General features: G+C 42.4%; 4 protein-coding genes across 6 annotated transcripts in view; all 4 read right to left on the bottom strand.

The window, feature by feature from the left end:
- The window catches only part of LOC138373325 (uncharacterized), an 11,107-nt gene extending 2,419 nt beyond the window's left edge, over positions 1–8,688 (bottom strand). Inside the window, exons 1-2 of the mRNA XM_069339517.1 lie at positions 8,456–8,688; positions 1–1,059 (exon numbers count right to left, since the gene is read on the bottom strand). The exon at positions 1–1,059 is cut by the window's left edge and continues 2,419 nt beyond it. Of these exons, the coding sequence (XP_069195618.1) occupies positions 1–1,059; positions 8,456–8,688 (1,292 nt within the window). The remainder of the gene's footprint in view (positions 1,060–8,455) is intronic.
- A 25,493-nt stretch (positions 8,689–34,181) lies between these two features.
- Positions 34,182–49,711, bottom strand: LOC123770364 (sodium/bile acid cotransporter 7). Of its 3 annotated transcripts, none has more exons than XM_045762200.2 (7): positions 49,568–49,711; positions 46,783–47,005; positions 45,781–45,931; positions 44,787–45,039; positions 42,663–42,791; positions 41,383–41,530; positions 34,182–38,808 (listed from the first exon to the last, which is right to left on the bottom strand). In XM_045762200.2, exons 1-7 carry the CDS (start codon positions 49,665–49,667, stop codon positions 38,787–38,789), a joined length of 1,026 nt encoding a protein of 341 aa, XP_045618156.2. In that variant the 5' UTR covers positions 49,668–49,711; the 3' UTR covers positions 34,182–38,786. The 3 variants fall into 3 exon arrangements, with proteins under 3 accessions (XP_045618156.2, XP_045618158.2, XP_069195893.1); XM_045762202.2 differs by having other exon boundaries at positions 34,182–38,376; XM_069339792.1 differs by lacking the exons at positions 34,182–38,808; positions 41,383–41,530 and adding an exon at positions 41,819–42,183.
- A 2,241-nt stretch (positions 49,712–51,952) lies between these two features.
- LOC123770426 (coiled-coil domain-containing protein 170-like) lies at positions 51,953–63,968 on the bottom strand. The gene is made up of 10 exons (XM_069339516.1): positions 63,959–63,968; positions 63,707–63,879; positions 62,608–62,808; positions 61,245–61,382; positions 58,562–58,725; positions 57,517–57,625; positions 56,051–56,161; positions 55,580–55,706; positions 52,352–52,525; positions 51,953–52,043 (listed from the first exon to the last, which is right to left on the bottom strand). Exons 1-9 carry the CDS (start codon positions 63,966–63,968, stop codon positions 52,425–52,427), a joined length of 1,134 nt encoding a protein of 377 aa, XP_069195617.1. The 3' UTR covers positions 51,953–52,043; positions 52,352–52,424.
- A 204-nt stretch (positions 63,969–64,172) lies between these two features.
- Positions 64,173–65,287, bottom strand: LOC138373346 (uncharacterized protein aq_1476-like). The gene is made up of 3 exons (XM_069339542.1): positions 65,138–65,287; positions 64,856–65,023; positions 64,173–64,431 (listed from the first exon to the last, which is right to left on the bottom strand). Exons 1-3 carry the CDS (start codon positions 65,237–65,239, stop codon positions 64,264–64,266), a joined length of 438 nt encoding a protein of 145 aa, XP_069195643.1. The 5' UTR covers positions 65,240–65,287; the 3' UTR covers positions 64,173–64,263.
- Positions 65,288–72,089: the final 6,802 nt, after the last annotated feature.

Raw genomic sequence — 72,089 nt, 5'->3', positions numbered from 1 at the left:
TGTGGTGGATCTACTTGTGGTGGATCTACTTGTGGTGGATCTACTTGTGGTGGATCTTCTTGTGGTGGATCTACTTGTGGTGGATTTACTTGTGGTGGATCTTCTTGTGGTGGATCTACCTGTGGTGGATCTTCTTGTGGTGGATCTACTTGTGGTGGATCTACTTGTGGTGGATCTTGTGGTGGTGGATCTTCTTGTGGTGGATCTTCTTGTGGTGGATCTTCTTGTGGAGGATCTTCTTGTGGTGGATCTACTTGTGGTGGATCTTGTGGTGGTGGATCTACTTGTGGTGGATCTTCTTGTGGTGGATCTACTTGTGGTGGATCTACTTGTGGTGGATCTTCTTGTGGTGGATCTACTTGTGGTGGATCTACTTGTGGTGGATCTACTTGTGGTGGATCTACTTGTGGTGGATCTACTTGTGGTGGATCTTCTTGTGGTGGATCTACTTGTGGTGGATCTACTTGTGGTGGATCTTCTTGTGGTGGATCTACTTGTGGTGGATCTACTTGTGGTGGATCTACTTGTGGTGGATCTTGTGGTGGTGGATCTTCTTGTGGTGGATCTTCTTGTGGTGGATCTTCTTGTGGTGGATCTACTTGTGGTGGATCTACTTGTGGTGGATCTTCTTGTGGTGGATCTTCTTGTGGTGGATCTTCTTGTGGTGGATCTACTTGTGGTGGATCTACTTGTGGTGGTGGATCTTCTTGTGGTGGATCTACTTGTGGTGGATCTACTTGTGGTGGATCTACTTGTGGTGGATCTTGTGGTGGTGGATCTTCTTGTGGTGGATCTTCTTGTGGTGGATCTTCTTGTGGTGGATCTACTTGTGGTGGATCTACTTGTGGTGGATCTTCTTGTGGAGGATCTTGTGGTGGTGGATCTTCTTGTGGTGGATCTACTTGTGGTGGATCTACTTGTGGTGGATCTTCTTGTGGAGGATCTTGTGGTGGTGGATCTTCTTGTGGTGGATCTTGTGGTGGTGGATCTTCTTGTGGGTGGATGATCCTGTGGGTGGATGAGACTGGGAGCTTCAAGAGTGTAGGCGTGTAGGTGGAACTGCGTCACCACAAAGATCAATATATAAGCTGTATACAAGCACAGGCTGTGTGTTGAGGCCTTTCCTTCTGAAATGATTTTAATATCGGCCATGAACAATCTTTCTATTTAAACGTCTTAGCCTAACCCAACCTAACCTAACTTTGCCTAAACTAATCTACCCATTAGCTACTATTCACCTATCACGATATTTAAGTGCTTGAGGATAGGCATAATTCTCTGGAATTATGGACAATCGACTTGAGAATGGTCCAGGACGGACCGAAACGTCGTCGTCCCTTCAATTTCTAGTGTGTGGTCTGGTCAACATACTTCAGCCACGTTATTGTGACTCATCGCCTGCAATTCTCTGGAATTTCCTTGAAATCTGGGTGTATAGAGAATAATGTGCAATACCTAGGCCTAACACATTTAGCTAACCTCCACAGATCTCCAGTATCAGCTCTTGATACTGGTAATGGCTCAAAAGGGCCACCACTTACGGGCTATTCATGCCCGTGCCACATCTTGGGTGGCTTAATCTTCATCAATCAATCAATTTAGCTAAGCCTATCACAATTTGTTATTTGGACCTACGTTGGTTCTCTGCCCGTTCCCCGACGTCGAGCCATTGTCCATTATATTTGAGAAAGATAAAAAGGTAATGTAATGTCTTAAAATATTTCTCTCACTGTTACACATTTGCTAGATTTGGATCCTCGAGTTGTTTTGTTTGCTTTAGTACCGATGTCACACTTATCCAAGGCTTCGCTTGATTGATTGATTGATGAAGATTAAGCCACCCAAGAGGTGGCACGGGCATGAATAGCCCGTATGGCTTCACTTCAAACATTGTTTCTTTATCTACCTGGTCAATTCCCTTGGAATTGTGAATTGTGACATAGACACAACACCGCTCCTGTGCCAGGTAAGCCCACTACGGGCTCACCATAGCCCGTGCTACTTGGAACTTGTTCAGAGTAGTTGAATCTATAACAACCACCCTTGGAATCCTGTACGTCTTTATCTGCCTTAATCCTTCTTTCTGCTAGTGTGGAAAGGTCTATAATTTCTTCCGTGCTTCTTCATAGCCTATTCGCTTTATCTGAAAAATAGTCATCGTTGCGTATTTTGAAAACTTTTATCATATTTTTGTATTTCTACTGGAAGGATGCCAAATTCATCCCCGGATTCATGGATTCAACTAAGCCGGGGCAGCATACTCAAGAACGGATCTCATAAAATATAACGCTCTTAAGGTTTCCTTTGGCCAAATTCCAGACGGCAATCCGGACGCTTACCGCCTGAGCACTTCCCACCCACAATAGTCTGCTGTTATGTGTCTATAGATTATATTCTACTCCCAAGTAGAATGGTCCAGGACGGACCAAAACGTTGTCGTCCCTTCACTTTCTAGTGTGTGGTTTGGTCAACATACTCCCAAGTACTTCTCTTTTTCTCTGAGAAGAGACAGATGCCTTCTGTTGTTGTTGTTGTTGTTGTTATAGATTCAGCTACTCGGAACAAGTTCCAAGTAGCACGGGCTATGGTGAGCCCGTAACTTACCTGGCACAGGAGCGGTGCCCCCCAGTTGCCTTCCTTTCACTCTGTACTACATTTGAGGCTAACTCCAATTTCTATAATTATATCCATGCATTTGTCAGGCTTAAAGTACCATGGCCATTTCACAGACCATCTCTGGAGAATTCAGAATGTTCGGTAATATGTTTATTGTTTGTGATATGTGCCTATATATGTATGAACACGTTGTACTGAACGAGGTGAGAATAGCTTGAGCTACCTCATCCCTTTACGTGTATCTTTACCTCAATAAACTTATTTCAATCTCTGGAGATTGTCGAGTTTATCTTGCAGTCCTTCTCGGATCTCATCCATCTCATTAGCTTAGCATCGTCAGCAAATGGTGATACCATTGAGACTACTTCCTCCGTTGTGTCGTCTAGGTGAAACAGGTACACGATGGGGGCCCTTGTACGACCTCTCAATGACTCATTACCTACCTCTCTCTCTCTCCACTATATCACTCTCTCTTACTGTGACACTCTGACTCCCTCCTGGAAGGTACTCCTGCACTCAAATTAGCACTTTTCCTGATGCAGCCGCATGCTAGTTTAGTGGATGAAAGTCTATTATGAGGAACACTGTACAATGTTTTCTTGCAAACTAAAAAAATGCAGTCTGCCCATCGCTGTCTTTCTCTCTCCTGTTTGTTGACGTGTGTGTGTGTGTGTGTGTGTGTGTGTGTGTGTGTGTGTGTGTGTGTGTGTGTGTGTGTGTGTGTGTGTGTGTGTGCGTGCGTGTGGGCGTGTGGGCGTGTCACCTATATGAGCCTGCAGGTGGGGTGGTCGACGTTTAGCCCAATAACTCTCTTCTCACATTTCTTATTTGCATTTAAACTGTGTATTGGCCTCGCCTCAGCCCCCTGTAACTCACTCCTTCCATTTATTTACAACTCTTACTCTGACAAATGTATTTAACATTTAGATGGCACAGTTGCATCTGGTTTCCACACCCCGATGCAACTGTTCCACCCAGACGGTGGATGTTTCCACCCTCTGAACCATGTTTTCTTTGGTTGGGACGACCCAACTACCCATTTTCGGGACGACCCAACTACCCATTTTCGGGACGACCCAACTACCCTTTTGTTGGGACGATTAACTACTCTTTTAAAGGGACGATTAATTACCCTTTTAATGGGACGACTCACCTAGCCCATTGAAATGAAACTGTGATATAAAGTGACTCATTAAATCATGTAATTGATGGCATACATTTAGAGTGAACATTAATTACATACAGTAATTAAACACATTAATTACCAAGGTTGTAACACTAGTAATATTTTTTTTTGTATAATACTTCTCTATATATTATAAAGATTCACGTAATACACGCGGGTCTGATTAGGCTCTTTTCTTCGATATAAAATGTAAACAATTGTTCTTCGTAAAAATATAAATATGTATATTGTTTCCCTATTCTATTACACTATTCTATTACGTCTATAATGTCAGTTCGAACAGTTCGAATGTTCGAACATGAGTTCGAACATTTTCAACCCATCATTAGTGGGTTCCATTAATATATCAATAAACGTGATTAATATATAAATACAAGTGTTTTGTTTGGGATTAATAAACTTAGCATGAAGGTCTATTCTTCAGGGCAATTATATGCCAAGGAAATACAGCTGTATTTACTTGAATTCCTCTCTAATGTGTTTCCTGTATTTCTCTAATGTGTTGAAACGACAAAAACGTTCAGAAATTTTGTTTCATTAGTGGATACTTAAGCATAACTAAGTCACGTGTATATATATATATATATATATATATATATATATATATATATATATATATATATATATATATATATATATATATATATAAACATTTGTGCATTTTGCCATCTAATCTGATAAGTGATTATATAAAAGACTAAGTGAGATTGGTGTGATTATTCTGAATAAATTATTGATTAATATTATCAATACTTTTTTGACATTATTTTATTGACTCGTGTCTTATTAACCGAGTGATTATTGACAAGTGTGTGTCCATTATTATTCACGATAGTGTGAATTTAAGTGGCATTAATGTAGGCCGTAATCCAGATTAGCGATATGGCCCCATACCAGAGTTCCCAGGGACGCTAGGCTGGTGAGGCGCTCACCTCATTATAGCCTAATTGTTTTTCCTCTAAGCTACTTATTTACCCGGAAATTTTATTTATCATATAATTTATTTATTGTCAACATTTGAGTCATCCAGCAACATCAAAGGGACCAAAACGTTTCCACACATTCCCTCTACACATAAGGGGGCAGAACTGGTTAACCTTTCACAGTATTCAAAAATACACATAAGGGAGCAGAACTGGTTAACCTTTCACAGTATTCAAAAATACACATAAGGGGGCAGAACTGGTTAACCTTTCACAGTATTCAAAAATACACATAAGGGGGCAGAACTGGTTAACCTTTCACAGTATTCAAAAATACACATAAGGGGGCAGAACTGGTTAACCTTTCACAGTATTCAAAAATACACATAAGGGGGCAGAACTGGTTAACCTTTCACAGTATTCAAAAATACACATAAGGGGGCAGAACTGGTTAACCTTTCACAGTATTCAAAAACAAAACGCGATAGATACCTTCAATGGATATCTGACCAACTAGGCTGTGATTCATACGTCAGGCTGCTAGCAGGCGCGTCGAACAGCCTGGTTGATCAGACCACTAGTCAGTAGTAGGTCCATGCAGATTCCGGGCCGCGGGGAGGTTGATCCACGGAATCACCCAAGGTGTGTGAGTGTGTATTTACTATTTGTGGCTGCAAGACCGAGCTGTTAGCTCTTGGACCCCGCCTTTCTAACCGTTGATTGTTTAATGTGCTGACTTAAGACCTATTTTTCTTCTATTTCCACTATATATTTCTCTCTCCCACACATCCCAGTGATGCAGCCTGTAACGTTTGTGCAACTCCCAGGTACCTATTTACTGCTAGGTGAACAGGTTAATTAAGTGAAAGAAACTGTCCATTTGTTTCTACATCGACCGGGAATCGAACCCGAACCCGTAGAATTAGAACCCAAAGCGTTGTCCGCTCGGCTGCAAGGATCTGGGTGTGTGTGTGTGTGGGGGGGGGAGTGAGATTTATGCGCGTGCGCGCACACGCACGCATCGTGGTGTACCATAATATGCGACATATGTCAATATGCTTCTATTCATGAAGTCCCTTACGCCTCATAGCCCATCGACTTGGATTGATCGGTATAGCGACAGCCTCGGTTCTAACAAGTCTGCGTTCGATCCCCAAATGTTCCAAGTGGTTGGCGTTCATTCACCATTCCCTCACCCCGTCCTCTCACCCCTCCTGGTTCTCTCGGCCCTTCCATGTGCAATAAGTCATTACCTTGCGTCTAGACGTGCTCAATGTAAGCACGGAGGAAAGTGTTTGGGTCGAGCCTGACCTGTTCTTGATTCGCAACTGGAGGCATCTGGTTCACCCTTCGTCTACAAGTCTTCTTGTGATGTTAGGCGAAAGTCCAAATCGACCGGTGTAGGTGTGGACATGAGGCCAGACAGCAGGTGTAAGTGTGGACATGAGGCCAGGCAGCAGGTGTAGGTGTGGACATGAGGCCAGACAGCAGGTGTGGTTGTGGACATGAGGCCAGACAGCAGGTGTGGGTGTGGACATGAGGCCAGACAGCAGGTGTGGGTGTGGACATGAGGCCAGACAGCAGGTGTAAGTGTGGACATGAGGCCAGGCAGCAGGTGTAGGTGTGGACATGAGGCCAGGCAGCAGGTGTAGGTGTGGACATGAGGCCAGACAGCAGGTGTAGGTGTGGACATGAGGCCAGGCAGCAGGTGTAGGAGTGGACATGAGGCCAGGCAGCAGGTGTAGGTGTGGTCATGAGGCCAGGCAGCAGGTGTAGGTGTGGACATGAGGCCAGGCAGCAGGTGTAGGTGTGGACATGAGGCCAGACAGCAGGTGTAGGTGTGGACATGAGGCCAGACAGCAAGTGTACGTGTGGACATGAGGCCAGACAGCAGGTGTACGTGCGGACATGAGGCCAGACAGCAGGTGTGGGTGTGGACATGAGGCCAGACAGCAAGTGTACGTGTGGACATGAGGCCAGGCAGCAGGTGTAGGTGTGGACATGAGGCCAGACAGCAGGTGTACGTGTGGACATGAGGCCAGACAGCAGGTGTAGGTGTGGACATGAGGCCAGACAGCAAGTGTACGTGTGGACATGAGGCCAGACAGCAAGTGTACGTGTGGACATGAGGCCAGACAGCAAGTGTACGTGTGGACATGAGGCCAGACAGCAGGTGTATGTGTGGACATGAGCAAACGACAATGAATGCGAGGATTGACTTCTAAAGATACATCTTAAACATTTCCCCCTCCCCCCCCCTCATAGTCCACACATGACCCAAGTCAGAACTTTGCTGTCCACATATTTCCCAACTATTCAATCTAGAACATTGACAGGTACTCAAACTACGAAATAAATAAAAGGAACAATTAAAATATAATTCAAATAATTAAACGTGACGGCAATTTAGAGCTACTGACGCGGAGCCAACATGGAAAATCAAATCTATTCTGGAAATCCGTGTCCTTCGCTCTAGCGACCAATCTGCAAGATAATCACTAACTTCTTGAAGACAAGTGTTCTGAGATTAATAAGTCAACATCAGACGTGCTCAGCGAAGCCAGGTCTCGAGGGCCTCGACCGAAGCCTTACCGAAGGTCCGAGTACATATATCATGTCATAATCATAAACGATTCTTCGCGGCGGGGGATCGTATTCCAGGGACCATAGGATTAAGGACTTGCCCGAAACGCTACGCGTACTAGTGGCTGTACAAGAATGTAACAACTCTTGTATATATCTCAAAAAAAAAAAAAAAAAAAAAAAAAAAAAAAAAAAAAAATGTCCTAAATATCATGTTCCAAACATAGGAAATGGTTGAGAGGACGTTTCGGTCCGTCGCGGACCCCTTATCATGTAGTGACAAAGCAGGTTGATGAAGATTAAGTCACCCAAGTAGTGGCACGGGCATGAATAGCCCGTAAGGTGTGACATAGCACGTGTGTGCGAGTTAATATAAGGCAAGAGGGAAGGCGATGGGAAAAGCATCAGGGGGGAAAAAGAAAAGAGGGGAAAGTGGAAAAGTATAGCTTAAAATAACGGAGATAACGTAAAAATATAAGAACCCGCAGAAGGCCCTTATTTATTTCATCCTCGTTATCCTAACTTATCCGCCCTCCTAAATATTAATCCTGGGACCTACAATCACCAGTGTAGTTGTGTGAAATAATTCGTCTCCCCTTCACAAGGTCAGCCATTTACCACAACTGTCTAGTCCAGCGAGGTTCACTTCCTCAACAATACGTTCATACACGACTTTATACGCGGCTTTATACACGATATCATACACGAGTTATAAGGTAGTGTTGTAATGGTCTTTAACGGGCGCTTCTGTGATTGGCTGAACGGCATAAACAACTAACCTGTAATAATAAAAAAACTGATTCAGTGGCAGAGCTTTGATGTTGATTCCTTGTACCGTGTTCGTGTGAACACTGCCTTTACTGCCTCACTGTTCACATGTCAGATGGTGGTGACGCCTCCACCACTACTGTGGTGGAGGTGGTCAGGGTAACAACGCTTCCACCACTGTGGTGGAGGTGGTCAGAGTAACAACGGCTCCACCAACGCGTAGTTGGAAGTGTTGCAAGGCGAGACGAAGCGCTTAAAGCAAGTACTCTGACGAACACGGTGATCTCAAGAGGGTCCCAAAGAAGTGCTTCGAATACAGTTTCCAGGAGACCAGGTCCAGCGACATCCCCCCCCCCACCCCCCAAACAGAACGACGAACATCAGATACTTCGTCGAAGTCTTGTCCGAAGTCAACGGACTTCGTCGAAGTCTTGTCCGAAGTCGACGGACTTCGTCGAAGTCTTGTCTGAAGTCGAAGTCTTGTCCGAAGTCGAAGAACTTCGTCGAAGTCTTGTCCGAAGTCGAAGGACTTCGTCGAAGTCTTGTCCGAAGTCGAAGGACTTCGTCGAAGTCCTGGAAGTTCCACCTGAAGCGGACAGTGGAGCCCCGCATCATCAAGGAGCGGCGAGAAATTGTGGATTGTCTCCAACAAAGCAATTTCCGTAACTCCGAGAGATAAATTCAAACTTTGGCTTCATATAACGACTTAAGTTTCTTATGGATGTGTTGAGACGACGAAGAAACCCGCGGTGCTACACGACCTTTCGGTAAACCGCGCCGCCGGGGCGTCCCTTCGCACCTGCAACATCAGATAAGACGACCACGCATGTCACCATTAGGAAGATATTGCAAGGCAAGTGAAAAGACTCTTGGGGGGGGGGGGGGCTGGGGAAGTAAAGTGAACATAAAGTGTATGTAAAGCGCATGTAAAGTGTTTATGAATTGTACATAAAGGGTGAGTAAAGTGCACACAAGATGTGCATAAAGTGTACATAAAATATTTATAGCATGAACATGTGCACACACACACACACACACATATATAAAGCGTACGTAAAATGTGTATAAAATGTACTTGAAGTGTACGTGAAGCGTGAGACTCTAGGAGCACTTGGAACATCTCTGAAAAAAAAAAATACCAGCAACGCTGGCTGGGAGAGCATACCTGGCTCGAATGAAAAAAATGTACCCAGGAATAACGATGAGTCGAAACTCACCGAAAACTGCCGTACACTAACAGGAATCTGGTGGAAATCTGGCGGGAAACTGGTGGAAATCTGGCGGGAAACTGGTGGAAATCTGGCGGGAAAGTGGTGTTGACGCTTCAAGGCCATTCCAACTACCATGCAACCTCAGTAGTAGTGAAAATTGCTAAACAATGCCAGCAATAAAGAAGGTGGATAAACAAGGACAGATGAAAAGTACACACAGAAATCACAATAACGTGATGCATCAAATGAACAAATCCACAAGGGCCGTGACGAGGATTCGAACCTGCGTCCGAGAGCATTCCAGACGCTGCTTTAATCGACTGAGCAACGACATGGTAAAAGGAGTTGAAACCGAAGTTCTACTAAACTTACTGGATCCTGCAGCCTCTCCGAGGCACAAACCAGGGTTTTACACAACTCCCCCATGCACTCGAACTATGTCAATAGGCCGTTCTCCCTCTTCGCCCTTACTTCATTATTCCCGTCTGGGATGCTCTCGGACGCAGGTTCGAATCCTCGTCACGGCCCTTGTGGATTTGTTCATTTGATGCATCACGTAATTGTGATTTCTGTGTGTAATGAAGTAAGGGCGAAGAGGGAGAACGGCCTATTGACATAGCTCGAGTGCATGGGGGAAAGTTGTGTAAAACCCTGGTTTGTGCCTCGGAGAGGCTGCAGGATCCAGTAAGTTCAGTAGAACTTCGGTTTCAACTCCTTTTACCATGTCGTAGCTCAGTAAATTAAGGCAGCGTCTGGGATGCTCCCGGACGCAGGTTCGAATCCTCGTCACGGCCCTTGTGGATTTGTTCAGATGAAAAGTAGATGGATAAAGCGAAACAGCAGCAGGGAAGATGGTAAAGATCATCAGTAGTCAATGGGAATATGGACAGACATCGTCAACAATAGAGGAAGACGTAGATAAACAAAATAACAGAGTAGGAGAAGGAAGAGGATATACACCCTTGAGATGACCCAGAGATGCCATAGACTTCAGGCACTGGCAGGATAAAGCCCTCCAAATCAACCTCCACAACAGTGGAAGGTGCTTCTCTATCTATGTGTGGCTTAGTATCTCCAGCGTGGAGCTTCCTGGCGCATGCGTGGCTTAGTATCTCCAGCGTGGAGCTTCCTGGCGCATGCGTGGCTTAGTATCTTCAGCGTGGAGCTTCCTGGCGCATGCGTGGCTTAGTATCTCCAGCGTGGAGCTTCCTGGCGCATGCGTGGCTTAGTATCTTCAGCGTGGAGCTTCCTGGCGCATGCGTGGCTTAGTATCTCCAGCGTGGAGCTTCCTGGCGCATGCGCGGCTTAGTATCTCCATCATATCAGTCCTTGCAAGTACATTTTCTTGATAAAAAAAATTAATTCAGCCAACGCTTCTGATACTGTTAATACTGGACATTTGTCTGTACCGGTGGACTTTATACTTCAGAGTTTAATTAAACCTAAATACATAATTTACGGAGTATTGTGTAATGTGTTTCAGATTATGTTCGGTTTACCTACTAATGGAAAATAAATTGGGTCATTTGGGGTTTGTTTTCGATCGATATTTACTTGTTCAGAATTGTGTTGAGAATGTTTGAAAAGTTGGTCTACATTAGTGTGGTAAATATTTTTGTTGGGTTAAAAGTTGATTGTGGTAACAATCTCGTCAAACTACTTGCAATAGTCTATAACTGCACTTACTGCCAGTGATGCCACTGCTTTCATAGAGAGGTATTGCATTTATAAACAGGTGTTGCATTCATAGAGAGGTGTTGCATTCATAGAGAGGTGTTGCATTCATAGAGAGGTGTTGCATTCATAGAGAGGTGTTGCATTCATAGAGAGGTGTTGCATTCATAGAGAGGTGTTGCATTCATAGACAGGTGTTGCATTCATAGAGAGGTGTTGCATTCATAGAGAGGTGTTGCATTCATAGACAGGTGGTGCATTCATAGACAGGTGGTGCATTCACAGACAGGTGTTGCATTCATAGACAGGTGTTGCATTCATAGACAGGTGTTGCATTCACAGACAGGTGTTGCATTCACAGACAGGTGTTGCATTCATAGACAGGTGTTGCATTCACAGATAGGTAAGGCATTCACAGACAGGTAATGCATTCACAGACATATATTGCATTCACAGACAGGTAATGCATTCACAGACATATATTGCATTCACAGACAGGTAATGCATTCACAGACATATATTGCATTCACAGACAGGTAATGCATTCACAGACAGGTAATGCATTCACAGACATATATTGCATTCACAGACAGGTATTGCATTTATAAAGAGGCGTTGCATTAAATGCAACATTTCCCCTTTGAGTTTCTAATTGAAAGGAAAATATGTGTCGATAATTGGACTTCATTTATGAGGCACATGCAGGAATACGGGTTCGAGCCCCTCATTTGTGTATGTCCATATTGGAGAGTGACATGTATTAATGACAATTATCGCACTTCACTAATGACACTGCATTGACGCATATATATGAACATATACAGCCATATACGACTCGAGCTTGTGTCCAACCAAATTCGCAGTTCACATGACAGACCGCTTTAGATGTGTAGATAATTATCCATGAAAAGTTATAACGTGTGATGCCGCTATGTTAATAACACACAAACACACCAGATAACAAAGTATAATTGGTTATAACAGCAGTAGCCTTATATCACAGCATCAGCCGTGTCAGGAGAGAGCAACAGCTAAGAGCATACAGATATACCAGTGTATCAGTCGATATACTGCTACCAAGTTCTCTGGTAATTATAGCAGTCCTTCAACGCCCACACCTTGATGGTTCATTAGGAATGTCATTCATATTCCCAAATTAAACTGCCAGCTAAGCGCTGATATCCTACATCACTTCATCACTGGCCCTAAAAACTGATCTGTTTGATGAGGCCCTCTTTAGTTTTCATTTGGTATCAACTTTAATGTTGAGTTACCCTCATGCTAGATACAGGGTGAAGCTGGAGACAGTTGTAGGCCAGATTCTTCATGTGGGATCACGCATTAAGTTACATATACATACTAGCCTATGAATGATCGCTGACGGAGGTACGTTTTTGAGAACTATACAGGTCAATCTGAGCCAGTCTCATACATAACAGTGTAGCCGCCGTCATCCCTGTGATGTTGAAGCTCCTGATGTACTGAAATGTCCAGCCAGAAGGTGTCATCATGACTAGAGATGAGTCTTCTCGCTTGGTTATCTGGCTTGTTGAGAAGATGGATACAAGATGAGGCGGGCCATCCAGGTGAGTGGTGCATACTCAAGATGGGAGTGTACTTGTGCTTTGCATACAAGGTTTTGTATCTCTCTTATCTTTTCTTTTCCCCTTTCTTTCACACTTTCTCTCGCGCCCTGCTTCTCTGTCGACATCGATTATGTCACTTCCTTCTCCTCATAACTTCATCACTAGCGCCAGCGAGCCTATGCATATCGCCCACACACGCCCACCTCAAGTGGCCGTACGCCCATCTACATCACCCGCACGCCCACATATATCACCCCCACAACGCCACCTGAAGCATGGGAGTGCGGGTGCTTGAGCTGTGCATGAGGAGTGCCCACATCAAGGACCCATATGCCCACCTCAAACGCTCGTACACTTCGCCACGTTGGAGCCTGTGTCTACGGATTTTGTCACATAATCAACACGAGATTAGACAAGGTTGAAGCACTTAACATCAAACACTCTCATCCAATTACCAAAAGCAAGCTTTTGTCCCAGCCAACCAGTGAGACTTACCCAGCTTCCTCGACAGGGTATCCATCTCAGCTCTAGTCATACGACCATTGTCTACCATTAACCGAAATACCAAACTAGAGAATTGCCTGTCCTTTGTATTTTACCTTGTCCAATTGTGTTGAAGAAGATGTCGTGTATTGGAGGGCTTACTTTATGACGGAGGCTGAGGAACAACACCAGCCGCTTTCTGCTGCTTTGCTTTAGATCCCATTTCCACTTGAACATGACGCTGGGGAGGAGCCAATACAACTAATGGAGGTCGCATTCGAGAGCCCAAGTCACACACACCAAATGCTACCATAAAGAAGCCTTTCCTGAAGGCTTGCTTTGTGTTCTCACTACCCCCCTTCCCGTCCCTCCGGCGTTTCGTTCTGTCTGACGCACCGTCTCCCCGTCTACCTCCTTGTTCCCTTCCAGCCCAGATCATCAGCCTGGCAGATCGATGAAGATCTGAAATCTTCAAACCTATATTTTTTACTCCATGTCAAGCACTTAAAACCATTTGAGAGAATATCAACATCGTTTCGGTCATTAAAAGCATTTCATGGACTTTTCCGGCTATTCCAGTGTTTTTAATGGCCCTTCCCATCATTGTAACGTATTGAATGAGCATTTCAGATCTGTTCAGCGTGTGCGCCAGAGCCATTAGCGTTAGTTCTGAGCATACCAAGAGTCCTTTATTGGGAGTTTCTGGCCGGTTCAGGCCATTCTTGGCAGGTTCAGAAGCCATTTGATGTAAAGAATCTTAAAAATTGTTAAAGCTTCAAGTCCTTTCAGTCTATTTCACAACCATTTTTTATAATTTGAGCCTATTTTTACGACCCGTTTATAGCATTTTTGTCTATTTCACGATCATTTAAGAACATTTCACGACCATTTAAGAGAATTTCACGACCATTTAAGAACATTTCACGACCATTTAAGAACATTTCACGACCATTTAAGAGAATTTCACGACCATTTAAGAACATTTCACGACCATTTAAGAGAATTTCACGACTAAGAACATTTCACGACCATTTAAGAGAATTTCACGACCATATAAGAACATTTCACGACCATTTAAGAACATTTCACGACCATTAAAGAACATTTCACGACCATTTAAGAACATTTCACGACCATTTAAGAACATTTCACGACCATTTAAGAACATTTCACGACCATTTAAGAACATTTCACGACCATTAAAGAACATTTCATGACCATTTAAGAAGATTTCATGACCATTTAAGAACATTTCACGACCATTTAAGAACATTTCACGACCATTTAAGAACATTTCACGACCATTTAAGAACATTTCACGACCATTTTAATACATTTCATTCTCTTTCATGACGGTTACAGGTAAATAAATCACCGAACCAGACATGTGAAACGGAAAGAAAGATACGATGTTCCATCCGGTCCATCCCGGACTCTTATTGTGACGCATCATGATTGATTGATGAAGATTAAGCCGCCCAAGAGGAGGTGGCACGGGCATGAATAGCCCCGTAAGTGACAGATCTTTTGGAGTGAATATGATCTTTGGTCATGAAAGGATATACTGTGTTGACCAGACCACACACTAGAAGTTGAAGGGACGACAACGTTTCGGTCCGTCCTGGACCATTCTCAAGTCGATGATACTGTGTGCTGAGCACGCCATTTATATCGCCAGTCCTCACTATGTGGCAGCTATCGCGGGGGGGGGGGGGGGGGGGATCGAAACTGCTTGGCAGTATTTATGAGGGTCTCCAGGGCAGAGTCAAGGCCCCGCCCCTGTGCCAGGCAAGTCCACTACGGGCTCACCATAGCCCGTGCTACTTGCAACTTTGTTCCGAGTTCGTCGTCCCTTCAACTTCTAGTGTGTGGTCTGGTCAACATATTTCAGCCACGTTATTGTGACTCATCGCCTGCACACAGTAGGATTGTTGACCAAACCACACACCAGAAGAGGAGGAGACGACAATATTTCGCTTCGCCCTGAACCATTATCAAGTCGATTGTGATAGAGGAGAAATTGTTATTGTTTTAGATACAGCTACTCGGACCAAAAAGTTCCAAGTAGCACGGGCTATGGTGAGCCCGTAACTTACCTGGCACAGGAGCGGGGCAAGTAGCACGGGCTATGGTGAGCCCGTAGTGGACTTACCTGGCACAAGAGCGGGGCTGTGTCACAGTAGGTCGAGTCAACATAAGGCAAGAGGGAGAGGTGAGGGGAAGTGAAGAAGCAAAGTGTGACAACCAAAGCTAACTTAAGAATATAGGAGTACTGTTAACTGGAGAAATCCCGATAATCCATGCAGTTCCCTTCACAGAGGAGAAAACAAACAAGCACAGGATAACTGCAGCAAGAGCTGCTAGTGTGCTCCAACAAGAGCTGCTAGTGTGCTCCAACAAGAGCTGCTAGTGTGCTCCAACAAGAGCTGCTAGTGTGCTCCAACAAGAGCTGCTAGTGTGCTCCAACAAGAGCAGCTAGTGTGCTCCAACAAGAGCTGCTAGTGTGCTCCAACAAGAGCTGCTAGTGTGCTCCAACAAGAGCAGCTAGTGTGCTCCAACAAGAGCTGCTAGTGTGCTCCAACAAGAGCTGCTAGTGTGCTCCAACAAGAGCTGCTAGTGTGCTCCAACAAGAGCTGTTAGTGTGCTCCAACAAGAGCTGCTAGTGTGCTCCAACAAGAGCTGCTAGTGTGCTCCAACAAGAGCTGCTAGTGTGCTCCAACAAGAGCTGCTAGTTTGCTCCACCAAAGACCTGCTAGTGAGCTCCAACCAGAACTGCTAGTGTGCTCCAACAAGAGCTGCTAGTGTGCTCCAACAAGAGCTGCTAGTGTAGCTCCAACAAGAGCTGCTAGTGTAGCTCCAACAAGAGCTACTAGTGTGCTCCAACAAGAGCTACTAGTGTGCTCCAACAAGAGCTGCTAGTGTGCTCCAACAAGAGTTACTAGTGTGCCCCAACAAGAGCTGCTAGTGTGCTCCAACAAGAGCTGCTAGTGTGCTCCAACAAGAGCTGCTAGTGTAGCTCCAACAAGAGCTGCTAGTGTGCTCCAACAAGAGCTACTAGTGTGCTCCAACAATAGCTGCTAGTGTGCTCCAACAAGAGCTGCTAGTGTGCTCCAACAAGAGCAGCTAGTGTGCTCCAACAAGAGCTGCTAGTGTGCTCCAACAAGAGCTGCTAGTGTGCTCCAACAAGAGCTGTTAGTGTGCTCCAACAAGAGCTGCTAGTGTGCTCCAACAAGAGCTGCTAGTGTGCTCCAACAAGAGCTGCTAGTGTGCTCCAACAAGAGCTGCTAGTTTGCTCCACCAAAGACCTGCTAGTGAGCTCCAACCAGAACTGCTAGTGTGCTCCAACAAGAGCTGCTAGTGTGCTCCAACAAGAGCTGCTAGTGTAGCTCCAACAAGAGCTGCTAGTGTAGCTCCAACAAGAGCTACTAGTGTGCTCCAACAAGAGCTACTAGTGTGCTCCAACAAGAGCTGCTAGTGTGCTCCAACAAGAGTTACTAGTGTGCCCCAACAAGAGCTGCTAGTGTGCTCCAACAAGAGCTGCTAGTGTGCTCCAACAAGAGCTGCTAGTGTGCTCCAACAAGAGTTACTAGTGTAGCTCCAACAAGAGTTACTAGTGTAGCTCCAACAAGAGCTGCTAGTGTGCTCCAACAAGAGCTGCTAGTGAGCTCCAACAAGAGCTGCTAGTGTGCTCCAACAAGAGCTGCTAGTGTGCTCCAACAAGAGCTGCTAGTGTGCTCCAACAAGAGCTGCTAGTGTGCTCCAACAAGAGCTGCTAGTGTGCTCCAACAAGAGCTGCTAGTGTGCTCCAACAAGAGCTGCTAGTGTGCTCCAACAAGAGCTGCTAGTGTGCTCCAACAAGAGTTACTAGTGTGCCCCAACAAGAGTTACTAGTGTGCCCCAACAAGAGCTGCTAGTGTGCTCCAACAAGAGCTGCTAGTGTGCTCCAACAAGAGTTACTAGTGTAGCTCCAACAAGAGTTACTAGTGTAGCTCCAACAAGAGCTGCTAGTGTGCTCCAACAAGAGCTGCTAGTGAGCTCCAACAAGAGCTGCTAGTGAGCTCCAACAAGAGCTGCTAGTGTGCTCCAACAAGAGCTGCTAGTGTGCTCCAACAAGAGCTGCTAGTGTGCTCCAACAAGAGCTGCTAGTGTGCTCCAACAAGAGCTACTAGTGTGCTCCAACAAGAGCTGCTAGTGTGCTCCAACAAGAGCTGCTAGTGTGCTCCAACAAGAGCTGCTAGTGTGCTCCAACAAGAGCTGCTAGTGTGCTCCAACAAGAGCTGCTAGTGTGCTCCAACAAGAGCTGCTAGTGTGCTCCAACAAGAGCTGCTAGTGTGCTCCAACAAGAGCTGCTAGTGTGCTCCAACAAGAGCTGCTAGTGTGCTCCAACAAGAGCTACTAGTGTAGCTCCAACAAAGAGCTGCTAGTGTGCTCCAACAAAGAGCTACTAGTGTGCTCCAACAAGAGCTGCTAGTGTGCTCCAACAAGAGGTACTAGTGTGCTCCAACAAGAGCTGCTAGTGTGCTCCAACAAAGAGCTGCTAGTGTGCTCCAACAAAGAGCTGCTAGTGTGCTCCAACAAGAGCTGCTAGTGTAGCTCCAACAAGAGCTGCTAGTGTGCTCCAACAAGAGCTGCTAGTGTGCTCCAACAAGAGCTGCTAGTGTGCTCCAACAAGAGCTACTAGTGTAGCTCCAACAAAGAGCTGCTAGTGTGCTCCAACAAAGAGCTACTAGTGTGCTCCAACAAGAGCTGCTAGTGTGCTCCAACAAGAGCTACTAGTGTTCTCCAACAAAGAGCTGCTAGTGTGCTCCAACAAGAGCTACTAGTGTTCTCCAACAAAGAGCTGCTAGTGTGCTCCAACAAGAGCTGCTAGTGTGCTCCAACAAGAGCTGCTAGTGTGCTCCAACAAGAGCTGCTAGTGTGCTCCAACAAGAGCTGCTAGTGTGCTCCAACAAGAGCTGCTAGTGTGCTCCAACAAAGAGCTGCTAGTGTGCTCCAACAAAGAGCTGCTAGTGTGCTCCAACAAGAGCTGCTAGTGTGCTCCAACAAGAGCTGCTAGTGTGCTCCAACAAGAGCTACTAGTGTTCTCCAACAAAGAGCTGCTAGTGTGCTCCAACAAGAGCTGCTAGTGTGCTCCAACAAGAGGTACTAGTGTGCTCCAACAAGAGCTACTAGTGTTCTCCAACAAAGAGCTGCTAGTGTGCTCCAACAAGAGCTGCTAGTGTGCTCCAACAAGAGCTGCTAGTGTGCTCCAACAAAGAGCTGCTAGTGTGCTCCAACAAGAGCTACTAGTGTTCTCCAACAAAGAGCTGCTAGTGTGCTCCAACAAGAGCTGCTAGTGTGCTCCAACAAGAGCTGCTAGTGTGCTCCAACAAGAGCTGCTAGTGTGCTCCAACAAAGAGCTGCTAGTGTGCTCCAACAAGAGCTACTAGTGTTCTCCAACAAAGAGCTGCTAGTGTGCTCCAACAAGAGCTGCTAGTGTGCTCCAACAAGAGCTGCTAGTGTGCTCCAACAAGAGGTACTAGTGTGCTCCAACAAGAGCTACTAGTGTTCTCCAACAAAGAGCTGCTAGTGTGCTCCAACAAGAGCTGCTAGTGTGCTCCAACAAGAGCTGCTAGTGTGCTCCAACAAGAGCTGCTAGTGTGCTCCAACAAGAGCTACTAGTGTTCTCCAACAAAGAGCTGCTAGTGTGCTCCAACAAGAGCTGCTAGTGTGCTCCAACAAGAGCTGCTAGTGTGCTCCAACAAGAGCTACTAGTGTTCTCCAACAAAGAGCTGCTAGTGTGCTCCAACAAGAGCTGCTAGTGTGCTCCAACAAGAGGTACTAGTGTGCTCCAACAAGAGCTACTAGTGTTCTCCAACAAAGAGCTGCTAGTGTGCTCCAGCAAGAGCTGCTAGTGTTCTCCAACAAAGAGCTGCTAGTGTGCTCCAACAAGAGCTGCTAGTGTGCTCCAACAAGAGCTGCTAGTGTGCTCCAACAAAGAGCTGCTAGTGTGCTCCAACAAAGAGCTGCTAGTGTGCTCCAACAAGAGCTGCTAGTGTGCTCCAACAAGAGTTACTAGTGTAGCTCCAACAAGAGTTACTAGTGTAGCTCCAACAAGAGCTACTAGTGTGCTCCAACAAGAGCTACTAGTGTAGCTCCAACAAAGAGCTGCTAGTGTGCTTCCAACAAGAGCTACTAGTGTGCTCCAACAAGAGCTACTAGTGTTCTCCAACAAAGAGCTGCTAGTGTGCTCCAACAAGAGGTACTAGTGTGCTCCAACAAGAGCTACTAGTGTGCTCCAACAAGAGCTGCTAGTGTGCTCCAACAAGAGCTGCTAGTGTGCTCCAACAAGAGGTACTAGTGTGCTCCAACAAGAGCTACTAGTGTGCTCCAACAAGAGGTACTAGTGTGCTCCAACAAGAGGTACTAGTGTGCTCCAACAAGAGGTACTAGTGTGCTCCAACAAGAGGTACTAGTGTGCTCCAACAAGAGCTGCTAGTGTGCTCCAACAAAGAGCTGCTAGTGTGCTCCAACAAAGAGCTGCTAGTGTGCTCCAACAAAGAGCTGCTAGTGTGCTCCAACAAAGAGCTGCTAGTGTGCTCCAACAAAGAGCTGCTAGTGTGCTCCAACAAGAGCTGCTAGTGTGCTCCAACAAAGAGCTGCTAGTGTGCTCCAACAAGAGCTGCTAGTGTGCTCCAACAAGAGCTGCTAGTGTGCTCCAACAAGAGCTACTAGTGTTCTCCAACAAAGAGCTGCTAGTGTGCTCCAACAAGAGCTGCTAGTGTGCTCCAACAAGAGGTACTAGTGTGCTCCAACAAGAGCTACTAGTGTTCTCCAACAAAGAGCTGCTAGTGTGCTCCAACAAGAGCTGCTAGTGTGCTCCAACAAGAGCTGCTAGTGTGCTCCAACAAAGAGCTGCTAGTGTGCTCCAACAAGAGCTACTAGTGTTCTCCAACAAAGAGCTGCTAGTGTGCTCCAACAAGAGCTGCTAGTGTGCTCCAACAAGAGCTGCTAGTGTGCTCCAACAAGAGCTGCTAGTGTGCTCCAACAAAGAGCTGCTAGTGTGCTCCAACAAGAGCTACTAGTGTTCTCCAACAAAGAGCTGCTAGTGTGCTCCAACAAGAGCTCCTAGTGTGCTCCAACAAGAGCTGCTAGTGTGCTCCAACAAGAGCTGCTAGTGTGCTCCAACAAGAGCTACTACTGTTCTCCAACAAAGAGCTGCTAGTGTGCTCCAACAAGAGCTGCTAGTGTGCTCCAACAAGAGCTGCTAGTGTGCTCCAACAAGAGCTACTAGTGTTCTCCAACAAAGAGCTGCTAGTGTGCTCCAACAAGAGCTGCTAGTGTGCTCCAACAAGAGCTGCTAGTGTGCTCCAACAAGAGCTGCTAGTGTGCTCCAACAAGAGCTACTAGTGTTCTCCAACAAAGAGCTGCTAGTGTGCTCCAACAAGAGCTGCTAGTGTGCTCCAACAAGAGGTACTAGTGTGCTCCAACAAGAGCTACTAGTGTTCTCCAACAAAGAGCTGCTAGTGTGCTCCAGCAAGAGCTGCTAGTGTTCTCCAACAAAGAGCTGCTAGTGTGCTCCAACAAGAGCTGCTAGTGTGCTCCAACAAGAGCTGCTAGTGTGCTCCAACAAAGAGCTGCTAGTGTGCTCCAACAAGAGCTGCTAGTGTGCTCCAACAAGAGTTACTAGTGTAGCTCCAACAAGAGTTACTAGTGTAGCTCCAACAAGAGCTACTAGTGTGCTCCAACAAGAGCTACTAGTGTAGCTCCAACAAAGAGCTGCTAGTGTGCTCCAACAAGAGCTACTAGTGTGCTCCAACAAGAGCTACTAGTGTTCTCCAACAAAGAGCTGCTAGTGTGCTCCAACAAGAGGTACTAGTGTGCTCCAACAAGAGCTACTAGTGTGCTCCAACAAGAGCTGCTAGTGTGCTCCAACAAGAGCTGCTAGTGTGCTCCAACAAGAGGTACTAGTGTGCTCCAACAAGAGGTACTAGTGTGCTCCAACAAGAGGTACTAGTGTGCTCCAACAAGAGGTACTAGTGTGCTCCAACAAGAGGTACTAGTGTGCTCCAACAAGAGGTACTAGTGTGCTCCAACAAGAGCTGCTAGTGTGCTCCAACAAAGAGCTGCTAGTGTGCTCCAACAAAGAGCTGCTAGTGTGCTCCAACAAAGAGCTGCTAGTGTGCTCCAACAAAGAGCTGCTAGTGTGCTCCAACAAAGAGCTGCTAGTGTGCTCCAACAAAGAGCTGCTAGTGTGCTCCAACAAGAGCTGCTAGTGTGCTCCAACAAAGAGCTGCTAGTGTGCTCCAACAAGAGCTGCTAGTGTGCTCCAACAAAGAGCTGCTAGTGTGCTCCAACAAAGAGCTGCTAGTGTGCTCCAACAAAGAGCTGCTAGTGTGCTCCAACAAGAGCTGCTAGTGTGCTCCAGCAAGAGCTGCTAGTGTTCTCCAACAAAGAGCTGCTAGTGTGCTCCAACAAGAGCTGCTAGTGTGCGCCAGCAAGAGCTACTAGTGTGCTCCAACAAGTGCTGCTAGTGTGCTCCAACAAGAGCTGCTAGTGTGCTCCAACAAAGAGCTGCTAGTGTGCTCCAACAAAGAGCTGCTAGTGTGCTCCAACAAAGAGCTGCTAGTGTGCTCCAACAAAGAGCTGCTAGTTTGCTCCAACAAGAGCTGCTAGTGTGCTCCAGCAAGAGCTGCTAGTGTGCTCCAACAAAGAGCTGCTAGTGTGCTCCAACAAGAGCTGCTAGTGTGCTCCAACAAGAGCTGCTAGTGTAGCTCCAACAAGAGCTGCTAGTGTAGCTCCTACAAGAGCTGCTAGTGTGCTCCAACAAGAGCTGCTAGTGTAGCTCCAACAAGAGCTGCTAGTGTAGCTCCTACAAGAGCTGCTAGTGTGCTCCAGCAAGAGCTGCTAGTGTGCTCCAGCGAGAGCTGCTAGTGTTCTCCAACAAAGAGCTGCTAGTGTGCTCCAACAAGAGCTGCTAGTGTGCTCCAACAAGAGCTGCTAGTGTAGCTCCAACAAGAGCTGCTAGTGTAGCTCCTACAAGAGCTGCTAGTGTGATCCAACAAAGACCTGCTAGTTTGCTCCAACAAGAGTTACTAGTGTGCTCCAACAAGAGCTACTAGTGTTCTCCAACAAAGAGCTGCTAGTGTGCTCCAACAAGAGCTGCTAGTGTGCTCCAACAAAGAGCTGCTAGTGTGCTCCAACAAGAGCTGCTAGTGTGCTCCAACAAGAGCTGCTAGTGTGCTCCAACAAGAGCTACTAGTGTGCTCCAACAAGAGCTACTAGTGTGCTCCAACAAGAGCTACTAGTGTGCTCCAGCAAGAGCTGCTAGTGTGCTCCAACAAGAGCTACTAGTGTTCTCCAACAAAGAGCTGCTAGTGTGCTCCAACAAGAGCTGCTAGTGTGCTCCAACAAAGAGCTGCTAGTGTGCTCCAACAAGAGCTGCTAGTGTGCTCCAACAAAGAGCTGCTAGTGTGCTCCAACAAGAGCTGCTAGTGTGCTCCAACAAAGAGCTGCTCGTGTGCTCCAACAAGAGCTACTAGTGTGCGCCAGCACGGGGCGCCTGTAGCAGTAAGTCAGCTCTCATTGGTCCTTATCTTTAACGTTCCACTCTGTTGGCCTCAAACTCAATATTGCCGTCTAAATATATATTCACATTTATTACATCGCGGGCAGATAAATCCCAGCTCTCGTCACCAAAAATCCACCAATCACAGTCTCTCGGTAATGCCAGCCAATTACTGTCAAGTTGATTTCCCGCGTCAAGGAAACGTCAACCAATCACTGGGCTTGAAATTGCTCTCTTGTCGTAATGTTAACCAATCACGGCTCTCAAGACTACTGGAGGACAGTAAACATACTCACGTTCCGTTTTTTATGATTTGTCCTTGTGGATCAGTTTTTTTTATTCTTTTTCATCTGTTTTTAATTTTATTTATTTTGAATGCACTGCGCTACAGAATGACTCTTTAAATGCGTTCCATTTAGTATCTAAAAGAGATCTTTGTGCACAAATTGGTGGTCTTCGTACTCTTGTAGTATATGGTAAGCCGACTCTTCTGTATAGAGTTCCTAAGGGACTCTTCTGTATAGAGTTCCTAAGGGACTCTTCTGTATAGAGTTCCTAAGGGACTCTTCTGTATAGAGTTCCTAAGGGACTCTTCTGTATAGAGTTCCTAAGGGACTCTTCTGTATAGAGTTCCTAAGGGACTCTTCTGTATAGAGTTCCTAAGGGACTCTTAGGATAATTTACTTCTAACGATAATTACTAAGAGATAATTTACTTCAATAACGTGTTAACAAAAGTACAATTGAATTGCCAGAATAAGATCAAACCACTTGACAGTGATACATAAGCTTACTTTACAGTAATACATAAACTTTGTTCAAAGAGTGATACGTATACTTCGCAGCACTATAGAAACGTCACAGTGAGACGTGAACATCACAGTGGTACACAAACCTAACATTCATGTACGACAGCTTGTGCAGTGGCCAAACGGTACCCATATTATATAATATCCTGATAATTAACTATCTTCGAACTGTGAAAACACTAATAAGATCGTTAACGAACACTAAACAACTTAATTACGATGTTAAAATTATTACAAGTCAACATTTATCCAAGAACGTGAACACCCAGATACACACACAAGGTAGTTTGTTTATAAGAAGAATATCATTGTTACAACGTAACAATAAAGTAACATTGAGGCGTAACTTTCCTCACCTCTGGAAGGACTGGAAGAGGAGGGAGGATGGGAAAGAAGGGTGGGGGGAGGGGGGGAGGGAAGGAAGAGGAGGAATGGGGATTAAAATACAAAATTCCTTACCTCTGTTTGTTAATTTAATAATTCCTACGTATCCAGGAGAAGATTTCTCCATCACCTTGATGGGGTTATCTGTTCACCAGCCGTCTCATAGGCTAGTTGGCGCATGGCTGTATAGTGCTTGCATAGTTTATCAATAGGTCAGTACTATTATCAGTAGGCCTATACTCAGCTCAGTTCATATTCTCAGTACATCTCCTTCTTTTATATCGTAAGGTAATTCTATGGGGTACCTATTATTGCTTAGGGCGTTAGGCTATAAATCACTTTCATATAGGCAGTTTGCGGTTAAATCAACCAGTTTATGTACACAGTTTTGACCGTGGAAATACCAGAATTTACAAAGTTAAACTTTGTACATCAACTCCTGTCATAATGTCGATTACAACCATGATGTGTTACATCACACATGAAATCTAGTCAAAATATATATCACTTAATAATTATCCATATTAATTAATCACTTAATGTCAGACGCTCCGTCGATTACATCCACTACAACAATAATTATTATCGAGATATTTTTGCACTATTTAAATGAAACTAATTTTACGTAAGGAAATTTTTCTAATAAGTAAAAACTGTCTGTAGTTAGGTTTTGAGTGATGGAGCGAGAGGGGGGACGCGGAGAGGGTAGCGGGGTGCTGCCTGGCCGAGGGTCGGGTCGAGAGTGAGCGAGCCAACCCCGGCCGACCCGCCATGCTCCTCCTCCATCACCTGATTCAATGATTCAGTCGCCCGCCTGACGTCAGCAAGGGTGCACGTTGGCATTGCAGCTCCTTAGTTTTTGTTGCAATTTCACCCTGACACTTTACTTGGCTGTTATTTTATCGTTATACCATATCTGGCACAGACGTCGCAACTGTCCGCGACGATATTGACATTCCATCTACGACAACAGGCAGAATAAAGGATTTGTTAGGCTCTTATGTTGATAGTATTACGACTTTCTGCTTCCAAATGTCTTTTTATAACTTTTTTTTTAGACGGATTGAAATTGAACAGCTGAAGCGTAAATAGCTCAGGATGATACCTTTGTGTAAAGAAACATCAAGATAAGACAAGACTTTAATTTTGTAGAAATACGTTTCGCTTGTAATTTAGGTTTTATAAAATCCAAGGTGTAAGATCTATCAATTAGTTGAATCATACAGCCACAATCTATCTTGCTTCAATCTTTCACGTAAATTTTAATCACTGAATAAAAGATTAATATACTCTTAGTGAATGGTATACTCAGTGTATGTAGGCCTACACAGAACAATACCTCAGTGAATGTAGATAATTCTACACTGATAATTATACCTCAATAAATGTAGGCCTACATTGATAAATACATCTCTCGGTATATACACAGCATGGGATGACTTTTTAATTGATAAGGTTAAAGGCTACAATCATCTTTGTGTATACATAAACCCAGGCTGTATACGCATCAACCCATCCCCCTATAAGGATTGTTCTAAGAGCAGGTATTTGCTCTTAGTCCAGTGTTGTATCCTCAACACCTCTTGTATCTCTTGTTGTATCTCTTGTATCCTCACCCAGTGTCTCTCGTCCCCCACCCAGTATCTCTCTCTCTTGTCCCCCACCCAGTATCTCTCTCTCGTCCCCCACCCAGTATCTCTCTCTCTTGCCCCCCACCCAGTATCTCTCTCTCTCTTGTCCCCCACCCAGTATCTCTCTCTCTCTTGTCCCCCACCCAGTATCTCTCTCTCTCTTGTCCCCCACCCAGTATCTCTCTCTTGTCCCCCACCCAGTATCTCTCTCTCTTGTCCCCCACCCAGTATCTCTCTCTCTCTTGTCCCCCACCCAGTATCTCTCTCTCTTGTCCCCCACCCAGTATCTCTCTCTCTTGTCCCCCACCCAGTATCTCTCTCTTGTCCCCCACCCAGTATCTCTCTCTCTCTTGTCCCCCACCCAGTATCTCTCTCTCTCTTGTCCCCCACCCAGTATCTCTCTCTCTTGTCCCCCACCCAGTATCTCTCTCTTGTCTCCCACCCAGTATCTCTCTCTCTCTTGTCCCCCACCCAGTATCTCTCTCTCTCTAGTCCCCCACCCAGTATCTCTCTCTCTTGTCCCCCACCCAGTATCTCTCTCTCTCTTGTCCCCCACCCAGTATCTCTCTCTCTCTCTTGTCCCCCACCCAGTATCTCTCTCTCTCTTGTCCCCCACCCAGTATCTCTCTCTCTTGTCCCCCACCCAGTATCTCTCTCTTTTGTCCCCAACCCAGTATCTCTCTCTTTTGTCCCCAACCCAGTATCTCTCTCTCTTGTCCCCCACCCAGTATCTCTCTCTCTTGTCCCCCACCCAGTATCTCTCTCTCTTGTCCCCCACCCAGTATCTCTCTCTCTTGTCCCCCACCCAGTATCTCTCTCTCTTGTCCCCCACCCAGTATCTCTCTCTCTTGTCCCCCACCCAGTATCTCTCTCTTGTCCCCCACCCAGTATCTCTCTCTCTCGTCCCCCACCCAGTATCTCTCTCTCTCTCGTCCCCCACCCAGCCACAATAAAGCAGCTGTCACAATTGCAAGAAAAATGACAGGTTGGATAACAAGAACCTTTCAAACAAGAGATGCAATACCAATGATGATACTTTTCAAAACACTAGTTCTCTCTAGAGTGGAATATTGTTGCACAATAACAGCCCCTTTCAATGCTGGAGAAGTTGCTGATCTGGAGACCGTGCAGAGTTCCTTTACTGCTAGAACAAACTAACTAAAACATCTAAATAATTGTGACCGCTTAAATTTGTTTAATCTGTATTCTCTAGAGCGCAGTCGGGATATACATAATAGTTAACATTTAGAAAATATTAGAGGGTCTGGTTCCAATTCTATTCACAGAAATAACATCACACGAGACCGGAGGCATGGCAGGATGTGCAGAATAGTCCCTTGGAAAGCAGAGGTGTAATATATATATATACGCTAAGAGAGAACTATCAACATCAGAGGCCCGAGTCTGTTTAACACACTCATGCTACACATAAGATGTGTAACTGGCTGGCATCTCACAGTGTTCAAAAGATAACTGAATAAACACCACCAAAGGATACCTGATTAACCAGGCTGTGATTCATAGGTCAGGCTGTAAGCAGCCGCGTCCAACAGCCTGGTTGATCATATTATCAACCAGGAGGCCGAGTCAAAGACTGAGCCGCGGGAACATTGATCCTCGGAATCACCACACTCTTGAACCCAGTATCTCTCTTGTCCTCCACCCAGTTTTCAATAGCCTCATCACCATCAGCTCTGCTTCTAAATACCTTAAATTTTACAGTTATGAAGGTCAAAAGTTTTCTATGAATTTACGAGGTCAGAACACTGCATAATAAATATAAAGTTGTGAATAACTTTAGGGAAGAAAACAATATAACAAATTGTGCATTGTAAGCTTAAAATAACTGCAGCAGATACAATTATTTGTTGTTAATTGATCTTTTGTTACGATATTTAATTACTTCTGACGCTCCATTAATTCGAACATGTCTCAAAATATTTTTCCCTGATATGGCGCCATCTTTGAGATTTTCTGTAGACATAATGCCGCGTAGCCTATGGCTGGCCTGCTAATAAAGGAACCAGCTGTACTCACCTAATAGTATCCAGTAATGATTACTGTTGTTCCTACTGATCCTACATATGTATACGTTAGGTGAGAAACGTCGTCGTTTCTCTATCTTCTGATATGTGGTTTGGTTATCATACATCTCATTCTGATCATACATGAACAAATATTAAAACTTTACCAAAATGGGACCCTACCTAGCAGGCTCCCAAGGCCTAGGGGAGGGAGGAGCCAAGGAACGGAGGATTTGGGGAGGGAGGAGCCAAGTACGGAGGATTTAGGGACATGAGAGGTGAGGAACAGAGATTACTTGGAGGGACAGGGAACGGGGGGACGTGAGGGACGAGGGGGCGGAGGGGGGGGGTCGAGGGACCGAGAGAGCCTTCTTAGTCAGTTTTAACACATCTCATTTGCATTTCAAAGAGCAACTTAGTCGCTGCATGGTTGAGAGACGCCTTCATAAATTGTGTGTATATTTCCTGTGTCGCGAAGAGTTGTGCCATTAATTTAATGGTAGGAATTCGGTTCTTAAGACGCTTATTTATACTGTAAGTCAATTATTTGCTCGATTATTATAGTTAAAGTATTTTCTGCAATATGCTTGTACTCTCCAAGTTGTACTTGCGGGATGGGTTACAATTGATTGACGTTTGAGGAGCAGGACCAAAGAGCTGAAGCTCAACCCCCGCATGCATAGCTAGTTGAGTACGACTAGGTGAGTACAGGCCTTTGAGCCCTCTTCTCGGGGATTAGTCAATTAGTGTACAGGTTTTCAAGCTTATTAGACACGGTCGTGTCTATATTTGAAGCCCTGTATTAAGTCTGCCTTCACCACCTCACGTATGATTAATGCATTATATTTGTTCACTACGCTATCGTTGAACAAATATTCTAATGTTTCTGTGGCACATTCGGGTACTTAACATCTGTGTTCCTTCGTTTGTGTACCATCTATGCTAAACATTCTATAATTGTAAACACCTAAGAATTTTGTATGGGGTGATCATGTCTTCTCTGATTCCTCTTTTTTTTCCAGTGACATGAAGTTTACTTCATTTATACTACATATTCCATAATTGGTCTAACGTATGTGGTACTCAAGGTTCTGAACCTTGTTCAGATTCCTAAAGGCAGTTTTGTTTTGGCCCACTTTGCACATGCAGATAATGCTATTAGTTGGATGTGGACTTTTGGTGTTAAAACCTGTGACAGAACCTATCTCCTATACAGAAGCTTGCGTCCAGATTTCTTCTTTGTGTTATGTTTCTGTAGTTGTCCATGCCCTCATGCTTATGTGTCTATATGTGTCTATATGCCTCTATATACCTCTATTATGTGTCTATATGCCTGCCCGAAACGCTGCGCATACTAGTGGCTTTACAAGATTGTAATTACTATGCTATGTATCCTCACAATCTCAATGTACCTTCTTGTATATATATAAATAAATAAATAAATAAATAAATGTGCTTCGCTTCCTTACATCCTATGTTAAAGCATGGGTTATTTTTATCCCTCTCATTATCCTCCATTTATAATAAGAGGTTAAGTTTGTCGTCAACTTTCTATAATTTCACGCTGAAGAAGTTCTAATTTAGGAATAGTCTTCCTCTGAGCTCTATTTCCCAAGGTATACCTTCGAGAAAGTCTTTCCTCTACTGTATGTAAACCATCTACCTCCTTGTCTTTCACCTAAACAGTGAATACCTTCTTCCGCATGATACTCAAATGTCAATGCACAGTGCTTGCTCATTCCCGGGTAATTAATTATTAAAAGAAGGCACCATGTGTGGAAGACTATTTAGCACCGTCTGTGGGAGCCAAAATGGCCAATATGTCACTCAAGAAGCCAATACGAGAACAAGTCAACACAAGACGATCGTTGTATCAGATTTATCAAGGATTTTTTTCGAGGAACGTGACTCAAAAGGGACATTACGGAAGCTGGCTTTCCAATCAACTTGAAAACTAGGACATTCTACGATACCGTGCACGACTGTAAGGGGGGGAATAATGCAGTTCGCCCAACAAAGCGCAGGTCTTTGTTACATTAAGTGCCCATAAGTTAAACGTGTGTGTGGCCAATACACACATGACACAGCCCGTCACTACCTTCCCGCTTGGTTTCGAAGGTGTTGGTTTGGTGCTCGCCTCCCTGGGGAAGACACATAGGTCACCAAACATCTGCCTAACTGTTTATCTTCCTCAAGGCACATTAGTTTAACGCCGACAAGCGACCTGTACATAGCCGCAAGGCCTTGGCTTTTATTCATAATCGGGAACCCCCTGGGCACATCCTGAAGCTTAACCCGTCCTCCTAATAGAACGTCACAAATTTGACGTATACCCTAAGGTTAAAAATTTTCGTACTAGAAAATGGTAGCGGCTCGCGAAATTGACAAATTGCCCCGTTTTCTGTTTTGGGTCCTCTGGTAAGTTAGGATAAGGGGACTTAAGTACAATTTCTTGACGTTGGGAAACCTTAGGAGGAAGGGCTGGATACAAGACCCATAACCACCCAACTTTACCGTCGCAAGTGAACAGATCATCAAACAAGACGATCTACCTGATATTTACCACGTTATCTTGCGGGTGCAAATTGGTGAAATCTTTTAGGAACAAACTCTACATTTGATAAATGAAGTCACTGGAAAATGTATAAGGCAGACAAGGACAAGCTATATCCGGCACGGGAGATAGTCGAGGGGTCACAGGTGGAAACCGAGTACCAAAATGAGCCACAGAGACACTGTGCAACCTACCCAAACATCACCCAACCAATCAACCCAACCAACCAGGTATCATCACCCCAGCAATTAACCCAAAGCTGTCAGGCGTCCAGTAAACTCTGGGTACTCGAACAGTCACAGCCTAACGGTTGAACTGCGTTAGCCCCCAGCTCCTAAACGCGTGCCCAATAGAACAAAAAGATGATTAAAATCTTAATATTACTTACCAAATGGCCTCTTGAGTGTTGATTTCCACGCGTGCAAGAAGCGATGTTTCCATACATGGTCCCCTGGTATATAAATACTTTTCCTGTATCTCCTTTTCATTATAAGTTCTACACACTTGTATTCAATAAATTTTACTTTTCTTTTTCGTTATCTACAGTGAGCTTTTTCAATCAAGAAGTTGTAGAGAACATATAATTATCAACACAGTATGTGGCAATTCACTAGTCCAATGAGGCTATAAACACTATTGCTCTCCATCACGGCAATTTGCAGCCAAAACTGTCCTACACTTTAGAATTCGCGGAATTATTCGACGTTAATGTTGATTATCACTACACAATATATTTATACATATTACTGTCCCATTGCAATTCCTCCTGGGCTCGTTAATAGTCACAAAACAGACAAAACAAACACATGATCTCGACGCGGAATCTTCTCCCTCCTGCTGCTCTGGGGTCTCTGCTCGATCGTCCCTCCAGCGGCTCACCCCAGAATTTAAGACGCATTCATCTATTTTAACCTACTGTGTGTATACAATATCGACATTTGCTCAAATAGACTTTTATTATAATTTAGTGCATATAATTATGTTTAGGTTAGGCTAGGTGCTTAGGTTTTGCTGTGAATTATTTGTATTTGTGGAACGTGGGTGAAGCATTTAGAGCTGCGAGTCAATTCGAGTGAAGCACAGTTCGAAGAATGTTCGAACTTCTTCAGTTGTGAGTTGTTTATTGAAATTGAAATTGAAATAAGTTTATTGAGGTAAATTACACACAAAGGGATGAGCGAGTTGTTTAAAGTGCTTGTTTTCATCCATAAATAGGGGGTTTGTGGCTGATAAACGAGAACTTGGCCAATATTTATGAGAACGGACTCACTCCCTGTAGGTGAGTGCACGTATCTGTGATCAATTAAGGGGGGGGGGGGAAATAAGGGAAGATTATCAAATAGGAGGAAACTACTGTAGTAGGGAAAAGATGCTGCAGTAATTAGTGTTAGCCACATTAATGTTTATATTCTTTATGAATAACCTGCTAGCTGGAATACAGAGCTATATAAATAAAAAGTCACAGATAGCAGAATAAATTTAAGTCAATGTAGTTTACTATTTCCATGATAATGCGTTGAAAATACGAAAACGTTCGGAACTTTTGTTTCATTATCCTAGTGGCTACTTATGCATAACTGAATCACATGTTTCTTCTTTTGTGATTATTGTGCATATATATATGTTAAATGTTCAAAGGCATGCAATAAAATAAATCCTAGAACTCAGACAGTGACTTCAGACTAGTTTTTAAAACTTCCTAAACCGGAAGATAGAATTTAACATAGCAACATGATCACACATAAAATAAAGAATGTATTGGAGAAAACTGACAAAGTAGACTTTTATTGCCTGCCCAAAACATAAGAGTATATAGATGAATTCCGATTAATGATATATTAATCATTAGGAGAGTTTGGGGGAAAGTAACTTTCAGGAGAAAGCTGTACAGTACTCTTGTGCCAAAACCATCACTAGTTTAATAACTGCATTTTTAAATTTTAAACACTTTCCTTCTTCCCGTAACTACAATTAGGTAAATACACAAACTGTGTTCTGTGATTAAATTCCACAATGAAATACTGCAATTTCAAGCACAGCTCAAGTTTCAGGGTGAGAAATAGATTTATGTATTTTTCACAGATGATCATCATCCAGTTAATTGAGTAATGCATCATGCAATATACAGAGGCTATTACATAGAACTTACTTTCTTTATTCAGTATTATTATCATAATAATGAGAATGCTCTAAGCCAATATGGTTATATAGGCCTGGGACCAGGTGTTGGAACTAGGTAGGTTGCTTAACACCAATGTTTGTGTGATATACATTTGGGTGAAGAGTCCTGTATTGCAGTCACATTACAACTGAAAGGTTCTGGGTTCCATTCCCATGACTGGACCGAGCCATTTGGGCAATGTTTCCTTTCACCTGAAGCCTTTGCTCATCTAGAAGTAAATAGGTACCTAGATGTTAGGCAATGATAAGTCTGTTGCATCATGGAGGTCAGTAGTTCTATGTTACCCTACAATGGTAGACCGAATGTTATGTTTTGTGGGTTGCAAGTGTTGCCTCTTGTCAGTGTGACTCTGGAAGCACCACAATGAAGCAAGGGTATGACTTGTTCCTCCCAGAAAACCTGCTTGTCTTATATTTTTGTTTTATCATTTGTCTTCCTTTTGCTTAATAATTCACCCTCTGAGCATTTTAGATTTTCCACTCTTTTGGAAACAGTTATAAATCTAATATTGTAATGTTTCATATATGTAGTTTAGCTATAAAAACTATACAGTACATTGTTTAATTCTAAATTCAAAGAATTTAAATGGACCACGATTGTAAATAGATGTTTTTACAGTTAAGGGGAACAAAACTACAGTCCTGTTCTTATCTGTAAAGAATTTGTTTGTACAGTAATGTGATTATCTGGCTATCAGAATAATAACTAACTCTGCTTTCAGACAACACTCAGCTCCCTTGTTGAAATCCCTAAACTTGCTCAATATTAACTCCCTCCACACATTCTCTTGTGTCAACTACATTTACAAAACCCTGTTCTTAAATGCAAACCATGCTCTGAAACTCTCCCTGGACAGATGTAATAAGACCAATTATCACCACACCAGAAATAAATATCTCTTTGATATCCCCAGGGTCACACTTAATCTGTGTAAACACTATGCAAATTAAGGGACCTAGTCTATGGAACTCACTCCCTAGTGAATTGAAAAGCTGTCAAACTTTTGCCTCATTTAAAAGCAAAACCAAAAAGTACCTAATTTCATCTTCGTAGTTTCCTACACCGAGCATTAAATTTGCTCTGTATCTAGTGTTACCCAATCTCCCAATTTTTATGTACTTAACCCAAACAACCTTATCATTGTGTTCATTGCTGTCTTCTTTTATGTGCTAGCCATATGCTGTATTGTGCCTACCAATTTTTGTCAACTACCATTCAAGCTGTCATTGCAATCAATCTGAGCTACCTATGTGCTTTAATATACCTACAATTTTCTCTCATCTTTTATTTTTTTTCTTGCCTTGTAACTGTTATCATTTTTTATAAATTTTGCAAGTATTTACCTACTTAAAATTTTCTTAGATTAAGGACCTGCCCGAAACGCTGCACGTACTAGTGGCTTTACAAGATTGTAATTACTATATTATGTATCCTCACAATCCCAATGTACCTTGTATATATATATATAAATAAATAAATTAGAACCTGGCAAACCTGTAGATTTATAGAGTTCAGAATGCTGGGATCTACTAGTCTCCAGATGGGCCATGCGGGTTATTTAGCATATAAACAATTTATTGCTCCAAGATACCGGGTAGTGTTACATTGGAATAAATCCTAGTGCAACTGAAATTCATGTGCAATCTTAGAACCAAGTTTCAGCTGCTCATACCATACCATTTCCTTTCTTTCTTTGAAATTTTAAAATAAAAATATAACACAGTATACAGTAATACATAAATACAATTATCATTCGTACTAATAAAATACACAGATTTTCTGAAGTAGCCTGGAAAGTTCAATAATTTTACATTAAGTTAGGGAAGAGAATTTAAACTGATCTGCAACCTAGTCACTTACACTACTTTGGTTGATACTGAACTTTTTTCATTTTTATTAAAGCTGGAAATACCTGGCAACTTAAACACGCCAACAGCTTCCTGTTGCCATTGAGACCACAAGAGATGGTGCCCCTCAGGTAAACATAAAATATGAAAGAGCGTAAAAGGAAAATCCAAACACAAAATTTAAACTTTTTAATTTCATAAAAATACAAGACAATTTTATTTTAAAAAATCACAGCTCCATGTACTGTATCTTAATAGTTTATACTGTCCAACAAAAAAGCTTTGAATACTCATGATACTCATGAATAAAATGGAATAGAAACTGAAGCAGACAATGTATTTTTAACATGGCTGCATCATACTTCATGAGGCAGAATAAATTATTATTTTGTACCAGTTATATCATTTAACATTGCATTCCTCCGAGTATATTCATAAATTAACATTTTGATTACCTAAAGATAACAACACTGTTAAAATGCTGAACAATGGAATGGAGAATTGGAAACAAGAGAGAAATACAAAGAGCTAAGGTGAGAGAAAGGGAATTAGTTCCCTGGAAAGTAGCTTAGAAGCTACTTCCACGTTTCTCCTGCCCGAAACGCTTTGCGTAATAGTGGTTTTAGGCATTGTATGTACTAGCTCTATCTATAAATCTATCCATTTTTGTAAAATCTCTTGTATGTATGTACCTTACCTGAATAAACATTTATTATTATTATTATACTATATTGGAAAACAGTACCCAGAGCAGTAGCACCCTGGGAAGCTACTCTTTAGGAAGCTACACCCTTAGAAGCTACTTCCTAGGATGCTACACCTTAGGAAGCAACTCACTATGAGGCCACACTCTAGGAAGCTGCACCCAATGAAGCTACATCCTGGGAGGCAGCACTCTGGAAAGCTACCCAGTGGAAAGACAGTGATATATTGCACCTTACGAAACTGTATCCTAGGAAGCTGTATCCTGGGAAACTGCATCCTATATGAGGAGGATACTTGATCAACCAGGCAGTGATTCCCACGTCAAGCTGCGGGCAGCCACTTCCAGCAGCCTGGTTGACCAGTCCAGCAACTAGGAGGCCTGGTCGAGGACCAGACCGCAGGGACACTATGCCCCGAAATCATCAAAGGTAATCGTAAGGTATCCTGGGATGCAGCCTTCTGGCAAGTGGTACTATGGCAAGGAGAAGTGTTTGGTAACAGAAGAGAAGGGTTTGTGAACCTTTAATGGAAGGCCCTTTTACTTAGTATTGCTTGAAGGCTTATCTTTTTCCATTACCTTTAGATAATGACATTGATAAATATATTAGACAGAAACAGGGAATGATGTGTCAGAAATACAGACAGCAAGAAGTTAGGTGGTAACAGATACACGTCTGTTGAGATTAAATAACATTACTACAAAAAAAAATGCTTGATGGGATATAAATAACCAATGCTACCAGAGACATGAATAACCAGTGCTACAAGTGATCAATGATACAAGGGGGGCATAAATTAATACATGTGCCATGAATGATCAACACTATTGGGACATGCATACTGCTACATGGGCTCAATGAATAGTGAAAGGTGCATGACTGCACCAAAGATCACAATTTACCAGGTCACAATTATGCATAGAATATAATCAGATACATGCAAGAAGCAACATGTTGAACTTCTGCAGCTTGCATCTGAAGGCACTTTTTGATTACATCAAATTTCATCCACAAAACATTGCTGATATAATTCTTGTGAAGAAAATGGATGAGGGAGAATAACAAAAGATTTCAGTGTACAATATCACTGTATCAGGTAACAAAGAACAAAAGGAGATAAATATCTGTGAAGAAAACACAGAATATATAATGTAGTACAATAGAGAAAGGGGATTGCAATAGCTGTCCCTGCAAAAAAATAAAAAAAAGTGAAACAAATAGGATCAGAAGGTAAGAATGTAAATGCTGCACAGATTACATTTATGGCAGATATGACATGGAAATGATAGCAAATACCACTACTTACCAAATGCATATAGAAACAGACTAGGTACTGTACAGAGGTAGATATGTAACATATTGTCATATGCAAAGTAACCAGATTTTGAGAGTAGAGGTTGTATTGAAGAGCTGATATACTGTATTAGAGTAAATTTACAGCATATATAATTGCTGAGGAAGTGTCACACTTACGAGTACAGTACTGTACTGTCATGCTATGTCTGATGAGTACAACACAGTATTCACATATACTGTACTGTATTTGTACGCATGTTATTTCCTACTGCATTTGAAGGAAACCTTCATCACCTACACCAGAGTGTATGTAGATAATGTGTCAAATCTTGGATTGGCTACCTTACCAGCTTGGTGCCTCAAAGACCTCTAGTGGATTTTGCCATATCCCAGATCAAGTTACTTATAGATAAATTCTATTATACAAAGTGAGATACAAACTGATAAGTAAGGGTGCATGATTAGTGTCCCCAACAATGATTTTAAGCATTACCCATTTGAAATACAGTACAGTATTTGAAAAAATGTTACTACTCGTAAATGTGTGTTACATACATTTATATGCCATTTAATTAAAAAAATAAAGATGTAAATTTATTAATATTAGTTATGAAAATATACCATTTGTCAAATACTTCATGTATACACTTGAGTTCTAACAACATTAAATGTACCCATTCATCCTGGTAATTCTAATAACCTACTCAACATCAGCTTTTCAGTAAGGGTACATTTAAAATTTATTTATCAACTAGCATTCTCTCAAGAAGAAATTTGTTTCATTATATTTCATTTCGTTTTGTAGCTTTTTGGGATCGCCTTACCATCTCGGTACAGAGGACCTCATTCCTCACCAGAACTACAGTACTGTATTTCCTTTCTGTTGCTACCATGTTACTGCTGCATACCAAAGAGAACCTCTTCACTCTGAATAAGTCTTAACGACAAGGCTTTGCTAAAATTCATTGCAATGAAGATCACTTTGTACAAAGACAATAATATTACTGTATAAGAAAAAATATCCTCAAAAATGAGACAAATACATAAATACAAATGATTGTGATACATCTATTAAAAGCCTGTTCATACTAAATATATAAATAACCCAACCCACCCACACACACATACCTTTTTTTTTCACGTGACGATATTTTAGCCAGTCCTTGACCCTTATGCAGTTGCAACCGAGACATACAGGGAAGGAATTGCATTTAAAGGTGTATCATACTTACATTATATGTTCATAATATAAACAAAGCAATGAGAATACCGTTAAAAAAAATTAATGCACACCTTTAAATGCAACTCATAACAAGTTATTAAATTTAAAAATCTATGAAAGTATGCATAAAACCATGTATTTAAAACATTTACATTGACTGCATTATATTGTAGAGAGCTCCTGAGAATGTAGTTCTAACCTAAGATTCATTTATAACTTCGATCCAATTTTGATCAAAATTAATTGGTCCTGAAATATTATTCTTTACAAAAACAAGCTCATTTTGAATTACTGTACATTTTTAGATTTTGCTCAAATATGGCTATCAATACCTACACAAATTCTTATTATTTATGGTGGTTCCACCTTAAGGATCAGTGATGCAGAAAATAAACACACTGTGCTTGTACTGTACTACACAACAAAAGCTTAATTATCTGGCACCTTTTGATCTTGAAAACATTTGTAACCAATATCTCCCAATACAAATGCGTAATGCAGAAACCCCATGAGATATCCATGAGATATCACTGGGCATGTCTCCACATGATCTCATATCATCTCAAGACTTCTCACCAATAAATAGATAACCGATCCTTATAACAGAATTAATTACTGTCCCTTATTGCAAGCTTAAATTGCTATCCAATGCACGATTTACTCAGAAACTGTCAGTGTCTACCCGCTTCTAAAAAGATTCAGGACAGCAGGATAAACAGCTGCACTCCAGCAAAGAACTTGCCACTCCAAACCTACCTTAACCTCGAGCAAGAGTCCTATGTTGACCAGACCACACACTAGAAGGTGAAGGGACGACAACGTTTCGGTCCGTCCTGGACCATTCTCAAGACAATCGACTTGAGAATGCACCAAACATAAAATGAGCCTAGAGTACAGTATTCAGTAGTAGTGGGCATCCATCAGTTTCAGAACTAATGGATGTTCAGTATTCAATGAACAGTGAAATAAGGTCAATATTCACTGAAAATCCCTGCATGCAAGACCGACGCATGATACCAGAAAAATATAGGGTGGCTTGTGTTAGGGAGGCTAGAGATATGTTGTGGCTCTGCCACTTGCTGGCAGTTAACACAGGTTGCCAGGCAGGAAAAGTAGTCGTTAGTGAGAGCCTTCCTTTGACAGTCACCTGCAATACCAAAAAGGATTTGACTTTTTTATGAACAAACCTCCATCAGTCATTCTGGGATGGACTGCACATTTGCTATTTGCTAGTGATTCCATACACCTTGCAGGAACTACTTGAGTTCCATGTGAAGTGGGTGCAGACTGTCCTCCTGTCTAAGTATGCATGAACCTGTTCAATAAAGCAGAGCTTACCATAGAAAGCAACTAAACGTGTGGCTCAGAAAACATATTATATAATATTTCCTTCAATAGTGTTAGCATATACTCTGTACTGCATATCAATATAATACTGTATATCAATATTTCCAAATACTGCCTTTCTATTTTGGCTTTTATTTAATTTTCTTCGTACTGTAGTTGGGACTAAGGGTATTTAATTTTCTGCTGCCAAGACTCATTAAATGCCTTTCATTAAACTTCTGAAGCGAAAACTCTGTGGAAAGAAAAATCTAATAAGAATCAAGTTTGTTCAGTTAACTGTAATAAGGTATAGATTTCTACAGAATATAATACAGTACAGTAATACCAAACTTTGCTGCAAAATACAATGACTCGTCACTTTCTATAGCTTGATATTTCCAAAAATTTACTATCCAGAGGGTAGGTATTTTTTTTATTTTACTAAACACTAGCTAAATTTTGCATGATATTGAGAGAAATTGGGAAAAAAATTAGCTTTGTGAGCTCTCTGGGATGAATATTTAAAACATGTAACCTTAAACTCAAAATTTATAAATTTGGATGTGCCACTGTTTTGCCAGAATGCATCACTTGTGGATAGTGAGAACTCACTGTGTATCAGTTTTATTTTTCACTAACAGGCTGAAGTAAATATTTGTATTTATTCAACCTTTGTCAAGCAACTCCCTACCTTCATATCTAAATTATTAATCAATTCATCTCTGATATGACTCCATCTTAAGGGAAGCTAAAGTAATATTAACTCCATCAACAAAACAAAAGTGTAATCTCTTCCCATCTTAAAACATAAGTAACACTAATGATCTGAGCCATTACATAATAGAAAACAGATTAAAGTCTTCAACAAATCCCATACTGTATTATACATAAGGGATTCATCTTGACTTTCTTACAAGCTATAGATAAGCATCATAACTATTTAAGTTTCTTTGTTATCAAGTCTAATCTTTGTCCAGAGAAAACACTTTAGTCACATCCAGCAATTTTAGCATTAACAAAATGATAAATCACTGATTGAAATGAAAACCCCTTTCTAAGTGCTACCAAAGTAGCCACTCTTAGCCATATGCATTGGACTTACAAAGGCACACTTTTTTGTGTCTCTGAGTGACTCTAGCTCCAGATACACACACACCCCTTTGCAATTTGTCTTGTGCCAGCTATATATGGAGCAGAGAGCTCGCTATACGGTTAACCTATATCCACTTTCAGGTGAATACACACACCATAACACACAGACATCCTTCACATTGTACTAAACTCTCAAAAAGTAAACCTTAGACACTTGAAAATTGCCAAGATTCACTCCAAACCTACAGATAACCAGCGATAACGGTAACCAACTACTCAGACAAAGGCATTCCAGTGGATATAGTATACATACTACTGAGCCTCAACAGAATGCAACCCTATGACACATTGACTAACTCCTGGGTACCTATTTATTGCTAGGTGAATAGGCGCATTAGGTGATAAGAAACGCACCAAACCATTTCTATCCCAACTGGGATTCGAACCCAGAATTCCCAATTGTGAGTCGAGAATGAATGCAACTGTACTGCCTGGACCTTAAAGCAATACTCAAAAATTTCCTCCAGTGCCATGATGTGTATCACTCCTGCCAGACTCCAATACTCCATGTTCAGACACAGTGGGATCTTACTTGAGGAAGCAGCCAAATATAAGATCTCGGAAAGTGCGTTTTGAAGTAACAAGCATCAATGCCGTTTTTTGGGGTTGCACTCAAGATGGTACGGACATATTCCTGAATTACTGGTTGGCATTCTTGCTTTCAGTGGAGGCTTTCTTATTATATAAATATTGTTTTTATTTTGGTTACCACACTAAGCAAAATGCCTCAAAACTAGATAGGTTGCATAAATTCCCTCCAACAAATTAGGTGTAAGCCACATTCATGTTAAATGAGCACAGAAAAGCTTCTAATCTCAGAAGACATATGTGGTGACAACAAAAGGTGGAATTCCTGGCAGAAAGACCACACCTGTGCCCATTCTCCTCTCACCTGTGTACACAGCATTGAAATAAAATTAAATAGGAAATCATTTGGCACTGTATGAAAAGCAAGAACTTGCACTCAAGAGGACACACAGAACACAATGGCAAAGTCAAGTGACAAGTACAAATTGTAGGTACTCTTACATTATGGCAAATATAAAAGATAGTGCTGGATGAGCACTTCAAGATTGACAAAAAAAAATGCAACTGATAAATAAAATCATATAAATCAAAATTATTAGTGTCAGTGACCAATTCACCCAGAAGATGGTAACAGAGTTGAAAAACAGAGACACAACTGCTGCACTAGTAAATTAAATAGAAGTAGTCAGCAACACAGAGCAGCTGCCCCTTGGTTTTGAGATTTATTGATGCTGACAAACGTTATAGCTAATATGCAGAAATTCAAGAAAAGATAATGTGAATAAAAGTATAAAATTCAACCAAATTTTAATTTGTTCATTGTTAATCATATCCTCCATAGGGCATAAGTGCTAAAAGCTTAAACTTTCCAAGGTTATGCCCTGTGGACTTCATTTCCTCCTAGAAACTTTCCCCGAACCCAATCTCGGTAATCTATCGACCCTGACTGAACATAGAACAAATATGTTTAAATTTGCTCTTGTAAGTCCCACATAAATAATGAAGACAAATCCTTTAATTACACAAGTGAATATAACAGAAATAATACTTGGTTTATGAAAATAGATGCCAAGAGCAAGAGGAAGGCATATATTCCAAATTTATTTCTAAACAATACGAAAAATCATTGCATAAAGGCATGTCTGACCTTTCAGGTGCATGCCGAGCCCAGGCAATTAGGTAAGGTGTGAGGGTCCCCCCCAGCACCATCTGCAGCGGGTGATAAACTAAGAGTGGAAGAGCTAATTCCCCCAGCGCAGTCACCTCAGACACTAATATACGAAGTATAGGAAGACCTAGAATGAATTCACAAAATGATGCGTTAAATACCTGCACAAGTCATATCAACATAATATACATCAATGATTACTCTATAATCAAAAGTTGTTAACCAAAGGACATGAAATTAATATGTTAACACTTTCAATTACTGTACTATAAATTAGTGTCGATATAATAACTATTCTTAAAAATAAAAAAAACATTACTGTACAATACTTTGAAAATCTAATTTTTTTGTAATAAGTTGAATTTTGAATACTTTATAACTTTTATTAAAGTCATTTTACAAGCTCATCATAATAACTATTATACTACCATAATACACCGACTGTGATGTATTATGTAAATAATATATCACATTTCCTGTTATGTAAATAATACATCACAGGAAATACACTGCAGTCTTGTACAAAATTTGTGAAGTGGCAGGAAAGAGTACTGGAAGTTGAAATACACATTTAGTATGTGTATTTAAACATTAAGTGTTGAAATTAAAACTCACATTAACTCTGACAACATTAAGTGTATTTATTTATTATTTATCCATATACATCTCAGATGGTTTGTTTCCCTTTGAGTACACTCCATCCATGAGGTGATGGTTGTATGTAGAGTCCACTCTAGATATATCAAGTACCTTCACATTTATTGATTCTTCAAGGAGCTCCTGAAGTATCATTCAAAGAATTCTACATTCCAGCATGGCTTATGAAAGTGAAAAAATTCTTACTGGTTTGTATTAACATGAAGCAGAGATTATTAATGATAGATGGTAATTAAATTTCAACTTTTACTGCCATTATTCTGTAGCAAGATGGGATCTGATATAATATCCATTGAAAAGTCAGACAGAATAATTATTAAAGGGATATTTTACTCAGTGTGAGGTCGACAGTGAAAATAAGTGGTGCTGCAGAAAGGGTAAAACTGTGTAAGAAAGTATAATGAAAGAAGAGCTTTTCCATGCAAAAGACAGGAATGAAAAAAAGATAAAACATTGTGCAGATGGAATGAATGAATGAATGCATTTACAGCAATACATGAATTGCTGTAAATGTAAATGTGAATTGCAAACAAAACAAATCAAAGAAATGGTAAAGTTTTGAGTAAAAATATAAAGTATTACTGTTTTGATATGAGGCAGACCTAGTGTGAGTGACTTGTGAGTGGAGCAGAACATGATGGCCAAGGTGTCGCCTCGGGAGAACCAACCCACCAGCCATCGGTGTGACACCCACCAGGTGCCATACAAGAGAGCACACTGCATACAAACCACTGAAAATAATGCAATAAATTTGGTTTTAAATAAATATGGAGTGCTCCATTCTGAGCATGCCACTCAGTTGTTACATGAACATAGGTCTATTGAATAATAATAATAATAAAAATAATAATAATAATATTTATACAAAAGTACACACATGTGGATACACGGTACAGTAGAGAAATGTGCATTATATAAAGATACTAATACAGAGCACATCAAGCCAAAATCACGAATAGTCATGCAAGTCATCATTCTGGCACGGGCATAATGGAAAATTTCACAAACAGAACAACAGGATCATCATTAGTGCTAGGGGACCAACAGGTTATATTCAACCCAGTTGGGAATGGACTCCAAAAGGTTAACTGATATAAATAGAAAGCAATTTCAAGCTCAGTAGTGAACTAACTACTTGGTGGCCCACCTGGCAACCAATGCCAACCACCGTCTACAGTGTTTTCCCGATTTGAGCCACCCTCAAGTACTTCCCCAAGTAACTAAAACTTTTTGCATAGAGGGAAAACAGGGTTGGAAGGAAAAGGGAGCAATTGAATGGGCTGTTCAAAAAGTAATTTCTTTTTAGCATTATAGTTTAAATTATCCCACTTAGTTGCTCACTGTGATTAGAACACATAAGGAAACAGTCATAGATTTAAATAAAAATGGTAATTGCTCACCTGTGCTCATGAATTGTGCTTAATGAATATTGGCAGACAGTCACGCCTCCAGCACATTCAACCAGAGGAAAGGGCTCACCCACAACAACCAAAGTTATGATTAGTGGGAAGACAACCTGCCCAGAGCCACAACAGTGGTGGCACAGGCATGGAATCTTAGGTAGGCAGTGGGTCTCAAAGATGAAATTTGATTTCCAGAAACACATTATCTTGATTTTAGCAGGTAATAGCCAAGAAGTCTTTGCAAGTCACAATATTCCACAGAACATGAACTCAAGTACTGTATGCAGGCGACGAGTCACAATAATGTGGCTTTAGGATGTTGACCAGACCACACACTAGAAGGTAAAGAGACGACGACGTTTCGGTCTGTCCTGGACCATTCTCAAGTCCATTGTGATGAAGTTGATGCAGGCAATAAATAGGCAAGAGTGAGGTTAGGAGCAAGGTATGGTGTAGTAGACCATATCACTACTACATCATACCTTGCTCCTCACCTCTCTCTTGCCTATTTATTGCCAGCATCAACTTCCTCATCACAATCGACTTGAGAATTGTCCAGGACGGACCGAAACATCGTCGTCCCTTCACCTTCTAGTGTGTGGTCTGGTCATCAAGTACTGTATACACCTGTAGCATCTCTTTGCTTTCTCACCATGTTGCTGTACCCAAATAAAACCTACATGTATTGTTCATAACAAAAAACAATATAATAATAATCTGAATAATAATGAAACAAATGAAAGGCAGGATGGGACCATTATCATAGGATCAAAGTACTGTATAGCAGAAGCACAAGCATCATACCAAAATTGTACAGCCCCTTGCTGCACAGTGTTGACTAAGTTCAGCTAAAGGTGGGAGATATTAGACAATTAACCCCTGATTGGATAACCAGAAACTCCAGGTCCTGATATTGCTTACAGACATGTGCCCACCTAATTATGCTTGTGGGAGTCGAGACTTCAGCTCTTTGGTCCCGCAGATGTTAGAGAGGAATGCTGCAAGCAAAGGACATGTCATGACATCATGGGTCTAAAATAGGTAGAAAGTTACTTGAACATTACCACACCATAGACAATCTGAGGTAAATGGGCCTTGGAATGGTAAATCAGGGTGAAGATGAAGGAAGAGGGCATCAGGAGCAGAATCCTTATTGGCTCACAAGTCACAAGGGATAATGCTGGTTCTAAAAGAGAATGAGCCACCTACAACAAGTGAAAGCAAGCATGGGCAAGTATAATAAATGGAGCCAAAACATTTAGAAACCAAGTTGAATATAATAAATAGTAAAACTTAGATTCATACAGTATCATTAATTCTAACCTATTAAGACTGTGGAGGCCATTCTTGGAAGCAGTTCTTCTAATCTGGATGATCTAAACATATCACAAAAAGTTGAGTAAATGATGAGAAGCAGCATCCATTGCCCCAATGTTCCTAAAGAAGATCCCCGAGACATGATGACCGGGTGAATACCTCTTCTCTGGTACAAGTGACCAGCACACAGAGGCATTAGCACAGTGAGCGTAAGATACAAGATTGTATCAATGATTGGGATGGATGCCGAGACACCAAGCTGTGCAGAAATGATAAATGAATGTTTTATAACATAAAAAACACTTAAAACAAAAAATGACAGAAAATCAGGCTTCGAGTTCTATGAAAAGTATCTTTCTGACCTGAGGAGACGTACTCTCTTCAGTATGATCTGCTTCCTTCATGACAAGCATCAAGTAAAGTCAGGTAGGATGACAAACTGCACTGGGGGCCACAGGAAACATTTCAAAACTGTGCACCTTATATGATCCTGCAGTGACGTTTGGAAAATATCTCGGTGGCACTAGTATTGTGTGGGAATTCTATGAGACTATGGAGGATCTTTACTGTAACAAAAATCATATACCTTATAGAGCAGCAAAATCACAAGCTTTGAAATTACAAGTCAAAAGTAACATGTAAATGTAGTTAAGTATCCTGAATTAGCAGAATATAGCATCCAAAAATTTTATGGACTGAATACTAATTAAGTGATATCAAACACTGTACATCATAATAAACTTAATGAAATGGCTGCAGTCCTGGTAACTTAGCACTCGTGTCCTGATTTACAGTCTTGAAAATTTACAAAATACTATAAAATAAATGAGTGTGCAATACAGTATAAGAATACAAATTTATGAATGAGATCAATTTACTAAAAAGCACAATATTTAATGTGTAAGCTCTTCTAGTACAGTGACACTAAAATTCAATGCTACAGCAGAAATGTAAATGGATATGAATTAGAACAAAATATCAATTAGAACTTACAACTCACCCATAGCCTTAAAGATAAAGGTGTTAAAAACAACCCCAGAAAACTTCCCACGACAGAATTAAAGATGGCTGCCGCCACATTTCCTCTACACGTTCGTGTAAGGATAACAGCAGATGAAACAGGGGGTGGCATGCAGCTCACAACCTGAAGACTGAAAATAGCATTTAATAATAATTTGTTGCTGAAAAATGGAATATCAAGATAACATACATGCTTTAATTTTCTAATAGATATATTCACAGATGTTCAAAAAAAAAAAAAATATAGATCAACTTTTAAAATCATACAATTTTGTGCATAAACATATTACAGTACATAAATATATCCATAAACTATTTACATGAATTTTTTAGAAATGGGTAAAGCCTTTGTGATGACATCAGTGGCCAATTAAAGAAGAGTCGATGAGCTTCATAAACGAATATTAATGCAGTATTGCAATCGTTAATAACTTTTTATACTGTAGTTAAACTTGAATATATTGATATAATGCTAGACTAAATAAAAGGTACAGTATTAATATATATATATAAAAAACAATTACATATATTCATAAACTGTAATTAAATGTTAATTGCATAAAGAAATCATGTTAATGTGATGCATCAATGAGAAAACCAGTAGGAACCATAAGGAGGAGTCGAACTTATGCTCTGAGTACTCCCAAGAAAAGGTCTTAGACAACTACACCACAATTTGGTCAAAAGGAATTCAAGAATTTTTTCAAAAAGAAAAAACAACCTGGGACTCAAGTGAATCCCAGGAAGAAATTCTTTGAACCATGTCATGGGGTAGTTGTCTAGGGCGTTTGCTTGCGAGTATCCCATGCATAGGTTCGAAGCCTCCTCATGGCTCCTACCGATTTTCTCATCAATGTTAATCTTATATATAAAAGAGAAGTTATATATGACAGCTCCAATATACTGCATAATCAGATTTTAATAATTAAATATTTCATACAATAAATAAAACAATAAATAAAACTTCAAATGAATACCTTACCCTTCTAAAAGAGACTTATTTATATTCCCAAGACCATGCAGTACAAGACACACCATTTTCATTAGAAGTGGATATATTAAAAATGTTGTTCCTTGTACAAAGACATGTAACCAAGTTTGAGACATGGCAGCATGGACGTCACTTGCCTGCAGCGACAGACCACTAAGGAACAAGATGATTGACACAGCTCCACATTTCACAGTTATCTCAGGGTATATTAATCCTGCAAAATAAATATTTGGCAACTATTGTCTTTGTATTAAAAACTACATGTTTTTACTTCATTTGAGTACCCCAAAGAACAGCAGAAACACAAATACAGTACATCTAATTTTTCAGCATTTCATATGTAGGCCTAACCACTGTAAAACTAACTGAATTGAAGTATATTCCTAGTGTTTTAAAAGCCATAGTAACTGTTAAAACACTTACTACAAGCTGTATTAGCTATTCAGACCATAAATTGCGAACCATATTAGCCGCTGTCAGATCACTTACTACAAGACAATGTTGTCAGACTTGTCATTCCATAGCATTATGTTGAAACTTTACCAAGAGAGATTTGTACCATAAACCAATGATGCCATATATGTAGGTAAATCATAACAATTTTAGATAATCCAGATTTTGTAACACATTAGTACTGTATAGGCTAGTAGTATAAGTATGCATACAAAAATTGTATATATAATAATAAATTGGGTGACAAGTTACAGAAAGTTTTTCTGAATTTTTGGAAGTACAGTATAAAGAATGAATAACATTCAAGTAAAAATTAGTGAAATACCGTTTCACCAATATTACTACCACATATCATATACCAGTAGGCAGTGGTATTTATCAATATTATTACAGTGCATAATTAAGAGGCTTCATAGTAAATTCACAATTATTACAATATGCAAACCTTGTAGATGGACCTACTCATGTCATGTAGTCTAATGTTTAACTTTAATAAAATTATTATTTTCATAACCATTAGTACTCAGGGAAAGTAATTTCATATCCTTGCTAAGGCTCTAAGGTAAAGTTGCCAGTTGTTGGCCACTTCCAGATTCAATTCAATTTCTTTCTATATTATGCACCCCATACCCATCCCGTGGGCGGTGGTGTAAAGGATTACAGAGGTACATAATCGGTTCAGGAACTGAACCCTCTAATTCGTTTAGCTAAGCAAATAACAATGTTTGACGCTAGTTACAAAATTATCAATGTTGTATACACATGTACACACCCTCATACATACATGTACATGTACATATACTGTAAATATATATACTGTACATGTACATATATATATACTGTAACGCTAAGTTATAAGGGATTAAGTAGAAATCTAGCATTTGTAGTTTGGGAATGCTGTTAGTTTGATATAAGAGGTTCATATGTAATACTGTATTATGTTTACACTATGTTGGATATACTAGTACTGTATTTATGCCTAAATGTATTTTAATATTCATCTATGGTAATACAGTACTGTATAGTGTTGCCAGATGATAAACACTATTATAATGATGACTATTAAAATACTGTATGTTTAAAAGATGCAGCATAATGGTCATTTAACACAGTATTTACCATAGATGGTTCAGAACCGAAAGGTCACGTGATCAATTCCTACCATGAGGGAGAGATGTTCAAGCACATTTCCATTCATGTGATGCCTCTGTTTACCTAGTATCAAAAGGCACCAAGCTGGGAAGACTATATAGCTGTTCACCTAGTGACATACTGTACAGGTACTTGGGAGCTGGGCAACTGTTGGGCTGTGCCCTGGGTAAGGTCAGTAGTTGGCCTAGGGGGGACTTCAATAAATTTAACAGGCTCCATGTCTCCAGAAATGGGAAACATGTTTATACTTCAGCCACCAACACATTTTTTATTAATATATTATTACATTAGGCACTGAATCCACAGCCATGATTGTAGTGTAATTCCTATAGATAAACTTGAATGTTTTAAAATTTCTACCATACATTTTCCAAGTTATTAAGTACATTTTTCATTTTCCAAGTTATTAAATACATTTTTTATTTAACTTAAAAACAGCAAATGTAGCCCATATAGCCAAGGGTAGGCAGCTTTACATCTGCCTTTAAATATGGAGATCAAAGTGTCACTCACTAAGTACAAAAGCATCCAGTACAATCTCCAGACCCAAAATGGAGAGACCATGAGCTCACACCAGTGATGAGCACACAGATACTGTTTAGATTGTACCTGTATTTTAATTATGGAATGTGCTGCACACAAGTACCATAATAATGGAACAAAATCAGGGCTACAACACTGTACCCCAAAGACTTTCTTATTTAAATTTGGGGATCAAGCAGTCTTTTCAGACGTGATGAGATTTTGTAAAACTCTTTGTATCTAAATAACACACGCCAATTGGGTTACACATTCTTAATTGCGGACGGATTAAGAATGTGTCCCCAGTTTAACAGTATTCATGCAAATCCTAGAAACCCTTACATAACCTACGGATTGTGGGTATAATTACGGGCTCACCATAGCCCATGCTACATGGAAATTTTAGTGTCGAGTAGCTAAACAGTGGGTATAACCCAATGGCGAGTAACATCATTTGGACACAGGCCCATGTGCTACGTTACTTGTATATACAGGCCTTTGGGACACCGCACTTTAACGATATAATGCAACATAATGTAACAACGTATTTTGTCCGAATTCCGAGTAAAATCACGTGTTACCAGTCACTGATCACCATCAGATCCGTCTGCCTTAACCCAGGTTATATTATGGGCCCTACAGGACTCACCTCCCTTCGAGCCCACTCCGGGTGCAATAAATGCCAGAACTATGACAGCGCACATGGTATATATGAACCAGTGTCGGGAGAAGGTCTCTCTGGCACCCATTTTATCGCCCGTCGCCACCCGGCCGACTGTCAGTCGTGGCAAGTCCCGAGCCTTTGTTGACAAACAAACTTGTGCTGGCCGCGGGGTTATTATTATATATATTTTTTTAATTGGGGAAAAGGGCAATATCGAGAAATGATCTGAAATAAGTCTGTGGATGTAGATTAATATTTATATTAATCTACATTATTTAGAGTAATAAATATTTAAGTATCCTCTGGTACTTTATTTCGCGGCGCGTTTCATTTGCTCACTTTTCTTGACATTGAAAACTAACCTTTCTAGTGTTTCTGTGGCTTTATTATTTGGGAATTCATTTTCCATTCGTGCCCCCTTTGTTTTTGACCTTCCCATTCAATATCATGTCTTTGTCTGCCCTTGTCACTTCCCCTTGAGATTTTGTAAGTGGTAGTCATGTCTCTCTTGCTCTTTCTTTTCCTGTATTGTGAGGTTCATTCCTTTAGCATTTAATATTTGCAACGCATTTCACTTCTCGTAACTCATGCCTCTAAGCTCTGAAAATTATCCGGAATTATCCTCTTGTCTTTCTCCAGTTTAGTTTTGTTTGATTAGGTATATGAGGACTTCTTGCTATAGCTGCAGAAATGGTCTGATGTATGTGGTACATAAGGTCCTAAATGATTCCTTATTCAAATTTATAAAGGCAATTCTTATGTTAGCCAATCAATAAACCTGTTAGATTCATGCAAATTCATAAATAAAGGTATGCATTAGTATCATAACACATGCCACATAATAATTTCATTTATAATAAAACCCATCTATGATAGACCGGTAAACAATTTACAAATTAAAGGTAAATTACGTGGTATTTTAAAATCTGTTGAAATGAAACTAAAACATTTTATTCTGCTTTTATTTCATAACAATTTGTCATTAGCAATCCAACGTTGCCTTAGTTAACCTCTCACTACAGCTTTATGACTGGCATTATGAAGCCCTCAACCTAGTCGCTGATAGAATGGTCTCTGCCAGAAAGGAGAGGTGGTGCTGCTTATTCTCACTGCACAGGTGAGTGCTGTCAGTCTGTGCAGCAAAGGTTTCTGGCAAGAGTGTGCAGCACAGGTGCGTGGCAAGAGTATGCAACACGGGTGAGTGTTATTCTGAAACAGACTACAAGTCCAGCCACACTGGCAGCTCCAGCTGACTTCCCATCAACGTTGAAGAATCAGTAATCTTATATCACTCGTTTTATAATTTGTTTATATGCTGCTTCTATGTTTGGTTACACTCTAAACAAAACAAGGACACGAACATACACAACAAAAACATATTTGGTTGACGTTTCTGTTGCACTTGCTACTACAACTCTCATAAGTACCACAGTTCCAAAATCCTAACTAACTACCATACATTTCATCTACTGCATAACTGCATATAACCACCACAACCTTTAGCAGGCGTTCGCATCTACAACGGCTCTTATCCAACTTGTCTCGATCACAATAAATAACTTTCACAAGTTGTATCACAATTTATATCCACCACAACCCCTGTATACCATAGTATATACGTACCACTACTCTTAACTGCCACAATACATACTTTTCAAAACCCTTAACAACCACAACTTTCTAACTGCCACAACTCCGGTAACTACTACAAATATTATCTACTACAATTCCTAGTTCCCATAACTAATAGTTATCTCAACATCTAACGGTAGAAATTTCTATTTTACAGCCAATTCCCTCTACCATAACCCATAACTGTAACTAGCTATAGTCATCCTCGTCGGTAGAAGGTCGTTTAGTTGGGCTGGGCGTGCGGGCGTGGGCAGAGGGTGGGCGGCGGATTGGCCGGGTGTGTGGGCGGTGATTGTGGGCGTCGTCAGCCAGTGCTCTCAGCTCCTCAGACATGTCCAAGAAACCCTGATCCATCACCAATCTGCAGAGGAACGAGGATTAGAGTCGTTAATGAGAGTGGTTGATTGACGTGATTAGTTGGTCAAAATTTAGAGAGTGCGAGGTCAAAAATTTAAGCCAAATCTAACATAATTAAAACACAGCCAAGTGTAATCGAGATCTAACTTAACCTAACCTAACATAAACAGGCTAGGCCTAAGTTTTGTCAGGCTAGACCTAGGTTAGACCAAGATGAGGCTCGGTTGAGTTTTTATTTTAGTTTCCCCCTTTCTTCAAAACAAATTGAACACTTAACACACTGAGAAAATCAGACAAACAGAAAACTGGACATGCGCGCAGATTCAGACCGACAAAATTAGACAAAACATTGAGCCGCTCAGGTAGACACATAGCTAACCTGGGCGAGGTGTCCGTCCTGTAATTGGAAGGAGCTGGAGATTGCCTGGAGGGTGATCTGAGTGGCGAGGAGCGGCTAGCTAGGGTCCTGGCGCTGCCTCGCCCACCATCAGGATTAGAGGGAGGCAGCAGCGAGAGAGGGAACACATCGGTACTATTAGAATACCATTTACCACAGACGAAAATGCATTTAAAAACAAAGAATTTTGTTCCCACTGACATTATTTTTCAAAGAATTTTTTCATTTGAGAACTTATGTTGTCATGTCTTATCTGCTCATTCGTGGCTTGCAAATCTACCCCATACTAGTTATGTGTTATCTAACCACCCAAGATCCTCATCCTAACTATATCCCGTTCTGAACCCGTTCCCACCCTGACCTCTCTTCATTACTAATCGCACCTGTTGGGCCGAGAGGGTGCTGTGAGTTCGTCGAGTCTCCTGGAGAGGTCTGTGAGTTCCCTGTGAGCGCCCACTACCCGCTCCAGGACGGCAGATAGCCTCGTAGTCGCCTTCCACTCCCGGCTCCCCGTCCACGCCCACCAGCTCCACCACCGTACGTCGGAACTCCGTCAGCTGAGGAAATGTACAGAGCGTGAGAAGGTGTACAGAGCGTGAGGTGTACAGAGTGTAAGAGTGTACAACCTCACACAGAGTGTGAGGTTGTACACAATATCTGAAAGGGTTGATAATCTGCGGGGGGGGGGGGGGAGTACGTGCTATGCTCCAGACTGTACAACTGGATTTCATGCTTCAATTATGCATTCCAAAACCGATTCTGTGGGTGTAAGTGAAAACCTTCAAGGAAACATATGTCCAATAACCATTGTAACTCGATTTTAATGTTCCTTTAGCATGTAACACTGGAAATGAGCCATATTGCTCATAATTTACCTGAATTTACCCAAGTCATTATCTCTCTAGTGGCCTCGACGGGGTGGACAGACAGCCGGCGGTTTGTCCAAAGGTTCCTCAGACTGTTTTCTGTTTGGATTATTTACTGTAATAATGTCTTGGCAGTTACAGCTTCGGCGGGTAGGCAGTTCCATTGTTTCATAACCCTGTGGGTGAAAAAGCATCTGTTTTCTGCCCTACACTGTGGCTTGTGGAACTTGAAGCTACTGTAGCTTGTATGTGTTACATTTGACATTTTAAAGAAGTTGTCTCGGTTATTGTCCTCTAACTTGCTCAGTATTTTCGATGAGATTAGCTTTATCATGTTGTCAGTGGTGTTAGTTGTGTGGTCCTCAACCCTTCCTGGCATGAGAGTCCACTCAGTTCTGGGATGATTTCCGAAGCTTTGTGTTGACCTTTCTCCAACGCTGATATGTCTTTTTGAAGATGAGGTCTCTATACTTTGATACAGTAGTCCAGATGAAGGCGCACTGAAGACTTGGACAATTGAATAAACACTTTCTTTTCCTTGGTCAAAGGTTCGCGTGACTATTCCTAAAGTTTGGTTGACTTTTTTGTTTGTACTGCAGTACCACTGTTTGTGTAGCTTTCGGTGACTTGGGGATCCTAGATCCTCTTGGTATCACTCTGCTGCATGTGGTACTGTTGATACGATTGTGGTGATGTGCAATGTTATCCTCTTCGTGCAGGCTCTTGCATTTTCCGTACTGAAAAGCACTTGCCAGTCTTCTGACTATTTCTACTCACCTAATTATACTCACCGAATTGTATTTGCGGGGAATGAGCTTCGGCTCTTTGGTCCCGCCTCGATTCAACTGGCAATTAACTGGTGTACAGGGTTCTGAGCCTACTGGGCTCTATCATATCTCCACTTGAAACTGTGTATGGAGTCAGCCTCCATCATATCATTTCCTAATGCTTTCCATTTGTTAACTACTGTTAACGTTTGTGGAATTCATGTAGATCTTTCTGTAGGCCTTAATATAGTTTCCACCTCCTGCTCTACCATAAATAGCAGTGTCTTCTGCAAATGTGATGAGGAGGAGTGCCAGAGGATGAGGTGTGGAGAGTGCCAGAGGGTGACAATGGAAGGAAAGAAGAAGAAGTGAAATAGGAAATGAGGCGAGCGTAGAGTTTAGTGTGCATGCTTGCTAGATGATAGGTGTAGTGGTGTATTCTTCTTGGCAAGTGCACACACACATAAGTGCACACATATACGTTCACACAGATATACGTTAACACAGATATACGTTAACACAGATATACGTTAACACAGATATACGTTAACACAGATATACGTTAACACAGATATACGTTAACACAGATATACGTTAACACAGGCATACATTCACATTGACATGCTAAGACACATACCTTTTCAGTGTCAGTGTAGTTAACAGGTGGAATGCATTAGGCAGTGATGTGGTGGAGGCTGACTCCATACACAGTTTTAAATGGAGATATGATAAAGCCTAATAGGCTCAGGAATCTGTACACCTGTTGATTGACAGTTGAGAGGCGGGACCAAAGAATCGAAGCTCAATCCCCGCAAACACAATTATGAGTACACACACACACACACACACACACACACACACACACACACACACACACCCACACCTCGGGGCCTCGTAGCCTGGTGGATAGCGCGCAGGACTCGTAATTCTGTGGCGCGGGTTCGATTCCCGCACGAGGCAGAAACAAATGGGCAAAGTTTCTTTCACCCTAAGTGCCCCTGTTACCTAGCAGTAAATAAGTACCTGGGAGTTAGTCAGCTGTCACGGGCTGCTTCCTGGGGTGTGTGTGTGTGGTGTGGAAAAAAAAAAAGTAGTTAGTAAACAGTTGATTGACAGTTGAGAGGCGGGCCGAAAGAGCAAAGCTCAACCCCCGCAAAAACACAACTAGTAAACACAACTAGTAAACACAACTAGTAAACACAACTAGTAAACACAACTAGTAAACACAACTAGTAAACACAACTAGTAAACACAACTAGTAAACACACCTAGTAAACACAACTAGTAAACACAAGTAGTAAACACAAGTAGTAAACACAACTAATAAACACAAGTAGTAAACACAAGTAGTAAACACAACTAGTAAACACACCTAGTAAACACAACTAGTAAACACAAGTAGTAAACACACCTAGTAAACACAACTAGTAAACACAAGTAGTAAACACAACTAGTAAACACAACTAGTAAACACAACTAGTAAACACAACTAGTAAACACAACTAGTAAACACAACTAGTAAACACAACTAGTAAACACAACTAGTAAACACAACTAGTAAACACAACTAGTAAACACACCTAGTAAACACAACTAGTAAACACAAGTAGTAAACACAAGTAGTAAACACAACTAGTAAACACAAGTAGTAAACACAAGTAGTAAACACAACTAGTAAACACACCTAGTAAACACAACTAGTAAACACAAGTAGTAAACACACCTAGTAAACACAACTAGTAAACACAACTAGTAAACACAACTAGTAAACACAACTAGTAAACACAACTAGTAAACACAACTAGTAAACACAACTAGTAAACACAACTAGTAAACACACCACCTGCCCACTGGCTCTTGTCAGGTCCATTCCTCTTTCCATCTTTTCCTTTTCCTCTGTCTCCCCTTCCTACTCCCCCCGCCGGCATATCCTCTCCATCCTCCCTCCCCCTCGCACCCCCTATCCCTCACCACCCACCTGCTTCTCCCTCCTGCTGAGGTCCCTGACGGCCTGCTTTGTGTGAGCCAAGTCCTGCGTGATCCCGTCCAAGTTGGACTCGTTCATGCGCCGCTCCTTCCAACATTTGCTCCCCGTGCGCCTTCACCTGTGTTGGAGAGGGTGGTGGTGGTGGTGGAGGTGAGGCACAAGTCCACTACGGGCTCACAATAGCCCGTGCTACTTGGAACTTTTGTGTTCCGAGTAGCTGAATCTATAACAACAACAACAACATGGTGGTGAGGGAAAGGTCGTGTGGTGGTGAAAGTCATGGCTTTGGGTGTAGATTGTGGTTATACAACCTCACTTATATATGTGACCGAGATAATCCTGCTGTTGGTGATGATAGCAGGAGTGGAGTGGTGTACTGATGGTCACGATGACGATGACGATGATGACGATGATGATGATGATGGTGGGGGAAGGTGACAGTGAAGCACAGGAGAAGCTTACCTGTTCCTTGAGGTGCGATATCTTCTTTTGCTGCCGGGACCTGATAGCGTCCAGCTCATTGACCTTGGCGGTCAGTTCCTCGATCTTCTTCTGTTGCTGCGCTGCCCGGCTCTGTGGCGACCACACCACGGATATATATATATATATATATATATATATATATATATATATATATATATAATATATATATATATATATATATATATATATATATATATATATATATATATATGTCGTACCTAGTAGCCAGAACTCACTTTTTGGCCTACTATTCAAGGCCCGATTTGCCTAATAAGCCAAGTTTTCCTGAATTAATATATTTTTTCTAATTTTTTTCTTATGAAATGATAAAGCTACCCATTTCATTATGTATGAGGTCAATTTTTTTTTATTGTAGTTAAAATTAACTTAGATATATGACCGAACCTAACCAACCCTACCTAACCTAACCTAACCTATCTTCATAGGTTAGGTTGGGTTAGGTTGCCGAAAAAGGTAGGTTAGGTTAGGTTAGGTAGGTTAGGTAGTCTAAAAAACATTAATTCATGAAAACTTGGCTTATTAGGCAAATCGGGCCTTGCATAGTAGGCTGAGAAGTGCGTTCTGGCTATTAGGTACGACATATATATATATATATATATATATATATATATATATATATATATATATATGTCGTACCTAGTAGCCAGAATGCACTTTTCAGCCTACTATGCAAGGCCCGATTTGCCTAATAAGCCAAGTTTTCCTGAATTAATATATTTTCTCTAATTTTTTTATTATGAAATGATAAAGCTACCCATTTCATTATGTATGAGGTCAATTGTTTTTTATTGCAGTTAAAATTAACGTAGATATATTGACCGAACCTAACCAACCCTACCTAACCTAACCTAACCTATCTTTATAAGTTAGGTTAGGTTAGGAAGCCGAAAAAGTTAGGTTAGGTTAGGTTAGGTAGGTTAGGTAGTCGAAAAACAATTAATTCATGAAAACTTTGCTTATTAGGCAAATTGCGCCTTGCATAGTAGGCCGAGAAGTGCGTTCTGGCTACTAGGTACGACATATATATATATATATATATATATATATATATATATATATATATATATATATATATATATATATATATATATATATATATATATATATATATATAGGGAAATATTTGTACATGATTACATGATTGCAAAATGTGATCTTAACACATACATATAAATTCATATATTTATTTATAAATATATGCAATAATTTTTCATTCAAGTGAATCCCAAAGAGAGAAAAGAGGGTAAGTGAATGAGTGTGTGTGTGTATGTGTGTGTGTGTGTGTGTGTGTTATGTGTGTGTGTGTGTGTGTGTGTGTGTGTGTGTGTGTGTGTGTGTGTGTGTGTGTGTGTGTGTGTGTGTGTGTGTGTGTGTGTGTGTGTGTGTGAGTGTGCGTGTGTGTGGAAATTCTGGGAGCCACGCACCTTCTCATCAGCGGCGTCTGTGAGTTGAGCCTTGAGGTCCCTGAGGTGTAGTCTGGCCTCGGCCACCTCAGCGTTCAGCCTCTCCACCATCCGGCACTGCCGCTTATATCTGTCCCGGGTTTGTAATTGGCACTAATGTAACGAATGGACCGAGCCGAAGCTGCACCCTGTGGGCGGTGATCTTACACCCCGTACACAACAAGAGTTGTGTACGACACATCAAACACTTTATGTAGGGCATACGTAAATCTGTGTATCTATGTATTTACGTATGTAGGTTAGCTTAGCATTTTTAATCGCACCGAATCACCTTCTGTGGTTGAGTGTTCAATAAACCCTTGAACTATATGTTTAACACTTCTCTAACCCTGTCCATGGAGGACAGAAGAAAATGTATATATGCTGGTTAGCATTGTAAATGTGTGGCAACGTCTGTGGTAGAAAATAATAATAATAAAAAAAATAAAAACAATGAGTGCAGGCTAAGTATAGTACTCTGGGCATTAATAGAGGCACTATTATATAGACCGGTGATAAATTGGGGCAGCTAAGGTTTTCACCGTAGTCGTAGGATCAGTAGTAGAGGGAGGGGGAGAGGGTTGGGAGGACTGTATTATATACAACTAGTGCCAGGTGACCAGTACTTGGGAAGCTAACCTGCGCACTGTACACAGTAGTAAGAACATTACGCATTGCGTAATAGTGGCTTTAGGCATTGTATGTACTAGCTCTATCTATATATTGATCCATTAATGTAACATCACTTGTATGTATGTACCTTACCTGAATAAACATATTTTATTTTTTTATTTATTTTAATTAACATTCGCTGTGGACAAGGACAAGGCAGAGAACATATTTAATTACTCTAAACAGTAGAATGATTTGTGTTTGAAGAGTGGTAATTCCAGAAGGTTCTGGGAGTTTCAAATCTAAAACCCCAATAACCTCCTTGCAACTACCATGCAATATACAGCCAGATACCAATCATCTTTCATCCCGATACCCCCAGAAACTTGCAACAACTACCCCGCGCATCACCCACTTGGCAATAAGGTCATCCCTCTCCTCCTCAAGGTGGCGAGATGCCCGGGCGGCGTCTTCCGTCAGCGCCAGCTTCCGCCTCAACATGTCCACGTGGAGGTCCTTCCTCTCCACCGTCTCCCGCAGCGCCTTCACCTTCCGCTGGAGCTGGTACACCGTCGTGGTCTTGAGCAAGGTCGGGAAGACAGGTGAGAGCGAGACGAGAAGAAACGTAGGGAGGAAGTGATCAAAAAGAGAAATATATATGAACAGACATATGTGGATTTTTGTTTTTAAAAACACTACAGCCTGTATGTAGACATTTCCAGCTGGTACTGCTTGTGGCTTCAAACTGTCTTGAGACGGGATCGAAGCCCACATGAAGTGACCCAGCCCTTAATACTGTGTCTTACGTTACATCTGTAAAGACGTTGACCAGACCACACACTAGAAATTGAAGGGACGACGACGTTTCGGTCCGTCCTGGACCATTCTCAAGTCGATTGTGTGACACAATCGACTTGAGAATGGTCCAGGACGGACCGAAACGTCGTCGTCCCTTCAATTTCTAGTGTGTGGTCTGGTCAACATACTTCAGCCACGTTATTGTGACTCATCGCCTGCATCAGTAAAGACGTTACTGTCTTCAAGTCTTATAATGTCTTATTTCTAATTGCTTGTACAACTACCTTGACACAAACACTGCTTCTACCGTTGTTCGAATTTTATTTCTACTAGCAATACTATCACCATTACTATTGCGCCAACAGCTGATATTAAAATTAGTAGTTTATATTTGTCCTAATTTTAATATTGCTATGTGTATAAGATGTCACCTGTGTACAGGAGAGTTCACCTGTGTACAGGAGATGTCACCTGTGTACAGGAGATGTCACCTGTGTACAGGAGATGTCACCTGTGTACAGGAGATGTCACCTGTGTACAGGAGATGTCACCTGTGTACAGGAGATGTCACCTGTGTACAGGAGATGTCACCTGTGTACAGGAGATGTCACCTGTGTACAGGAGATGTCACCTGTGTACAGGAGAGTTCACCTGTGTACAGGAGATGTCACCTGTGTGTACAGGAGATGTCACCTGCGTACAGGAGAGTTCACCTGTATTCAGGAGATGTCACGTGTGTACAGAGATATCCTCTATGTGCAGAAACGTCCTGTGTGTGCAAGAAACGTGCCCATGTACAACTATATCTGCACGTCTCTCATCAACCGCAGCATCACTATACCTTACCATGATAAAACTCTCAGCAGCACTGGCCAAGATTTATTTTTTATCATGGAAGATTTTCTCTAGAACATTTTCACGGTCCTCACCGTAATGGCGAAATTGGTACAATAAAACGCAGAAGTAAAAGTGGAAGGAGCGTGACGAAGGTGCATCTTGGGCCTGTTGTTCAAGGGTTCGCCAGACGAACATTCGCCAGGAATTGTCACGAGTAAAGCATTTGAGTTAACTAGCCAAAAATCTTATAGTAACTTTTGGTATAAATCAAAGACTGTGAAGTATTTAGTAATGCAATTCTTGTCAAGATGCATGTAGGTCCTAAAACGTTAACTAAGGCGAGTAATTTTTTTAAGAAGGGATATTTGCGGTGATGAAAGCCTTTAAAGTTCCTTTGTAAGCTTTGTTGAACGGGAAGATTGTGAAGTTCTGGTAATCCTGTCGATGGACACACACACACACACACACACACGTACACACACACACACACACACACACACACACACACACACACACACACACACACACACACACACACACACTACACACACACATATACGCACACACACACACACACACACACACACACACACACACACACACACACACACACACACACACACACACACACACACACACACACACACACATACACACACACACACAGAAACAATAACCTTGAAAACGTGGCTATATCCCACTACAGATACTTGGGTCAAATATCACAAAAGCCGTGAAAGGCAGTGCAAGTGTGAGACATATAGCAAGCTTGTGAGTCGTAAGTGTGCTTTAGATATAAGTACCTTGTCGGAGTATCTATCGTCTCCCCGCGAGCCCTGCGCAAAATAGACCTAGTAGAATCATGTCGACTATATGGACGGTGTTGGCCTCAAGGCCTGTCAACCTCGGGAGGGTTACAACCGTGACACTAGCTTACTGACCAATCACCATGTATATTTTAGTCCTAAATATAGTTAGGGTATACATACTATCGTCTGTTATGCTATGTATCATGTTCTACAGTGCCAGTATACATATGCTGGAGTGTTAATGTATGCCCCACCGCTTGGGTACTTGACTTAATTACTATACTACTCTATCACTCAACTTGCATTACAGTCTTATTGTATTGTTTAATAATTGTTACTATATTTCTGGAGCGCAATGCTGGTGTATGCCTGCATTTGCAGGCATACACCAGCATACTACACCACTGGAATTTCCTGGAGTCGGGAAGCTAGTTCTTCTACTCCCCGAGCCCGGGGCCAGGCTTGGCTTCTGAGAGCTTGGTCCAACAGGCTGTTGCTTAGAGCGGCCCGCAGGCCTACATATCCACGACTATACCACTGTATTACAACATCCCCTTACTGTTGTATTGGTGTATAGTGTGTTACTACAGCACTATACGGCTGGATAACTGAGCTAGTGTATAACGACAAAGGTGTCGTGGTGTCGTGCCTTACCTTGTCAACAATCTTCTCTCCCTCGAGCTTGGCCAGCTGCTGACACCGGCAGATAATCATCTCCGCGTCGTTCGTCACTTCCCGCCCCATCTCCGCCAGGCCCAGCGCCTCCACCACTCGCGCCAGCACCCGCCCAGCCTGCACCAGCGTCACCACACGTCCCAGCACACAGGTGACGGCAGGACACACGCCCCAGGACACACGTGACGGCAGGACACACGCCCCAGCACACATGTGACGGCAGGACACACGCCCCAGCACACAGGTGACGGCAGGACACACGTCCCAGCACACAGGTGACGGCAGGACACACGCCCCAGCACACAGGTGACGGCGGGACACACGCCCCAGGACACGCGTGACGGCAGGACACACGCCCCAGCACACAGGTGACGGCGGGACACACGCCCCAGGACACGCGTGACGGCAGGACACACGCCCCAGCACACAGGTGACGGCAGGACACACGCCCCAGGACACGCGTGACGGCAGGACACATAAGGGAGGAACATACGAAGACAATATACAGGGAAGATACAGTGGACAACACATACAGGAAGTATATAGTGAAACCAATAAACAAGAAGCTACCCACATAATACAGGCCTGATTCAGGAAACAGAACACACACAGAGGATACAATGATTAGTACATACAGTAATGATACAATAATTAGTACATGCAGCAATGATACAATGATTAGTACATACAGCAATGATACAATGATTAGTACATACAGCAATGATGAAATGACCAAACCATTCACGGGAGCACGCCAGAATGACACACAGGAAGGACATATTACGAACCATGGGGGGGGCTGGAACACTGTATATGGTAGCAGAGACCACACGCACACACGCTTTCCCTGGTGTTCCACCTCCATGCAAGGGTAGCACACAGCATTGAATGTGGTTTCATGTACACAAATACACACATACGTGCTTGAACACGATGGACAAGACCACTACACTCACTTTAGAATTCTAAGGTGACAACACACACACACACCTACACACACACACACACACACACAGAAGAGTAGCTCACAATAGCGAGGCTGCAACAAATGAACACTAACCCCCCATATGGAGAGGGAAAGGGTAATAAGGTGTCGGTCCACGAGAAAAGGTGACAACGTGTTGCTCTATCCATGAGGAAAAGGGTGACTATATGTCGATCCACGAGGCAAAGGATGACAACATGTCGAACCATGAGATAATGCTTCAAAACGATCAGATATGTCGTCACCTTTCACTTCCTCATGAGTGAGTTAATGCCCATCAGTACACACACATGGAAAGGCTATCAACGCAGGGAGGAAGAGCCTCCTGGATATCCTTGCGGAACTCCGCGAACTCACCTTCTCCCTTTCGATAGCCAGATGCTCGCGGGAGGACTCAGCTGCGGCGTGGTCGGCCTCCAGCTGGCGGCAGCGGTTGGAGAGGGCGTGGAGGTCGGCCTCGGACTGACGGCCTCGCTTCACCGCTGTCTCGTACAGCTCCGACTGCCTCCTGGACTGTTCACCGAGACTGGTCACCTGTGAGGTCAACCGTTCCACGTGCTGCCTTCGCCCACGTGAAACGGTACGAAGTACACGGTCAGTGAGACAATAGCGCAGAGGAGTCTATGGCATATTATAGACCACAGGCTCTATGGGACATAATAGAACAGAGAGTCTATAGGACATTATGGAACAGAGGTTCTATGGAACATTATAGAGCAGAAGATCTATGGAACATAGTAAGACCCGAGAGTCCATGGATCATTATGAAACAGAGAGTTTGTGGGACACTTCAGAGTAGAGATTAAGTGAGACACTGGAGAGATACTGGACCATTTAACATTATGAGCCGAGTTATCCAAAGGACATAAATATGAAGCTTCATGGGACATTATAGAGCACAGGCTCATTGGATCAATTTAGAACAAAAGGTCAATAAGTCATGTAAAACAAGATAAAATTAGGACAATAATGAATAAATATATGGAGCATTATACAATAGTGACACAGGCCGACGCTAACGCTGTGAACAGACTGCTGATGCATATGTTAAGCTCTGAATAGATCATCAATGCTGCAACTTGCTTAGCTAAACGAATGTTGGAGTTTCCGTTTCTGAGTCTATTATGTTGCTTTGCAATATTTTCCACAACCACTCACAGGATGGATATAGTGTGTACTACCACTCACAGGATGGATATAGTGTGTACTACCACTCACAGGATGGATATAGTGTGTACTACCACTCACAGGATGGATATAGTGTGTACTACCACTAACAGGATGGATATAGGGTGTACTACCACTAACAGGATAGGAATGAGGTGCATAATTATAAAGGATCTGAGCTAAACAATTTAAAAACAAAAAAGTAACAGGTTACAAAGAAAACGTGAAGCTGCTGAGGAACAGAGAAGAAGAAGTGCCAGCAACTTCATGTCCTGCCCGAGATCCCCACCTCGGCAGCCTCCCTGTTGGTTGAGACGAGGCTCTGGATGCGGTCGGTGATGACCTGAGTCTCCGGAAGAAGGCGGTGCTCCGGAGATGACAGGAGCGCCGCCACGGTGGTCAGGAAGCCGCGGCTCTCTACCTCGCTCTGTTGACTTCGATGTTCCGTCACCACCAGATCGTCTGCGGCGGGAGAGAAGGGATTCGAGTCCAGGTAAGGTTGAGCTCATGGAGGACGTGCTCCTAATGCTTCAAGTTCCACTTGGGATCATGTCAAATTAAGCTCCTGGAAGCTTGATATAAAGGTAAGAGAGGAAAGAGAGACGGAAGAGGGAGAGGAAGATCGAGGGGACAGGGAAGGAGGGGAGAAAGGTGGACAGGGTGGGAGATTGGAGGAGAAAAATGGGAATAGGGGGAAGAGCAATGAGAGGCTAGGGAGAGAGGGAAGTGGGGAAAGAGACCCGGGTGAAGCAGGGTACCCTATCTAGTAAAGAAGAAGATTATTAAATTATAACTTAAACAATTATTCTAAATTAGCTGAATTAGAAAGCCCGGTGTGGTGTCACTTCAGAAGCCTACGTGGAGCTTACCCTTGGTGTGTTGGAGGTGCTTCTCGGTGGCGTGCAGCTCCTCGAGTGTGGCGTTGTACGACTTGTTGGTGTTGTGGAGGCGCTCCCTCACGCTCTTCACCTCCTCCTCGAGTGCCCTCAGGCGGGTCCGCAGGTCATCTCCCTCCTGCAGGAACACACATCTCGGGGGAGCTGGTCGTTCTCAGGTCGAAGAGTATAAATATGTCCGGATTAATACCAGCGTCACCAAATTAGAAATACCACTTGAAGAAAGTTGAAAAGTAAGAACGTTAAAAATGGGGTGGTTTGCAGGCTTCCTTAGTTTATTATTTTGTATTATTTAGACAAATTATTTTAAAAATTACTTCATGTTATAAAATTGATTGATTGATGAAGTTAAGCCACCCAAGAGGTGGCACGGGCATGAATAGCCCGTGAAGGTTATAAAGGATCGGCTGGATTGATATACCGCTTCCTTCCCTCACTAAGACAGTCAAGATAGGTGAGGTGAGGCGAGGTTCAAAAATACGTTAGCGAACGGTCCCGTGTAACGAAATGACCTGTGCCCGAGTTCTATCCCCCTGTCCTACCTTCCTGTACTCCACCAGGGCCAGATTCTGTTCCTGGACAGTTCGCTTCTCGTCGTCCAGTTCGTTGACGAGTCTTGCCACCGTCTGCCTGGCCGCCGACGCCTCCCCCTCCCGGTGCTCCAGGTCCTCCGTCACCCTCAACACCTCTCCCCGCAGCCGGGCACACTCCTGCAGGTGGCGCGAGGCTCAGTCAGGTGCTCAGGTGGCGGGATATGGCACAATTTATCGCCAGCATTAAGCTGTGTGAGACACAACACCTCTACAGTCTCCGCTCCTGCTTACCTGGACGAGCTCGGCCAGTCTGGTGGAGAGCTTCTCTTGGGCGTCGTGAGGGTCAAGCTCTCCTAAGCTTAGGGATGAGGTCACTACCCTCACCAGCTCCATCAGGCGCTTCTGAGACGCCTCGCTCCGCTGCTCCGCCGCCTCCCTCTCCTCCAGGTGGGTCCTGCACCGCACAATGGTCAGGCAAGCGGGTAATAATATGAATATCTATAAAACAGAACGTGTTTGTTTGTGCGATGCTGGGAGACAGAGGACTTAGGGCTAGCCTCACCAAACTTTGCAGGATGACTGGTCTTTATCCAGGGACGGTCACAGGACAGGTCGGGGTAGACCCCACTTGGAAATTAAACTACTAAGAATATATATTTTCGACCACAAAAGTGTTAAAAGATATTCTACATCATAATTTGAAAGAAATATTATTTTTTAAATTCAATCAACCTGTCCTCTTAAAAATAACGTCGCTTTTGGCCGTTTACCCGTATGGCCGAAAGTGGACGTAATTTGAAAATGAAAAAAAAGGAAAATAAATTTGGGATTTTTTTTTCAACAACAGTAAGTTAAGGGTCCTCTGATAGGTTAGGTGGGCAGGAAATTCTCATAAAGTTTCAAAACGTTACGAAAAACGTTAATTGAAAGTTTCCTCTTCTAACCTTACCGAGTAAGCCGGACGACTCAAACAGAAAAAGGAACAGTACATCACTTTTGTGAGTCAATTTCATTTCAAATTACGTCCAAATTTGGCCATCGGGAGCATACGAGCCAAAAGTGACGTTATTTTTAAGAGGACGGGTTGCAAAGATCGCGTAAGCTGAGGCTCACTCGAGGAAGGTGAAGACAAAACCGCTTGAATCAGACTTACTTGAGGCGGGACTCGAGCTCGGAGATCCTGTCGGCGGCCTGACGGTTCTCTCGGGTGAGGGCGCCGACGGTGTACTCCCCCCGGCGGTGGCTGGCAGCGCAGGGACACGCACGACGCCTCCTCCTCCTGCAGCATCACCCGCTCTTGTCAGTACCTTATTGCTGGCGCTACACGGCTCGCCTTACAGGTCCCCATAGTCGGGGGACCTGTAAGACGGGGACCTGTAAGGAGGGGCTCGATAATCCTGCTAGGATTATCGACCGACTCCTGATTCCCCTCCCCTTGGCGACACCACAGTTGGGCACATGTTTACATCTAGGTGACCAGAGGCAGCAGGTGAAAGAATACCGTGTTCTGTCCCGCCCGGGAATCGAACCCGGGATGGTCCCAACACTGACCGAACACACTGTCAACACAAGCGTCCTGAAGGAGTGGACGCAGTGACTCCCCTAGTGTCTCTCCCCCTACACTTACGTTTAGGGAATTAATTCGAACATTTACGTTACTGGGATAGTTTATGAGGGAAATATTATTTTAATTAACTATCCAAATTAAACAAGTATTATTGTATAAAGAGTTTTCTTGGAATCTAAGACCAAAGCGGTTTTCTTGGTACTTTACAAGTCCTTGGAAACTTTGTAATATCATATTTAGTAACTTGGACTTGGAATTGCGCTTACACATTATACAAGGGGATATATATACACAGAGAGAGAGAGATGCATATACACTATGAGTATACTTGCTGGTTTACCAGGAAACTGTTGTGGTGGCCTGAATGGCCTCCAGGCCTAAAGTCCAATATCACACTGAATAATTGTGATATTGTATAAGTATATATATATATATATATATATATATATATATATATATATATATATATATATATATATATATATATATATATATATATATATATATATATATAAAACTTCCCCAATTTCAAGTAAAAAAAAGCCTAATTATGAACCATTTGGTTTCTTGTTGCATGTATATCCTCTGTAATTTAATATCTCATATATCATACAGATATCTCCGTAATCTCCTTCAATCCCATGTAATATGACGTAATCTACATGCCATTACTCCTGCAGCGTGTGTACCTGAAGCTTCTGTCTAAGGGAGACAATGGTGGCGGCCTGGCGTGCGTGCTCCTGTCTGTGGGCGTCCAGCTGACGGGACAGTTCCGTCACGCGGGCGTCCTTGGAGGAGACGGCGGCCAGGGCGTCACGCAGCTGCTGCTCCAGCCGCTCCACCTTCACCGTCAGCGCCGCCAGGTCGCTCCGCAGGGCCTCCTCAGCATCTCCGCCACGGACCTACACACGCACCACACGGTCAAATGCACAAGCGGTGTTCAAGGTGTTTACATACCAATCTCATTCATATACATAAGAACATAAGAAGAACACTAACAGCACAGAAGGGGATCTTAGAGCCAGTATTCGGCTCTGGCCTAAATTATTTACCTATCTACATACACATAGTCAACAAATAATCAATAATTAGTAATACTTTTTGCCTATGGTTTGAAATTATTTTAATAGTGATTGATCAGTGGCTGTGGGCTGTCACTCTCCGACTGTCGATCAGTCTCGAGCACAACGCCAAACTATCACTGCAGGTTACTTGTGTAAAGGAGGAAATGAATATGTTTATCTCTCAGAATGTTCGGTAATACGCTTATTGCTTGTGATGTGTATCTATGTGTGTATTAACACGATGTACTGAACCGGGTGAGACTAGCTTGAGCTACCTCATCCCTTTGTGTGTATTTTACCTCAATAAACTTATTTCAATTTCAATTTCAAGCACTGCAGGTCAGCCCGTTCTCGGGAGCGTTCTCAAAACATCGCACCTGGTGAAGCTGGCTAACGACTTATACCTTGTTGAGGCCGTGGCTGGGGTGCAGCTTGAGGAGCTCCTCGATGAGATGGTCCTTCTTCCTCATCTCGGCCTCGAGCCCCCCGGCGGTGTCCTGCAGGAGTACAGGCTGCTTGTACTCGTCAGCCTCACAGACAACGCTCACACAACTCACAATTAGCATCAACAACAACCACTCACGGAGGATACACAGTCACGAGGAAATATACACTGAAAGGTATACCACGCTTCTCGGTGTATATACACTGTATATATACAAACTTCCAATAGCATTTGATATACAAAATAATTTATTTAGTGTTTCTAAAATTATTTAATGTTTCCCATCCCTCACAATGTTTTTTTTCATATTAACATTAAGTGAGACATTGATCAGGATACTCACATTATGGTCGACTCCACTGAGAGGCATCCACTCAGGCGAAGGGTCGAGGGTGGGGTGGGCAGTGTGGGGCAGACCCTCAGGGCTGGGCACGGGCACGCCCACGCCACTCACACTCCCCATACTGGTCCCCGAGGTCTGCACGCCCGCACCTGCAGAGCCGCACACGCAGATAATACACTGGCCAGTGATTACTCTCAGGGTGTGTAAAATATGCACGTAATCTCCATAAGAGATGAAGAACAGAAATAACTGGTGATGAGAATGGTGGTCAAAACGAAGAGTTTGTACTCTGGCTTGAACTTTTAACACATCAGGACAGACGAAGGAAAACTAATATTTAGGAGTATGGAAACCTGCGGATAATTGCTTTAAACGCATGCTGGAGAGGAATAAATAGGGTGGGAAGCCTCACTGTCTGACGGTGTTAATTTTCAAGCAAGGCTAACTGACCATCAGAGGCGACACTGAGCCTTCAGACATCTACACACGAATATTATGATGTATGTTAATTTGTCGAACGGTGCAATATTAATTTGTATTTATTCAAATATAAATAATAATTATGGTTTTGTGCAGAGTAAAGACTAGATTAGGTTAGGATGCATGTTTAGTACTGTTGACAGTTATTCAACCTATCACTAGGCTATGCTGGTTCAAGTTGCGGCCATTTCCAAAGCAGTATCCATCGATTTATACTATCAGAGTAATGCTAAACATTTTATAAAGCAGTTCTGAGGTTATGTTCCTTCCATCCAGAGACCGACTTGTCGAACACTTCCAACATTATCCCATTACAGGTCATCAGTAAAAATATTTCATAAACCTTGGCGAGAGATTCTGGACTGGAGCTTTTGGCCATTGTTTGTCCGGACACGCTGAAGTCGTTTGGTCACGTTCTCTCAGTTAGAAATCCACTCATTCAAACATTCATTCGCTAAACTTGTCACCTATTCATTCAACGCACACGTACACACCAATAACTGATGTAGGTATTCCAAGTGCCAGACTATCCACCTGGCTGCCCACCACACTATCCGGAAGGGACTATACACACAGAGTTTACTTTAGTCCTAGACTAAAGTATACTTGCAGGTTTATGGGCATAATGCCCGATACTAAAACCAGATTATTCACATATCAAGGACCCTCCCGTATAGAGAGAACTCACCTACCATTCGCTGCACGACTGTTTCGCTACTTGTCTGTGTGGAGCAAGACGAGGTGGATGACTTGAAGTGTAGTGCCACGCCTCCCCCTGCTACAGCGGTGAAGGTGGCACTTTCTCGGCTGATTTCCTCTGACAGGCTCTCCTGCCGGAACACCGACATGGCCTGCTGACAGCCTAGGTCGCCCAGCCTGGCAGCAGAAGGGCGTCCCGACACGGCGTCCTGCCGCTTCAGTATCTTGGTGGTGTAAGCGACTGTGCAGGCGATGAGTCACAATAACGTGGCTAAAGTATGTTGATCAGACCACACACTAGAAGGTGAAGGGACGACGACGTTTCGGTCCGTCCTTGACCATTCTCAAGTCGATTGTCTTGAGAATAGTCCAGGACGGACCGAAACGTCGTCGTCCTTTCACCTTCTAGTGTGTGGTCTGGTCAACATACTTAAGCGACTGTGTGCCCGTGGGAGCGTTGGCGAGGGAAAGATTGCTGTTTGGTGCACACAGAAATCACAATTGCGTGATGCATCAAATGAACAAATCCACAAGGGCCTCCTCGTCACGGCCCTTGTGGATTTGTTCACAGCTGTTTGGTGTTTTAAGATGGTGATGGAGTATGGGGCAATGAGTGGTGTCAAGTTAGTGACGCTTTGAGTTGAGTGTAATGGTCATGATCATGATGGTCATGATGTACACAGAAGCGTTACTGGTGAACGCTGAGAGTTCATCAATAACTCTCACTGGTGAGGGTTCACCAACACATACTTAGAGCTTCAGAAGTATTTATGTTCAGCTGAAGGCCAACTGGAATGAGCTTTCAGGTCTACAATTCACCGGGAACAAGGTTTGGAGATAAGCTGAGCCATACACGATAGTTCTGCTAAAAAATAAAACAAAAAACGTGGATATTTTATCTGTAAATGAAGCCCCACAATGTAATAATTGCACTTATAATTCACGTGAATTAAGCAAATGTATATAAGATTACGCTTGATTATAGTATAAACAACAAAGGCAAAACCTACTAATTGAGGTAATTAACGTGTCAACTACAGGCCCGGAATCAATAACAGTATTAACATTCACACATTACACTAAAAAGAGCATTAAATGACAACAAAATTATATTTACATATTACTGGAAAATTTAAAATCAAATACTTCATTTTAATTTGAAATTCCAAAAATACAAGTTAGCAAAGGATATCTGAAATTTGTTTATAAGAATTTGAATGAAAATGTATAAGACTACAATATCAAACGCTGACACAGCAAGAGACCCGTGGTGTATAATCTCGGGTATAATGCACGATAAGTAAAGAAGAGGAAAAAGGGAGAGGTAGCTAAAATTAGAGAGTGAGGCACTGATTAGTTTGGGAAAGAGAGAATGGCCAGGAGGGAAGGAAATGAGAGGGGAAGAGTGAGGGAGAGGCTGTGGAAAGGGTTGGGGTGAGGGGAGAGAAGGAAGGAGGAGGGAAGGACGAGGGGAAGAGAAGGGTAAGAGGGGAGAGTCATCATCATTACCCTAGTAGTGGTGACCGCTGCCACACAAAGCCAATAAACTTACCTGAACTTGGATAAATTTCCATTTTGTAACGAAATATTACATAATTACAAATGTAGAATTACTCATATCTTCGTATAATTACGTAAATGATGCAGATAAAAAAATATTTCTTTGGTGTTATAAGTAATGAATGTAGAAGGAAATTGTTGATAATTGATGTTGGAACTATACGCCATAATAACACAAACAGGCGGAGGAGAGGGGACATGAGGGAGGAGGCATGAGGGAAGGAGTAAGAGAGGGGAGGTGGGCGGCAGCAGGTATGAAAGGGCAGGTGGGCGGCAGCAGGTATGAAAGGGCAGGTGGGCGGCAGCAGGAGTGAGAGGGGGAGGTGGGCGGCAGCAGGAGTGAGAGGGGGAGGTGGGCGGCAGCAGGAGTGAGAGGGGGAGGTGGGCGGCAGCAGGTGTGAGAGGGGAGGTGGGGGGCAGCAGGTGTGAGAGGGGAGGTGGGGGGCAGCAGGTGTGAGAGGGAAGGGAGAGGGAAGGTGGGCGGCAGCAGGTGTGAGAGGAGAGGTGGGCGGTAGCAGGTGTGAGAGGGGAGGTGGGTGGCAGCAGGCGTGAGAGGGGAGGTGGGTGGCAGCAGGTGAGAGAGGGGAGGTGGGCGGCAGCAGGTGAGAGAGGGGAGGGGGGAAGGGGTGTGAAGAACACCTTCCTCTCCCAGTAAACACTGCCAAGACTGACACAGCCCACAAGATAAAGCCAGCGACGGAGGAGGAGGACAAACAGAGCAAGACTCGAGTACACAGTAAATGATTACATAGAAATAAAGAAGGTAAAAGGAGGCAAGAAGAGATACAGAAGGAAGACACAGAGAAGAGAGTTGACATGTGTCATTAAATATCAAATTGAGACTGAACGAGGAAATATTAATAATCTTAAAACACTCCTCTCAACTTTCCTGAACTCTTTCTTGCATAAATTAACTATATGAAAATGATTACAAAATATCATGTCACTTTAACTCGTTTTTTCCAAAGGTTTTCATACCATACATAAGTAGCACAAAATCAATTAGTTGTTGTTTTAGATTTAGCTACTCAGAACGAAATGTCCATGTAGCACGGGCTATGGTGAGCCCGAGACAAAATCAAGGC

The sequence above is a fragment of the Procambarus clarkii genome, chromosome 42 (assembly GCF_040958095.1).
Source record: "Procambarus clarkii isolate CNS0578487 chromosome 42, FALCON_Pclarkii_2.0, whole genome shotgun sequence".
NCBI lineage: Eukaryota > Metazoa > Arthropoda > Malacostraca > Decapoda > Cambaridae > Procambarus > Procambarus clarkii.
The sequence above is the reverse complement of the archived record's forward strand: the minus strand, read 5'-3'. Positions and strand labels throughout refer to the sequence as shown.

What these genes read in the sequence shown, in the direction of transcription:
- LOC138373346 (XM_069339542.1), bottom strand. Translation starts at nt 65,239, where the DNA reads ATGGAGCTGGTGAGGGTAGTGACCTCATCCCTAAGCTTAGGAGAGCTT. An exon ending in GACTGGCCGAGCTCGTCCAG is followed by an intron (nt 65,024 to 65,137) that starts GTAAGCAGGAGC and finishes CGCCACCTGCAG; the next exon opens with GAGTGTGCCCGGCTGCGGGG. An exon ending in CCCTGGTGGAGTACAGGAAG is followed by an intron (nt 64,432 to 64,855) that starts GTAGGACAGGGG and finishes GTGTTCCTGCAG; the next exon opens with GAGGGAGATGACCTGCGGAC.
- LOC123770364 (XM_045762200.2), bottom strand. Translation starts at nt 49,667, where the DNA reads ATGGGTGCCAGAGAGACCTTCTCCCGACACTGGTTCATATATACCATG. An exon ending in CGGAGTGGGCTCGAAGGGAG is followed by an intron (nt 47,006 to 49,567) that starts GTGAGTCCTGTA and finishes TTTATTTTGCAG; the next exon opens with GATTAATATACCCTGAGATA. An exon ending in AATAAGTCTCTTTTAGAAGG is followed by an intron (nt 45,932 to 46,782) that starts GTAAGGTATTCA and finishes TGCTATTTTCAG; the next exon opens with TCTTCAGGTTGTGAGCTGCA.
- LOC123770426 (XM_069339516.1), bottom strand. An exon ending in AGGGATGACCTTATTGCCAA is followed by an intron (nt 57,626 to 58,561) that starts GTGGGTGATGCG and finishes AACCCGGGACAG; the next exon opens with ATATAAGCGGCAGTGCCGGA. An exon ending in TATCGCACCTCAAGGAACAG is followed by an intron (nt 55,707 to 56,050) that starts GTAAGCTTCTCC and finishes TCTCCAACACAG; the next exon opens with GTGAAGGCGCACGGGGAGCA.